General features: G+C 35.7%; 4 protein-coding genes across 5 annotated transcripts; 3 read left to right on the forward strand and 1 right to left on the reverse strand.

The window, feature by feature from the left end:
• Positions 1 to 26,679: 26,679 nt before the first annotated feature.
• Positions 26,680 to 28,730, forward strand: LOC110864317 (IRK-interacting protein). 2 transcript variants are annotated; one of them, XM_035974304.1, is made up of 3 exons: positions 26,687 to 27,027; positions 27,149 to 27,434; positions 27,495 to 28,730. In XM_035974304.1, the coding sequence occupies exons 1-3, from the start codon at positions 26,962 to 26,964 to the stop codon at positions 28,475 to 28,477; spliced, it is 1,335 nt and encodes a 444-aa protein (XP_035830197.1). In that variant the 5' UTR covers positions 26,687 to 26,961; the 3' UTR covers positions 28,478 to 28,730. The 2 variants fall into 2 exon arrangements, with proteins under 2 accessions (XP_021969061.1, XP_035830197.1); XM_022113369.2 differs by having other exon boundaries at positions 26,680 to 27,027; positions 27,149 to 28,730.
• Positions 28,731 to 36,914: 8,184 nt separating this feature from the next.
• On the forward strand, positions 36,915 to 47,952 carry LOC110864316 (SNARE-interacting protein KEULE). The gene is made up of 19 exons (XM_022113368.2): positions 36,915 to 37,157; positions 39,862 to 39,920; positions 40,443 to 40,524; positions 41,470 to 41,548; positions 41,678 to 41,728; positions 41,847 to 41,943; positions 42,030 to 42,188; positions 42,297 to 42,491; positions 42,952 to 43,035; positions 43,126 to 43,224; positions 43,297 to 43,370; positions 44,654 to 44,750; positions 45,022 to 45,147; positions 45,284 to 45,379; positions 46,190 to 46,309; positions 46,388 to 46,662; positions 46,777 to 46,867; positions 46,951 to 47,040; positions 47,591 to 47,952. The coding sequence occupies exons 1-19, from the start codon at positions 37,082 to 37,084 to the stop codon at positions 47,642 to 47,644; spliced, it is 2,004 nt and encodes a 667-aa protein (XP_021969060.1). The 5' UTR covers positions 36,915 to 37,081; the 3' UTR covers positions 47,645 to 47,952.
• Positions 47,953 to 61,591: 13,639 nt separating this feature from the next.
• On the reverse strand, positions 61,592 to 64,746 carry LOC110864315. Its single transcript, XM_022113367.2, has one exon. It carries the CDS (start codon positions 64,299 to 64,301, stop codon positions 61,824 to 61,826), a length of 2,478 nt encoding a protein of 825 aa, XP_021969059.1. The 5' UTR covers positions 64,302 to 64,746; the 3' UTR covers positions 61,592 to 61,823.
• Positions 64,747 to 69,639: 4,893 nt separating this feature from the next.
• Positions 69,640 to 70,839, forward strand: LOC110866044. The gene is made up of 2 exons (XM_022115396.1): positions 69,640 to 69,699; positions 70,195 to 70,839. Exons 1-2 carry the CDS (start codon positions 69,640 to 69,642, stop codon positions 70,837 to 70,839), a joined length of 705 nt encoding a protein of 234 aa, XP_021971088.1.
• Positions 70,840 to 72,089: the final 1,250 nt, after the last annotated feature.

Below are 72,089 nucleotides of genomic sequence, written 5' to 3' on the forward strand. Positions count from 1 at the left end.
GGCCGTGAACCCCCACTCGAAACCCACTAAGGGTGCACCATTTGGAACTTGACTATAAATACACCACCCCTAGTTACTTGTTACCACTTTGTTGAACATTAGAACACACACACTTCTATCTTCTCTCCCACTAGAACTCTAGCACACAAACACATCTCCAAGACTCTCGGATCCACTCGGTTGACACAAGAAACTCTCGGATTTGGACTTTGGATCGGCACACACACACACATCACCAACCGGTTAGTATTTTTATGGTTAATTTTTGTTGTGTTTGTGCTTGAATGGATGTATGCATAAGATGATGTCTATAGTTAGAGATTACATGATGTTCTTGATGTTTATGATGATTCTAATATGCACCATGTTGATAACCGGTTAACATATATTATATGGCAAGATGTGATATGTTGTGTCTAAATGAAGTTTGAACCACTTATGTTGATGAACATGAAATCGGATTTGCATTTCTCATGAAATCAGACATATATGAAAACCGGGTTATGTGTTATGCTTAGTGTTTTGATGCTTGTTCATAGTGTTGATTGAATAAGTGGTTAAAATGTTATGAACTTGATGAAGATGGGTTTGAATATTTGAAGAACACTTTGAATGATAGTTGAAGATTGAAAACCCTTGTGATTTTGATCCACATTTGACTAATAGCCTGATTAGGAAATATGTTAGTGAAATTCTATTGGTCATTTCCGGATTTGGGCCTGATTATATTGTACTATTTGGCTGATTACACCTGCATCAACACGTGAACGTGAAAATGACAGCTTACCGACTCGCAATCACCCGTTGCGACTCGCAACCACAGCGTGATGACTCGAGACCACGCGGTTGCGACTCGCAACCATATCAGGACAAGCCGAAACCACAGGTTACGAGTCCGGTTGCGACTCGAGACCTTAGCATGATGAACCGAGACTACGGTTGCGACACCGGTTGCGACTCGCAACCATCCATGATCAACACACAGCATGACTCGAGACCATGCTTGCGAGTCCGGTTGCGACTCGAGACCACACTTTTTGGGCCTTAATTAATGGGCCAGACTGATGGGCTTCTGTGTTAACTGCTTTTACGTGTTTGGGCCTAAGTAGTTGGGCTGAACTTGTGAACCGTATGTGCTTCTATTGACTGTTAACTGTTACTGCTAAACGTGCTTGCCAAACGTGTTGAACATTTGTGCACTACTTGGTTCGAATCTGATTATACGTGATATCCGTGTTAGGACGTTATTGACTACTTGCGACTTGATTGACTTTCTGTGATTAACTGCCGAGCAAACCAAGGTGAGTTCACACCCTTTACAAAGCATGGGATTCACTGGGTTGGGAATGGGATTCAGGAACATGGGTTCCTCGTCTACCATTGGGTAGGACGTCAGTGGTTCAGGAATGTGATTCCTCGTCCGGATGGACGGATAAACGTACTAGACTAAAACTCTATCACGAAGTCCCTCCTTTTTGTATCGACTAATCGCCGGGCCAATGGCGAGCGGGTCATTAGTTAGATAGCGCTATTTAGGTCTGACAAGCCTCACACCGTGCCGCAGAGGACGGGCGTGAACTAATGGATCTGGGGCACGTCAATGATGATAGACATTGATGTTTTCAGGGCACATAAACATGACTACAGTCAGCAATCGATACGGTAACGAGTCTAGTATACACATGGGGTAGCCCCCACGGCTGGAGAGCCAGATGATGTACATGGGGTAGCCCCCACGGCCGGAGTGCCGGAGTAACTGGGAATGAACTGGTCACGTTTTTAAAACTATGGGGTAACCCCCACGGCAGGATGCCAGATAAAGTAAACTGTTTTCGAAACAACTAAAACGAACGCCCACCCGTGAACTCACTCAACTAGTTGTTGACTCGTTACTACATGCTTTGCAGGACCATAGGTACTCAGTGGGAGCTTGCATGGAGGAGGATCGTTGTGGGACAGGGATTGCTACAAGACTATGTTAAACTTGAAACTTTTGGAACTTATGTTATAACTTTAAACTTATGCTTCCGCTTGCAACTTAAACTTATTTGTTTTGGAACACCAATCGTGATGGTTAAACTTTTATAACTATTTATATGCTTGTTCAGTATGATTGGTGGCTGGATCCTGGTCAGTCACGCCTCCAAGCGGTAGTACTCCGCAGGTGGGATTTTGGGGGTGTGACAGATTGGTATCAGAGCCATTGGTTATAGTGAACTTGGTTTTAATAAAGGAGAAACGTTTTTGTTAAAACCAGACTATAACCGGTATAGCGCTCAACGGTCCACAACGACACTTCGCTCCTCATGCAAGGCTCGATGTTCTAGGTAATATGATGTATGTATATTGCCTACTTGTTAGTTGCGTAGTACATTGCTCATGGTATGCTTGATTAGTATAGCTACTGTTGTTTGAACACGTGCGTGCTTACTCTGTCCTACTATCGTGCTTTCGCGAACCTCTCTCACACGTGTTACTCTTGTTATGAAGAACCATGTCTGGACGCGTTAACATGACACAAGCCCAGTTGACGGCTTTGATCAACGAGCGAGTTGCCGCAGCGCTCGCAGCCGCACACGCAGGAGGTATATCCTGCAGTCCGAAATGTTCTAGGATCATTTGGATCCTACTCTCGTGAACCAACCTTTGTGTTAAACTCTGTCTTTCTTTCACATACCTTAGGTCAGTATGCCCAGGCACCGGTGTGCACTTTTAAGACCTTTATGGACTGTCGACCCACAACTTTTAGCGGCACTGAAGGAGCAGTAGGTCTCCTACACTGGTTTGAGAAACTGGAGTCTGTGTTCGAAATGTGCGAATGCCCTGAAGCGCGCAGGGTAAAGTATGCTACTGGTACTCTCGAGGGTTTGGCTCTCACGTGGTGGAATGCTCAAGTGCAAATGTTAGGGTTGGTTGCTGCCAACGCCACCCCATGGGAAACTTTCAAGGAAATGATCAGGGAGGAATACTGCAGTCGTGACGACATTCACAAACTGGAAGATGAGTTCTACAATCTTAAGATGTCGGGATCAGAAATTGAGGCATACACTAAGAGATCGCATGAGCTTGCCTTGTTGTGTCCTACTATGGTGGATCCTCCCTACAAGCGAATTGAACTCTATCTCAAGGGCTTGGTGCCAGAGATCCAAAGTCATGTGACTTCAGCGAGGTTGACTACTATCCAGCAGGTTGTACAGTTGGCTCACCGTCTCACTGACCAAGCGGTGGAGCAGAACAAGTTACCGAAGCGTATAGGTGCTGCAACTACTTCTGGTGCTTCTAGTGGAGATAAACGGAAATGGGATGGAACTTCAAGCAGGGGTTCAACTTCAGTGCAAACTCAGTCTCAGCAGAGAAAGACGGACGATCACAAGAGCCCCAGTCAGCAGTCGTCTGGTGGTCAAAGTCATGGTGGATACAAGGGGAATCACCCCAAGTGCAATCGTTGTAGCCTACACCACAGTGGGCCATGCACCAGGGGCAACTGTCATCGATGCAACAAGCCTGGTCATGTTGCAAAGGATTGCAGAAGCGCATACCCCGTCAATCAGAATCGTCAGCAACCTCAGCAGAACCAGCGACAGCAGCAGGGTAACAACAAAGGATGCTTTCAGTGTGGAGCTGAAGGCCACTTCAAGAAGGATTGTCCCCAACTGAATCAGAACAACAACAACAATCAGGGGAATGGTAACAATGGGAACAACAACAACAATGGTGCTAGGGGACGAGTGTTCGTGATTGGCCAAGGTGAAGCAAGGAATGATCCCAACGTGGTGACGGGTAAGTTCCTTCTCGACGACTTTTATGTTACAGTCTTATTTGATTCGGGTGCCGATACTAGCTATGTGTCACTAGAAGTTAGTAAGATGCTTAAGCGTATTCCTACACCCCTGAGCGACAAGCACACCGTAGAGCTAGCTAATGGTAAAAGTTTGGAAGCCTCACACGTAGTCAAGGGTTGCCAGCTTACTCTCGCTAACCAGACCTTCTCTATTGATCTTATACCTATTGTCTTGGGTAGTTTCGACGTTGTCATTGGGATGGATTGGTTATCCCAACACCGAGCAGAGATTCTTTGCAAAGAGAAGATCGTTCGTATTCCTGGTCTAGGTAATGAACCTCTCATGATTCGTGGCGACAAGAGAAGTGCTGTTGAGAACATTATCTCTCTTCTTAAAGCCCAGAAATGCTTACGAAAGGGCCACACTGCGATTTTGGCTCTAGTTACTGACACCACAGAAAAGGAGAAGAAGCTAGAAGATTTTCCGGTTGTACGCGATTATCCTGAGGTATTCCCTGAGGAATTACCTGGTCTTCCGCCCCATCGCCAAGTCGAGTTTCAGATTGATTTAGCTCCTGGAGCCGCGCCTGTAGCCCGTGCACCTTATCGTTTAGCGCCATCAGAGTTGGAAGAACTCTCCACGCAACTACAAGAACTCTTGGATAAGGGTTTTATTCGTCCTAGCTCATCGCCTTGGGGAGCTCCAGTACTTTTTGTGAAAAAGAAGGATGGTACCTTCAGAATGTGTATCGACTATCGCGAACTCAACAAGGTGACTGTGAAGAATCGTTATCCTCTACCGCGTATTGACGACTTGTTCGACCAGTTGCAGGGGTCGAGCTACTATTCGAAGATCGATTTGAGATCGGGATATCACCAGCTGAGAGTTCGGGAAGAGGATGTCTCTAAGACGGCTTTTAGGACTCGATATGGGCACTATGAGTTTCTAGTCATGCCGTTTGGGCTGACGAACGCACCGGCAGTTTTTATGGATTTGATGAATCGAGTGTGCAAACCGTACCTGGACAAGTTTGTTATAGTCTTCATCGACGACATCCTGATCTATTCTAAGAGTAAAGAAGAGCACGAACAGCATCTACGACTTATTTTGGAACTCCTTCGGAAGGAACAGCTTTACGCAAAATTCTCGAAATGCGACTTCTGGCTTCGTGAAGTCCATTTCCTAGGGCATGTGGTGAACAAGGATGGGATTCACGTTGATCCATCCAAAGTGGAATCTATTAAGAACTGGCCTGCGCCTCGTACACCAAAGGAGATTCGCCAATTCTTGGGATTGGCAGGTTACTACAGGAGATTCATTAAGGATTTTTCCAAGATCGCGCAGCCTCTCACCTTACTAACGCAGAAAGGCGTTGTTTATCATTGGGGAAATGCACAAGAGTTAGCTTTTCAACATCTAAAGGATAGACTTTGTAGTGCACCTATCCTTTCACTGCCAGAGGGCACAGATGATTTTGTGGTTTACTGTGATGCATCAATTCAAGGTCTTGGTTGTGTATTGATGCAACGAGATAAAGTCATAGCTTACGCCTCACGACAACTTAAAGTTCACGAGAAGAACTACACGACACATGATTTAGAGCTGGGAGCGGTTGTTTTCGCACTTAAGTTATGGCGGCATTACCTTTACGGAACCAAGTGCGCCATCTACACCGACCACAGAAGTTTAGAACACATATTCAAACAGAAGGAACTGAATATGCGGCAGCGACGATGGGTCGAGCTGCTGAATGATTACGAGTGCTCTATCAGGTATCACCCGGGCAAGGCCAATGTAGTGGCGGACGCCCTGAGTCGAAAGGACACTACGCCTAAGCGTGTAAGAGCTTTACAACTCACGATACATTCTAGTCTACCTTCGCAAATACGAGCTGCTCAGATAGAAGCACTGAAACCAGAAAACGTTAGAGCAGAAGCTCTACGCGGGTCAAGGCAACGCTTAGAACAGAAGGAAGACGGTGCTTATTATGTAACAGGACGCATTTGGGTCCCGCACTATGGCGATTTACGGGAACTTGTGATGGATGAAGCGCACAAATCTCGCTACTCGGTACACCCTGGTTCGGACAAGATGTACCACGATATTAAAACTACGTATTGGTGGCCTAGCATGAAGGCCCACATAGCAACGTATGTCAGCAAGTGTTTGACTTGTGCGCGAGTCAAGACGGAATATCAGAAACCTTCAGGCCTACTTCAGCAACCAGAGATACCACAATGGAAATGGGAGCAAATTTCCATGGATTTCGTTACTGGCCTACCTAGATCCCAGCGCGGAAACGATACTATCTGGGTGATCGTGGATCGACTCATGAAATCCGCACATTTCTTGGCAATCAAGGAGACGGATAAGTTCTCCACTCTGGCGGAAATATACCTCAAGGAAGTTGTTTCGAGGCACGGGGTGCCCACTTCTATTATCTCTGATCGAGATGCACGTTTTACTTCGGAACTGTGGCAGGCAATGCACAAGTCTTTTGGCTCACGTCTAGATATGAGCACAGCGTATCACCCACAGACGGACGGGCAGTCCGAGCGAAACTATTCAAACCTTAGAAGACATGCTTCGCGCTTGTGTAATCGACTTTGGCAACAGCTGGGAAAGGCATCTGCCACTCGTGGAATTCTCGTATAATAACAGCTACCACACCAGCATTAAAGCTGCTCCGTTTGAGGCATTGTACGGACGTAAATGCCGGTCACCCCTCTGTTGGGCAGAGGTGGGGGATAGTCAGATCACTGGTCCAGAACATGTGGTAGACACTACTGAGCGGATTGCTCAAATACGACAACGCATGGCGGCCGCTCGTGACCGTCAGAAGGCATACGCCGATAAGGGCAGGAAACCACTTGAGCTCCAGGTTGGGGAGCGGGTATTACTCAAAGTTTCACCCTGGAAGGGTGTGGTTCGTTTTGGTAAACGAGGGAAACTCAACCCACGGTACGTTGGACCTTTTGAGATTCTTGAGAAAATAGGCAAGGTGGCCTACCGACTGAAATTACCAACAGAACTCGGTGCAGTTCACAACGTTTTCCATGTGTCGAATCTGAAGAAGTGTCTGTCAGATGAGACGCACGTAGTTCCTCTGAAGGAACTTACGATCGACGAAAAGTTGAAATTCGTCGAAGAACCTGTCGAGATCACGGACCGGGATGTTAAGGTCCTCAAGAACACTAGAATACCTCTTGTTCGAGTTCGTTGGAACTCACGTCGCGGCCCAGAGTTTACCTGGGAGCGCGAAGATCGGATGAAACAAAAGTATCCCCAACTGTTTGAGAACAGTACAAACGCTACTGAGGCTGAAGCTACGGAATTTCGGGACGAAATTCCAGATCAACGGGGGGTGGATGTGACACCCCAGGAAAACCGGGAAAACCTTGCAACTTGACTAGCTTCCTCAGTGAGTGCCATCAAATTTCGGGACGAAATTTCTTTCAACTTGGGGATGATGTGACAACTCGAAATTTAGAACCTTTCGTTGTAACTTACTTGTACGTTATGTGACTAGTTAAAATGATAACGTGAACTTTTATGTGCTTTGTTTTGTGTGCATTGTATGTATATATGTATGTGTGTTATATGTGAACCGAGAACCCGACACGAAACAACGGACCCGACTCGAGACCAAGAGGTCTCGAGTGAATAGTGACCGAATAGGCCTTTGGGCCGAGAACCTTGTGGCCGGTTGGGCCATTGGGCCGTGAACCCCCACTCGAAACCCACTAAGGGTGCACCATTTGGAACTTGACTATAAATACACCACCCCTAGTTACTTGTTACCACTTTGTTGAACATTAGAACACACACACTTCTATCTTCTCTCCCACTAGAACTCTAGCACACAAACACATCTCCAAGACTCTCGGATCCACTCGGTTGACACAAGAAACTCTCGGATTTGGACTTTGGATCGGCACACACACACACATCACCAACCGGTTAGTATTTTTATGGTTAATTTTTGTTGTGTTTGTGCTTGAATGGATGTATGCATAAGATGATGTCTATAGTTAGAGATTACATGATGTTCTTGATGTTTATGATGATTCTAATATGCACCATGTTGATAACCGGTTAACATATATTATATGGCAAGATGTGATATGTTGTGTCTAAATGAAGTTTGAACCACTTATGTTGATGAACATGAAATCGGATTTGCATTTCTCATGAAATCAGACATATATGAAAACCGGGTTATGTGTTATGCTTAGTGTTTTGATGCTTGTTCATAGTGTTGATTGAATAAGTGGTTAAAATGTTATGAACTTGATGAAGATGGGTTTGAATATTTGAAGAACACTTTGAATGATAGTTGAAGATTGAAAACCCTTGTGATTTTGATCCACATTTGACTAATAGCCTGATTAGGAAATATGTTAGTGAAATTCTATTGGTCATTTCCGGATTTGGGCCTGATTATATTGTACTATTTGGCTGATTACACCTGCATCAACACGTGAACGTGAAAATGACAGCTTACCGACTCGCAATCACCCGTTGCGACTCGCAACCACAGCGTGATGACTCGAGACCACGCGGTTGCGACTCGCAACCATATCAGGACAAGCCGAAACCACAGGTTACGAGTCCGGTTGCGACTCGAGACCTTAGCATGATGAACCGAGACTACGGTTGCGACACCGGTTGCGACTCGCAACCATCCATGATCAACACACAGCATGACTCGAGACCATGCTTGCGAGTCCGGTTGCGACTCGAGACCACACTTTTTGGGCCTTAATTAATGGGCCAGACTGATGGGCTTCTGTGTTAACTGCTTTTACGTGTTTGGGCCTAAGTAGTTGGGCTGAACTTGTGAACCGTATGTGCTTCTATTGACTGTTAACTGTTACTGCTAAACGTGCTTGCCAAACGTGTTGAACATTTGTGCACTACTTGGTTCGAATCTGATTATACGTGATATCCGTGTTAGGACGTTATTGACTACTTGCGACTTGATTGACTTTCTGTGATTAACTGCCGAGCAAACCAAGGTGAGTTCACACCCTTTACAAAGCATGGGATTCACTGGGTTGGGAATGGGATTCAGGAACATGGGTTCCTCGTCTACCATTGGGTAGGACGTCAGTGGTTCAGGAATGTGATTCCTCGTCCGGATGGACGGATAAACGTACTAGACTAAAACTCTATCACGAAGTCCCTCCTTTTTGTATCGACTAATCGCCGGGCCAATGGCGAGCGGGTCATTAGTTAGATAGCGCTATTTAGGTCTGACAAGCCTCACACCGTGCCGCAGAGGACGGGCGTGAACTAATGGATCTGGGGCACGTCAATGATGATAGACATTGATGTTTTCAGGGCACATAAACATGACTACAGTCAGCAATCGATACGGTAACGAGTCTAGTATACACATGGGGTAGCCCCCACGGCTGGAGAGCCAGATGATGTACATGGGGTAGCCCCCACGGCCGGAGTGCCGGAGTAACTGGGAATGAACTGGTCACGTTTTTAAAACTATGGGGTAACCCCCACGGCAGGATGCCAGATAAAGTAAACTGTTTTCGAAACAACTAAAACGAACGCCCACCCGTGAACTCACTCAACTAGTTGTTGACTCGTTACTACATGCTTTGCAGGACCATAGGTACTCAGTGGGAGCTTGCATGGAGGAGGATCGTTGTGGGACAGGGATTGCTACAAGACTATGTTAAACTTGAAACTTTTGGAACTTATGTTATAACTTTAAACTTATGCTTCCGCTTGCAACTTAAACTTATTTGTTTTGGAACACCAATCGTGATGGTTAAACTTTTATAACTATTTATATGCTTGTTCAGTATGATTGGTGGCTGGATCCTGGTCAGTCACGCCTCCAAGCGGTAGTACTCCGCAGGTGGGATTTTGGGGGTGTGACAAAGATAACCAAGATGAGATGGAGCGTAGCCAACAAAGATACAAGGAGTAGACTTGGGTGAAAGTTTATCCGCTCGAGTATCACCTAGAAACGGATAACACAAACACCCAAAAGTACGAAGAAGAGAATAATCGGGACGAGATCCAAAAAGAACCTCATAAGGAGATGAGTGACGAAGAACCGGTGATGGTAACCGGTTAATAAGGAAGGCAGCAGTGGCATATGCATCATACCAGAATTTTTTTGGTAACCGAGCATGAAACAATAAAGCTCGAGCTACCTCAGAAAGATGGCGGTTTTTCCGCTCAGCAACCCCATTTTGTTGGGGAGTATAGGGACATGAAATGCGATAAGCGATGCCAGAATCTGAAAGAAAACGAGCCATAGATCCACGAATGAGCTCAGGAGCACCATCACACTGAAGGTGTTTGATGGTACAGGAGAAGAGGTTCTCAACAAGCGGTTTGAAATGTCGAAAGCAATCAACCGCTTGAGAACGACAAGTCAAATGATACATCCATGTAAATCGACTAAAATCATCAATGAAAGTAATAAAATATCGGTATCCATCTCTAGACATCACTGGCGAGGCACCCCAAATATCACAATGTACAATATGTAAAGGGAAAGTAGAATGGGATACAACTGATGTAAAAGGCAATCTAGTCGATTTTGCAACACTACAAGCAGTACAATGTGTGTGTGTGGTTTTGTTTGTCAGATGTAAAACTGAACATCTAGACAAAACATCATCAGACGGATGACCCAATCGAGAATGCCAAGTCTCACGAGAAACAGAAGTGAAAGCAGCAAGTGAATATAACTGATGCGGACTGCCACGCGTGTGATGAAGAAGCTGTCCATAAAGAGTCTAAATAGACAGTCCAAGGTATGAGAAAATAACAGCTATATGATGATCAATCACTAACTGTGTGATCGATAAAAGGTTCTTGGCTAAGCCAGGAACCACAAGCACATGTCTAAGAGTAAGAGTACGATCGGATAAATGAAGCAAAGCAGTACCAATATGAGAAATAGTAAGGGCCATACCATTGCCTACAACAACTCGCTCAGAACCAGTGTAGGGAACAACATCAAATACAATAGAAGAATCAGCAGTTATATGCGCAGTGGCACCAGAATCGGGTATCCAAGAGTCCACGCGCTCGCAAATGCTAGACAAATCCGCCATAAGCCCGAAATGTGGCCCGTTAGGCCCAAAGGAGGTACTAGACCCAATATTCTGTTGACTTGGCCCATATGACTCAAAATGTGGCCCACTCGAATAACCAGCCCACTGAGCAAAATTCGATGGTTCAAATTGATTATCAAAAAAAACAGGCCCACTTGAGTTATGTGATGAAGATTGAAGCCCAGGTGAATATGGTTGATTAAACACAGAAGTTGGGCCAGGCCCTAAAAGCCCTTGTTGACTGCTGGAACCTTTTTCACCAAAAATTCTCTGATCAGGAGCTTCAACAGGATTTCCCCCAAATTGTGAAACCCTATTTCCACAATACTCAGCAATAATCCCTGAATGGTTACCTCGTTGACCTTGAAAACCACCACGTTGATTTGCAAATAATTGTTGATGAAACAGATCTTTAATTCTCTGCCACAGATCTGAAGAAGAAATAGTACCTCTTGCAATGTGTATGAGTGATGGTGATAGGTTTTCTGTGATGAAAGCACTCACATATGAATCAGCTCTTTCCCAAGCAACTCTCGCATCAAGATCAACTGGTGGCATATGATTCTGGTTCAAAAACTGAAGGAATCCAAGGGTTTTTAAAATTGTAAGTGTCTGATGTTGCCAATTCAAGAAGTTCGTGTCGTTGAGTTTGATCGACATTAGATTTGTAATGTTCAGAAAATTATTGCTCGAATTTGAAAAGGAAATGAACAATGAAGAATGAAGAAAGAAAAAAAAAAAGAAAAGAACAGATTGAAGAATGAAATCTGAGAAGAATGATATGAGATGAAGAACAGATGAAGAATGAAGAATGAAGAAAAAGGAAATGAACAGATTGAAAAAGAGAGGAATCTAAGAGATTGAAGCGATTTCACCGGAAATTCACCGGAGAAGATGACCGGTGATGCAGCGGTTACCGGAAATCAGATCGGAAAGGTAACAACTTTTGCCTTAGAGCATAGCTCTGATACCATGAAAACAGTATCAAGCTCAATATCTCATCTCATATCATCATCAACTAAAACAATACAATACAATCCTCTCTCAATATATATATATATAGAGGAGAATGGAACCCAACTATAACTGTCTAAAACAAACTGTATAACTAACAACAAAGTAGGTAACTAACTGCTCCTGTAATATACACTCTAATACTTTGTGTCCATTATTTACGAGACTTGTTACTCTAGACATAGTCCAAATTGTAACATTTTTAAATCGGAACCTTTTCTGCATCGTGTCTTTGTCCGATTGATCTATGACGAGTCTTCCGGCTCATGGATCAACTTCGTATTAGTGATTATAAGACCGTGTGTAACTGATTCACGCCCAAGGCATTCCCACGTCGACCAAACTGGCCATCTACCCTTAGTCCCCACCCCCTTCTTCAAGTGTTACTAGGCCATCGCCCAGCCTGTCTGCGCCCCGCCAGCATGGTGAAACACCCCTCCACCAGGGATGAGCAAATGGTACTACCGGTTCGTAACCGGTACCGAATTTCCTGAGCTGACTCGATTTTCGGTACCTATTCGATACCCACATTTAGCGTTTTCGGTACCGGTTCAGTACCGAACCGTACCGTACCGGGTATTTTAGTATCAGTGCCCATTTTTTGGGATTTTCCGTACCAAGCTCATCCATACCCTCCACACCCCAAATCCTAAGAAAGTGGTGTCACGTGGTGCCAACTCAGGGTTAAGAATTATATAAGCATTAATATGTAGCATTTTTTAGAGATAGAGAAATGGAGTTAGTTATGTGGTTTACTTTTAGCGGCATTATTGATTGCCTCTTAGGCTATGGGGTGTGGGATGGAGCCTCTAGGGGTTTTACCAGGACACGTCAGCGCCACGTAGGATCCACGTCAGCCAAAGGGCTTTATCACGCCCTCCCTTAACTTGCAGAGTGTGCGATAAAGCCCCCATATTAAACAAAATTTAAAAAAAAAAGATTTGATTGGATGAAATCATGTGGACCCCACCTGAACACATGCTTCTTCCTCGTTACCATGGGTGGTGGCGCCCTCCAGGCACTATGGGAGGTGAGGTGGCTGTTGTGGCGCCTCGACACCCTCTTTCTTACGAAAATCATGTGAATTCAAATTCTTGCAAGTTATTATTTCAACCTACAAACTTTTTTTTATTACACTTATCATATTCTATTATATAGAGTTTTAACAAATAGTCAACTTGAAAGAACAAATTCTAATAATCATATAAACGGTTATATATATTCTTTTGATTGTGACACATAAAACTGATTATGCAACATAACCATATAACTTTTTTTGAATATCAATTATCTATTTCTAAATGTTATTCCTATTAATAAAACCAATGATACAAGTATTTATCTGTCTCATGAGGTCTCATTTTCTTTTTCCTGCAAACTAAGAAAAGGGGACCGTAAGTTAAGACCATTGACCAAACTTTTATACATAAGAACAAAATATACGTCTGCGAACTTATAATATAAACCCACATATTACTTGAATTTTATATTATCTTATCTGTCAAAAAAAATGTGAAGGTTTTACCGTTAATTTAGATAACTATAGTAGTTTGTTTTAGTAAAGTATAAGCGATACGATAACTTTTTAGTTGGAGATCTGTGGTGATATAGTATTTTTTAATGGCAAATTATCTACATCCACTCATCACACTTTTCCATTGGAAGCTCGGTCTTACTGAGGCCAGACGGTCGACAACAGGACCCATGCTAACAAAGAGAGTGACACGATGTTCAACTGAAGAAAAGCACATAAAGACCTCATCGCCAGTTGAGTGCCCCCACCCAAAGTGCAATGGGTGGGACTTGAACCTAGGTTACAAAGAAAAAACCAGGATGTCTCAACCATGTTACCATTGCATCATTGTTACCACAATGTTTCAACTAGACTCTAAGACAAGACACCTCGAGTACGTAAGCTCAGTCAATACTACATACTTGCATTTTACTCTGATGTATTGCTAGTGGCGGTCCTTGAACGAAAACTCAGTAGGGGCCGTATTCTTCAAATCCGAATCGGTGAAGGCCGGACTCTTAAAAATCCAATATTTTAAACTACAAAAAAAATTGTTAAAATTAATACTACGAGCAAAAAATTGGTGGGGTCGGGGCACCCCACGACCCCAATAAAGCTTCACCCATGTGTATTGCATCCTTTTATTGATGTAAACACATGAGTGTTGGTGAGGCTAAACGTATTTTATGTTTGTAGCAACACTTCAAACATATGAAACATAAGCAATTACTCACTCAACAACCAGGGCCGGCTCTGGGCCCGGCAAACCCGTGCCGACGCCCGAGGCCCAAAATTTCAAAGGGCCCGAATAGTCTTTATAAGATTGTATATATTTATTAAATTATATATTTAATATATTCATCCGTTTATTATGTAAAAAAATATTGGTGGTGTGGTGGCAAAACCCATCTCAAAATAATGTAAAGGTCTTAAGTTTGAGTCTTTGCTTTATCATTAAGTTTTTATTTTTGTAATTCATTTACCCTTAACCATAATTTTGGGCCCGATTCTTTTCGTCGCCCGAGGCCTAAATTTTTTCAAGATTTTTCGGGGACGGCTCTGTCAACAACACATACATACATAAGATGATATCAAACTTATTTTGCTATGCCAAATAATATAATCACATATATAGCATACACAAAGTACACCTTTAACAAATATGGTGTCATATATTCATTTTTCCAGTAAAGTATTATATGCCACTTTTGTATATAGTATTTGTAGCAAACATGCACATACTATTTTGTAATAATTTTGTTATTTTATACATGACCATTTAGTAATGTCACATGCATTGCTCTACATTTCAGATACATATCTACGAGACCTATGTGTGAATTAAATATGATTTTTAGGGGTAGTTGGATAAACCCATAAATGCTAGCACTATAGTCCAACAGTTTCTGTAAATTCTGAAAACGAAAGGACCAACTTGCAACAACTTTCATTTAATTCTCTTCCTAATGACACGTTCAGATTATCTCTGTCAGTGTTTGGCCCTTTATAATATTTCAAAGAGTAAACTGCGATTTTGGTCCCTGTGGTTTGACCATTTTTGTCACTTTAGTCCAAAACTCAAACCTTTTGCATCTGGGTCTCTGTGGTTTCGGTTTTATTGCCATTTTGGTCTAAAAATGAAATCAGGTCATATTTGTCTTATAAAATTCTGCAACTTTGTCCTTTTCCTCAAGGGCAAATCAGGTTATATTTGTGTTATAAAATCTGGTATTTATTTATAAAAAAGAAATGACCATTTTGCCCCTGAGGAAAAGCACAAAATAGCAGGATTTTATAAGACAAATATAACATGATTTCATTTTTGGACCAAAATGGCAATAAAACTGAAACCACAGGGACCCAGATACAAAAGGTTTGAGTTTTAGACTAAAGTGGCAAAAATGACCAAACCATAGGGACCAAAATGGCAGTTTACTCTATTTCAAATTAACATATGCACCCCCTAAATTAAAATCAAAATTTATGATTACCCCATTACTTTTAGATTGAGGTGTGCATGGTTCAATTCGGTTCACTTATTAGCATTATCATCGGTTGATCGTTTCAGTTTATTCGGTTGTTTTGTCAGTTTTTAGTTCGGTTAATAACCAAACCAAACATTGTCTAAAATTTTTGTTTAGAAATACATGTAATGAAGTTATAAATACATGAAATAGATACATAAATACATGAATTTGATGAATAAATGAATACAATGGAGGTATAAACACAAGAAATGGAAGTATAAAACATGACATGGATGTATACAAGCTAGAAAAATATGAAGATTTAAATGAATTAATTTCGGTTAACCAATGGTACAAAAATTATCCGTTAACCGATATTCTGTTAATTCGTTTTTGGTTGATTTCGGTTCGGTTTTATTGGTTTTTGGTTCGGTTTTGGTTAACGGTTCGGTTATTGTTCACCCCTACTTTTGAATGGTTAAATGTTGAATCAATAAGGGGTCTGAATCATTAAGTGTTGAACTAGTAAGAGGCCTGAACCATTAAGAGCCTGTATAATGCTTAACCGTTCAAAGGCAAATGTCTGACCAATTCAGATTAGAGGTCTTAATCGTTTAGACTCCGTATAATGCTTAATCATTCAGAGGTAAATGTCTAAGCCATTCAGACATCTGATCGTGAAACAAACAGTCCGAACCATTAAGTGTTGAACCAATAAGAGGTCTGAAGCATTACGAGCCTCATTAAGAGGTAAACAAACAGCCTCTTAGTGTGTTTTATTCTTTTGGTGTGCCCTCGCGGCTAACTTTCTGTTGGCTTGCATTTTTAATAAAATTTCGTCCTTTGTTAGCCATTAAAAAAACTGTTAACACTATACATTGTTAAGTTTTAACAATAAATCATGTGATTTCTTTCATCAACAATGGCTCAAAGCTTAAATATTACACGATATAAATGTTTTCACTAAAAGATATGTTCTATAACATACACATTAAATGTTTGCACGGAACCTTTTCATGTGATAACGATTGATGCTTTAAAACAAAGAATTTCAATTGAACCGAATAAGTTGATGTCCAAACAAACAATTGGTTAGGGTGTTTCTAAATTGATGAATTTGACCAAACGACACAAATCGAAGTTGATCTATCAGTTCAACCGGTTTAAAGTTTATGCGGTGCAGTTTATAATTTGCTATTTGAAAAATCATGTTTAACGATTCGGTTCACAATTTGAAACTTAAAATCTTCACTTGCCTTTATTATTACTTTTTGAAATTTTTACGCACCTTATTATTTTTATAAAGTTAGTACAAACTAAAGATTTTAATTTTATTTTTTAAAAAACAGTTTAAACCGTCTATACCTTCAAACCAAACTATTTTGGCGGGTTATGTAGACTCACCAACCCATCTGCTTTGTTCCCATACATATAAAACCATAGTTGTTCGGTTCAAACTTTTATTTAAGAAAATACATGATCGGTTGGATCAACTTATCACTCAAGTATTCAAGACCATTCTATTTGGGTTCTGATGTTCAATGCTATAAAGTGTACCCAATAATAGTTCAATTCAGGATATCTTGAACGTTCTAAGGAAAATGTCAATATTTGATTTCAACAAAAGGTGTTACAGATGATATTTATAATCATGTGTGATGTTGGTAATATGACGAGCTTAAAACACAAAGGCTCAATAAAACATCGTCTATCTCCAAGCTAGATAATCAAAGAAACAAGACGAATGAGTTTTTATGCGTGAAGAATAAAACGAAAATTCTGACGTTAAATTGGGCATATCAGTGTATTTCAATTTCATTAACACGCCGCTTTCTTGAGTGAGATGGATGTTTATGTGTAGGTTTTTAGCTTCTTGGTATAAACTATAATGACTTTAGATAATAATAATAATAATAATAATAATAATAATAATAATAATAATAATAATAATAATAATAATAATAATAATAATAATAATAATAATAATAATAATAATAAACAAAAACGAAAAAGTTTCTTGGTATAAACTATATCTCTGCGTTACTAAAATTCTTGGTATATATAAACTATATCTTTGTCGTTGCTAAAGAAAACAAAATCAAAAAACACAAAGCCAATAATACACACATAATAAACTACTTTTCATGATTTTGTTTGTTTTATTCTAAATGAACATTGATTGGTTTTCTTACTAAATAAAGGTTCGATTAGATGTGTGGAGAATACAACTTTTTCAATACTACACTTGAGAGAGTTGAGATTCAGTTTTATTTTTTTAATTTTTAACAGCAAATTTATTTTATTTATGTTGACGTTTTAAAGGTTTTTCTTTGTCAACAGACCACGACCACTGGTGATTCAGTTTTATGTTTATCAAGCTCTATTCTTTACATAATTGATAATTTTAAAATTAAAGAATTTTTAGCTAATATAATTTCAAATTTTAATTTTAACTATGACACCCACTAAACATATTGAAAAGTTACTCTCTTCGTCCATAATTAAATATTCATCTTTTTATTTTAGTTTATTCAAAAAATAATGTTTACATTCAGAATCATATCTATATCAGGGTTAAAATTATATTTCTAACAAATTCTATCATTTTTTTATTAAACGACTAACTCATGCATCCGTCAATCCTAATTCTAAATCTACAACTTTTATCAATTACAGGACTAGAACCTTCAACTTTATGAATGAGAAACACGTCTATAATGAACCATCACATAACGTACCACTAGCCTGAAACCCTTTCGTTCCATCACTTAACTATATTAAAATTAGAAACCACTAAAACTATCCACTAGTATAATAAACAAAAACATGTAATAAAGTAGTAGTACATTTTTAAATAAGGTTTGCATTAATGTGTTTGAAATTCTTGGAGCAATTATTAAAATCGGTGCTTCCACAAGGGCATACATGCACCACGTACCTTATCGTGCAGGGCACCTTAAATGCTTTACGAAATCAAACATAATTATTTGGGACTTCATTTATCCAACTCTAAACTCCTTTGGTCCGATATATATATATATTTTTTTTCAAACGACTATTTTCATTAAAAACACAAACACCTCAGCAAGCCACGAGAAAGGAGAAAACACAACTACAACCCGAGCGGTAAAAAGAAAGAAAAACCCTTACACCTCAAAAAGATTTTCACTTGAGCCACTCAAGAGACAAAGATTTTGACCGATCCTTGGTACAAAAATAGCTCAATAACTTTATCTCATCCGGAATCTTCTCAATGGGTCCTATTGTCTATACAATTTTTGCTATACAATATCAAGTCGTTCTATCAAATATGAGTGTCTAATGTTGTATGATTTGTCTCATAGTTTTGAGTATATATTGAGATGTTGTATGATTTGTCTCATATTTTTGAGTATATATTGAGCAGTACATGTGTAGCAGTGAAGAGTCAATTTGTTACATGGTTGGGTTGGTTCAAATCATAAGTAGATCAGATTAAATTAATTCATCCAAATAAACACCCTATTATTTATAAAGTTTTAATAATATGTTATATATAAAGATATATAAGCAAAAATGGTATTTGCAGCTGATCCAACATATTTCGATACTATCTAAAAATCTTATCAATAATGATTCACTCCCACTTGATGCGGAGTGAGATATTGGTGAGTAATGATAGGAGACTCAGGGAAATCTAGTTTCGATCCTTGAGCCAAACGAGTTTTACCGGTAATTTCACTGTCGTGCCTACGGACGGGTGGGTTACCGGGTTTTCCCCGGAATGGGTGGTGGACTCGGGTTACTCTCGGAGTACTCCGTTTGGTCCAGTGAGCACCAAGAGTGCCTGAGATTGAATCTGTTTGCCGTTAAAGAAAATAATAATAATGATCCACGCCCATTTGACACTAAGGTTTTTTCTCTTGTAGATGTGAGATCTAATTTCCATTTGACTTGTTAATAGTTAATTTGAACTCCCTAAATTATAATTAGAAGAGATATATGCAATGTAATTATATAGATACATTATATTTGTGTTTTAATCACCATATTTTTGTAACTTCTGTCTTTTGCTCTTTGCATTTCTATATTTTTATAACAAGACAAAAATAATAATAAAACAAAAAACTACGAAATGATAGTTTTCAAAAAGAAATTTGAAGTAGTGGAATGAGCTTTTTCAAAAACAAAATGACTAGACCCTGTTCATAGTGACTAGATGTTTTAGTTCATTCATGGCATTATAGCCTAGTGGTATCTTGGTGGTGGGATAAGGTTTATGACCATTAGGTCATGGGTTCGATTCCCACAAAGGGGGGTTTTTCCCAGATTTATTGGGTTTCCTCCTGAATTGGTGTATAGACATTATTGTCTAGTGGAGATGGATATGATCGGGTGGTTCTGCTGGTGACACGATGATACTCCAGTGGTCCGTCAGTGATCCAAATTTGCCGTTCAGAAAAAAAAAAGATGTTTTAGTTCCAATTTGATATTTATTTTTGTATCATTAAATGAATTACAGTCAATGGTAAATTAATCAATTTTTATAACAGCAAACTGCAATTTCCATTCAGTCATTCATCACCAAACAATGTACAAGAGTGGGATTGCTAGCAACATACTAACCCCAACCCTTACACATTTTCACCCAGTGCAATTACTCACCAAAATTAAACATAAAGTTTACTATGTCTTGTTTAGGTTACATCAAAGTTTAGTCATTTCCTCCGCTCCACCCTTTTGTTTTTCACCTTGTTATTTATCCATAGAAATGTGGACGTTTACCATTAAAATTGAATCGTTTCTAGCTTTCCAAATCCCCAACATGTCGTTAGGATGATAGCTTATACAGTTATACCAGCACTTTTTTGTTCGCCAAAACCGTTAAAGAGTTTTATAACCTTCAAGCAAATCCTACATTTTCGTATTTTAGTTATACAACAACTAACAAGTTGTGTCTTTAAACTAAGGTAAATACAAAAAAAAAAGTATAATTTTTAGAGAAGTTGAAATGCATTACGTATGTTTCGCTAATGAAACTTAGGGGGTGTTTGGGATTGCGTTTTCAACCTGATTATTTGATTATTGTGTTTTGAAATCGCAAAAAATCTATTTTAAGTGTTTGGTAAAAAATTAATAAAAAGTGATTTTTTTACGTTTTGTAGAGTTCAAAACGTGATAATCCATAAGTAGGTCACCCCTTGCTGCAGGAAAACGTGATAATCCAAAAACTGATTTTTTACGTTTTCACTTATTTATTTTTTTTGAAATATATATACTTACCAAACACTCAAATAGTTGATTATCTGATTATTGTGATATCAAACAACATAATCAAATCCAAACAATGTTGATTATCTGATTATTGTGATATCAAACAACATAATCAAATCCAAACACTATCTTTCTGCAGCACGTTTTGTTACAGCTAATTATCTGATTCTGATTATTCAAAACACATAATCTATTTTCAAAACTCAACCCCAAACACCCCCTTAGATTTTCTGTTAGTTTTGTGATAACGCTAATTTTACTAATTACTCTTACTATACCCCCTTTAATAAACAAAAACAATATATATAAGTAAAATAACAATAATAACAAATAAAGTAATATATATAGTATGAAATAGATTTTATCTCATCCCAAATATCGTTATCGTTTCATTAATTTTGGTAGAAACCAATGATCGTTTCACTAATTCCAGCACAAATCATCGTTCCAACTTGTCCTTCATCAACGCTGGTGTCTTTTTCAGAGTTTCACCTCGTTTTTCTTCCACCTACACTTCTAGCCCATGTTATTTATATTTTTCTACTTCTCATTTAATAGTAAATCTAACGTATGTTAGTGGAAAGCACATGATATGATCAGTGGCAAAACTTGACCCGAATGATGAGGGGGTCAAAAACGTATATACCCTCAAATTTCTATAGAACCCGGGGGTCGTAAATGTATATACCAAAAAATTTCTATACGAAAACTACATATATAACACTACTGAGCGAAAAGTTCGTTGCATCGGGCGCCCCCTCCCGCCCCTTCTATACTTCACCCCTGAATGTGATACAACTTGTCAAATAAACAATTTTTTAATTACCTAAGTTTAAGGACTCAACCTGTAAATTGGAATATACCTAAAGGACTAAAAGTGATTTGATCTTGTGTTTGTAATTGTATAAAACTAGCGATATATTACCCATTTACCCGCGCGTTGCGGTGGGGTGTTAAACTTTGTAAGGCTTGGGTTCGACAACATGTACACCGGTATTTGCCAATGAAAGAAAATACCATCAAACGACAAATTCAAAATTTTATAAAATTGCATATTTTAAAGGTTGTAAGAGAAAAATGAAAAATAAACTAATAAAAAAAATTAAACTTTGAAGCAGAGCCGGCGACTTCTAAGCCCATGCTTCGATACTTTGTACATTATTACGAAAACTTGATTCGAAATTAAATTTATCTGAATAAAAAGAAAAGCAAATCACAATGTCGCCTTAAAACTTTTATAAAACTCTGTATTTCAAAACTTAAATTAAAATTAAAACTAAATTATATACTATATAATTTGCAACATTTTGTTGCATTAAAGCTTGTACATCAAGCTTTGTAGATATTTTGTTGCATTAAAGCTTGTACATTAAACTTTCTAGTATTATGCATCTTATGGTTGTACTCAATATGGGTTTACAACTTTGAGCCACAAGAAAGTACAAGTGATTATTGCGTAGGTTGCCTCATAATAATGCATGAGTCTGTAGCAAGCATAAGACCATGTGTAATAGGGTTTGAACTTCAAGCTCATCCCATATGGTTCCTAGTATAGATATAATTTGTAACACTTGTATGCATTAAACTATTGTATATCATCATTTACAATTTAATTTCAAAACTTCTTTACTTTCAACTTTGGTCCTCTATACTTTTTCATTTTTCGCAAAATTTTCACTTTACGTTCCGTTCTAAATTTTGCGAGTTAACACGACGCAACGTGCGTGTGTGGTTAAACATTTATACGTTGTCTATTTTTTTCGTTTGACAGGTTTATCGTAACGCATGGGTCCTAAATCTACTTAGTTATTCTTTTATATGTTCTACATTTCGCCTTAATTTCTTAGCATTAACATGCCACAACTTCAGTATTGATAGTCGTTTGCAGTAGTTTAGCATTGGTATTCACCCCCGTCGCAACGTGGGAGTGCTTAATCATAGTTATACGTAAAATGAATTATAAAGATTAAAGTAATAAAAAATTAAGGTAGCTAATGAATTCAGATACAAGGAAAAAGAAAATTATCTATACTATACAATAAAAGAAACCTGATTTGGGACACATATCATTCAATGAGGGCATCAATAATTTATAGATAAATTTTAAATTTTAAATTAAAAAGATTTAAATATTATATTTGAAGTTTATTTTGATTGTAAATCTAAAGTCTAAAATGTGTTTTAAATCTAATGTATAATTTATATATTTAATTTTGATTTGAAATTATTAAACAAAACCCATAAAATTAGTAACCATTTAATCAATTTCGTAAGTTTTACTTTCCCTTCTAGAATCAAATTAGATTTTTGTGATAATTAAAGTTTTGTCAAGAATATAAAAAAATCATTATTTAATATTCAATATATTACATCAAATATTTAGAATTAAACTCTACTTCATTCTAAATAATAGGTATGTTTTTTTACTCTTTATATGCTATGCATATTATCTATGTCACATAGAAAACATCATGTTTTTTAAGATAAGTTTACCATGTCAAATAAGTAATATGCATATTATCTATGTCACATAGAAAACATCATGTATTTTTAGATAAGTTAGATATATGTGTTTTAAAACAAGGTAAACTCTTAACAAACATATTTTTTCCTATTGTAACTAAGATGTAGAGGTCTGGGAAAGGTATCTTCACATTCCGAATGTCAACTTTTTTTTTTTTTTTTAATTTAGATTTACTTAGTTGTCGTATGGTGTCTCATGTCTTTATTTTTATTTTTTCACTTATATATTGTTTCATTGGTTCAATTGTATATGTAAAGTATTACACTATACATAGTATTTTCTCAACTATAGTTCATTGGTTTTAGTGATTCAATTTTTGTCTATTCATTTACATCACTTTTATCTCTCTAGAACCTTTCAAATGGTATGGGACATATTACATTATTAATAGTTTTTATTGGTTTCTTTACTAATTGTGATAAAAGTAATTATTTCGTACAATTCATATTGGTTTATAGCTTTGAATACGAGCATACCTTATATTAATGTTAATGATAGCGAAAGTGAGGAAACTATATTTGGATGGTAGAAAATATAATATTATGCCAACATTAACCCGTCAGAATAATCTATTATCAGATAAAATCAGACACGTTACCTTTGAACAAGAAAATGTCACGATAAATATTAGTAGTGGTACAAAATTTTAAGTTCATATGACAAATTCTAAAACAAATAACAGATCATATTATTATGAATGGCTATACAAACTTCAATATTTATTTCGTATTTGGTCTGCATATTACTCTATATTATATATACTTAGATCATATTATGAACATATTTTTTTTATTTCACATTATAATTATGATTCACCCCGTGTATTACACGGGGTAATAACCTAGTTATATTAATAAAAGAAAATCAATGCACCACTTGAATCCAGATAAAAACAAATAAATAAATTAATTTGATTAAAATAACATAACAATCAATAAATAATAGTATAATATCATATTATCATCATCAATATTACATGCCTTTATTGCATTTACATCCAAACATCTAATCTATAATATAAGACCAATCGCCCAACACTATTCACACAAAATTCCTAATTATTATAGATTATAGATAATAGATAATTATTAGAAAATTTATTGTTTTCGGCCTTTAGATTTATACCAATTTGTAAGACTCGTTCTTAAACTAAAGAAATTGCAAAAACCATCATTTATGTTTGCATGGTGTCAAACTTTTTGTCATTTGCTATAACAGGCTTAATTTTTTAGATTAAGTTTAGCACATGATGAAAGTTATGTCATTTAAAACAAATTGCTAACTAATATATTGGTATATTGTTTCGTATGCTAATCACCTATTAATATTCACATAAAACATCATACCTTGCAGAATGGACAAGCTGGGTCAGAACGGATTGTGTTAAAAAAGTAAAGTTTTATTGGATTTAATATTTCACAGCAGGTACACAATCTATATAATTTCAACCGAACACACATGACACTATTTCCACCCGGCAGATTTAACCACAAACCATTTGAAAGTGGATCTTAATTAGTAATAACCACAAAACTTTATTAGGTCAGGAAGAACCCCAAAATGTTTTAGTGAAAGTTTGATTCTGCTTTTGTGTAGCTATAAAGCTAGAAAAGATATGCAGGTTTAAACCCTAAATGACACACAGTTAAAAAATATAGAGAATAAAACAAATGTGAGGAAAACATATACATGATTCTCAAAGCAGAGTTGAAAGCTGCAAAAGAACTGAAAGGGGGGAAAGATGAATCAGCAAGAGTTTATACTTTATACGACTGACAAATGTGAGGGAGAGATATACCTGATCTTCAAAGCACAATTGAAAGTAGCAAAAGAACTGAAAGGGGGAAACATGAATGAGCGTGGGTTTATACTTTATAGGACTGGAACGTGTTAATAAAACACGTGTGCATACTCTGAGATTAACACGTGGAGGCAGTCGTCATAAAAAAGCTGAGAGCAAAAAGAAAACAGACGGGATTCGAACCTGGATATTAATATTCGCATAGGAAGCCATAAATCACTTTGGCAAAAGACCAGATATGAAATAATAGCGAGGAAAACCTTTTTAAAGCAAACCCGCAAGGGGAAAGCCAAAAAAATAAATAACCAAACCAGCACACGGAGGAGGGCTAGTAAGATAAGGATAATTGTTAGCTAATATATTGCTATACATAAAAAATAATAAGATAATATTAATAAACAAGTCAAGCGGATTTTAAAATTTTATAATCATTCTTAGTTTAAACTCAGAACTAAAAACATCGATTCACTTACACTCTTACTAGAAGCAATTAATCTCTATAATTAGGTTCTTGATCTTTCTGTTTGGCTTCAATCAATATGAAATGGTACTATTTATAGACACATTATCAACTTTGCTTTAAACTCCGAATTTCTTTTAAATTTGTCACTTGTGATACTTGAAGTTGTTACATTCAAACATTAGATGTTTCTAAAGGTTTTGTCTCTGCCATTAAGCCACTAGCTCTAATAATAAATAATATATAAAAAAATTTAAAATCGCATATTATACTGCTTTATCAATTAATACTTTATTTGTAACTTACAAAATAATAAGAAGAAAATGCAACACATGTTTAAGCTGAAGGTGTGAAGATAACACGTCAGCAGGCAACAGATGTATCCACCCTTTTTTTTTTTTTTTTTTGAATTCGCAACTCTTATTTAGAAAAACTAGCATGGTGTGAGAACAAAAACAAACCAAGGATTACCTCTAACCTTAAATCCACCATTAGTTATTTCTATAACTTTTATAGAAATTTTGTAAACGTCATAATTATAGGGGTATTTATTTTTACTGTTTAAAGAGATGTTTGTTGACACACGACATCCTTCTTTAAGATCTTATTACATGAACATAAGCATTTTATAAATTTAACTAAATACAAGAAAAGAAACTAAAATACAACAATTATTCTTATAGTTTATTAAAAGTTACAAACATGATTTCATAATATCAAAAAAAAAAAAAATTAAATTTATCATGGATTTCATTTAAAAAAATACCATAGTGTGTCATGTATTACAATTCTATCACCCAAAGATTTTTTTCCTCACTTATATTATTTCACCCTTCGTAATCTATACGTTAATTTAAAAAGGTTATCTAAACTACACGAGTTCTAAACTAAAGATTTTTTTCCTCCCTTATATTATTTCACCCCTCATATTCTATAAGTTAATTTAAAAAAAGGTTATCTTGTAAATTAGTTTTTAGTTAAATAAATCTTAAATAAACAATAATATAAGATGTTGACCGAACAGATTGATTGACCCTTTAACGTACCATTTAAAAAACAAATCTTCTGACATTTTAATGAAAAACAATATCTATAGTATATTAAAAATATCCCTAGTCAATCATTTAAAAATATGTATCCATTCTTTATTAAATTAAAAAAAAATTAATAAATGAAAAACAAATATCATGTGAGGGAGTTTACGTGTGTGTGTGAAAAGAAGCACCTGTAAGTAACTTTATATAAACGATAGTAAAGACGATACAGAAGATGGAGTAACTAATTGAGTAAATACATATATAGATATAGATGACCATTGCTCACACACCTACACCATATTAATGGACCCCCCCCCCCCCCCCTCCCTCTTCCATCATCAAATAACCGACCCTAATTTCCCCATTACAAATTTTCAATATCATATCATCATTCATCCATCATTTATTCATATTTGTGTGTTGAATTTTGTAATATACATATCACAGTCAGACGGTGGGATATGTATGTATTACATGTGTAAGTAACCACTGATTTCAAATTTTCAATTCATTCACATGATGTCTTCTTCTTCTTTCTCATCAGTTTCTACATTTTTTCCTCCTCATCCACCTTTCACTCCTGTAAGTATTTTTTTCATATGCTTTTCTTGCTTTGAATTTCTTCATTATAAAATTTTCAGTTATCTTTTTAAAAAAAAAAATTGATACACTTGTTCTAAGTTCTTTTTTTTTTTTCCTTCAGATACAAGAAGAAGATGAATCCAACGATCAAAACAGTATGAAGGCAACACCAAGTGACTGTTCAGGATCCACAAAAGAAGAATCATATTACGTTCATCGACCGACACCTCTCCATCAAACCTCGAAGAAAAAAAGATCCGAATCCGAAAGCAAAACCAAAACGGTGTCGTGCAACAAATGCCGACCAAGTGTACGAGAAAAGTTCTCAGTGGTCCCACTCGACACCACCACCGCGGGACGTCACTCCAACGCCAGCCCCAACAACTTATTCAAATCAATTTTCTCATCTCTGGTTAAAAAGAGCCCTAGACCGGGCTCATCGTCCTCCGGAGCCAATAACGTGTTGGCTCCGGAGGACGAATGGAAGGCGGCAGTTGCTGAACTGTCGCATAAACTCATCCAAGCGACAAAAAAACGTGACGAGTCGCTTCAAGAAGCGTCTCGGCTAAAATCTTCAATGTCAGAGCTGGAAAAAAAGCTCAACAAACTCGAAATGTATTGCCACAGCCTAAAATCCGGACTCGATGACTGCGCAAATAAAACGAAAAACGTTAGAAACCACGAAGAACAAGTTAAGTATATCAACCAGGATAAGGTTATCGAGAATTTCCTCGTTACCGTGTCAGAATCACGGTCAACGATGCGGCATCTCAGCCGTTCGTTGACCGTACAGCTCCCACAGATATCAGGTGGGAAGCTGTACGACCGTATCCAATTGCTTCTACAGCCGTATGACATCAAGATTTCGCCCTCAACTAACCCAAGAATAGTTCTTTTGTACCTCGAAGCGCTACTAAACCGAGCGTTTTTCGAGGATTTTGAATCGGCCGGGTTTGTAAAATCCGGGTCAAATCGGATCTTAAACCCGATTCAGAAATGTGAAGAAAATTACAAATGTTTTATGCGGTTAAAGGAGTTAAGTTGGGAAGAGGTTTTAAACAAAGGGACTAAGCAATTTAGTGAGGAGTTTAGCAAGTTTTGTGATAGGAAAATGAGTGAGGTGGTGAGCATGTTGGGGTGGACCCGGGCTTGGCCCGAACCGCTTTTGCAAGCCTTTTTCGGCGCGTCTAAAGCCGTCTGGTTGGTTCACCTATTGGCTAATTCGGTTCATCCAGGGTTACCTATCTTTAGGGTGGATAAAGGGGTTCGGTTTGATTCGATTTATATGGAGGATATGGGCGGGGACAAGGCGAAGAAGTTTGTGTCGCCTACGGTTCGAGTCATGGTCGAACCGGGGTTTTACATATATGGAAATGTGGTCAAGTGCAAAGTCATATGCAGGTACAATAACAACCATGTGAATGTTTACCCAAGTGATAGCCCTTCATGATCAATTTGTTGTATGTTGGAATAGTGATTATGGTTTGCCTTTTGGGGATTATTGGGTCAACTAAAAAGTTTTCTTTTTTGTTTTTTTTTTTTTTAGTTTTTTTATGTTGCATAGTGGAAAGGGGTTGTGTTTCTTGGTTGGATTTTGTCTTGCACATTTGTTCTTGTTGATGATGAGTTTATGTGGCTTTTAGGAGAGAATAAAGTGCTTTAATTTGGAATCCAAATAGGGTGATATGATTGTGGTTTTTCTATTGGACTTTTTGAGAAGTTTGACTTGGTAAATTTCCATTGTCTTTTGTGTTGGCCTGAATTTGTACATTGGTTAAAAAAGATCCTTTTTTTTCTCATCATACAAAATGAAACATAGTGACAAATATTGTACTTGCTTCATTCCAGAATGTTGGTCTTTTTTTTTTTTTAACTTTGAGAATCCATGAACTTAAAAGAAATTATATCAATACCCTCTTAACCAATAGAGTTAAATTCAAACTATGTTAGCTTGAAACTATACCGATACCCCGTTAGCCAATGAAATCAGTTAAATTCAAACGACGTTAGCTTTTCTTTTTCGTATAAATTACATGACTTTGGTATTTAATAATTAAAAATAGACATATGTGTCCATGACATTATATCCTACTGACATCTTTGTGGTGAGATAAGACTTAGGAACCATGAGATCCTAGGTTCGATTCCCAGAAGGGGGGGGGGGTTACCAGACTTATTGGATTTTCTCAAGAATTGGTGCATAACCATTATCTCCTAGTGGGATAGATATGATCGGGTGGTTCTGTTGGTCCACAATGATACTCTAGTGGTCCGTCAGTAATTCAAATTTGTCGTTCATTGAAAAAACAATATGGAATAAGGTTGTTGAGAAATGTGTTTAGTCAAACCTAATAAGCAAAACACTAAACAATAGTATCTATTTTGGATTGAGGTTGCATTTGTAAGTAAAAAGAAAATCATTGGGTACGGTGGGCTTAAAGTTTGAAAGACAAGTTGCCATATACAATAGACAAAATCCTAAATTGGACTCTTGTAAATGTGTGTATTGGATAAAATAGAGTACTTAGAATATCTTCAGCTTCGAAATTTGTCCAACTTTGTACCTTACTTGATTGTATTTTTGTACAAGTTTGTAACACTTTTTGTTTTATTTAGTGGTTTAATAATGATATAAACTTGAATTTAAGCTATCCTTTTTTAAGGTTGCATACACTTTCTATACTTTTACAAAAATATTAATAAGTTTCTCGTGGGGTTTGGTCGATTGCGACGGGTCAAGCTCGTTGGAAACACTCCCACTGGTAAAGGACCCAAAGGCTTTGTTAAAGAACGTGACTTTCGGTTTCAAACTTTATTGTCAACAATTTGGATGTTACGTCTAGCATGTGTGAATCAAATTAAGTATTAATTACGTGCATATGATTGTTGGAGCTTTCTATCTTGACACTAAATGAAAATGTTTGATAATTGGTTAGATATATTTGTATAAGAGTGAAAATTAATGTTATAAAAAATTTGTAATTACTACTAACAAAAATAGTACCAAAGGCCATTTGGTCAAGCGGTGTCCCCATGGCTTTTCTTATGGGAAGTCGCGGGTTGGAGTCTCGCCAAAGCAATTCGCTCTGGGTTGAGCCAAAGGGCTTTCCCGATTGTAGGTTTCCTTATGGGCGAGTGGGTCAGGTCATCACATTTTATTCGTTGGGCAGAAAGGTGATCCATTTGTCAGGGTGATCTCAGATGTCCCAGATTTTTGTTGTAAAGAAAAACTAACAAAAATAGACATGTTGTAAGTTGATATATGGGCTCATTACTGGTATAATGTAGGGTGTAAATCGTGTTGAGTTGAATATAGCTACCAATAGTATAGTATAAATTTTGATTTGGTAAGAAAGTAATAGTTTTTGTTTCTATAAAGTCAAAGATATAAAGATTTATTTGGTTAAATAAAGCCCGGTCAAACTTGGCACAATGAAAAGCACAAACTTTTATTACATTATCCAAGTAGTTTTATATGATAATTAATATAACAAAAATTGTGCATGACAAACAATCAAAGATGATGGAAAACATGTAGTTCATGACATCGTTTATCACGTGTGTGGTGTGGCAAGATATGTACATGTCAATTGTCACAAGTCAAGATAATGGACTGACTATCTTTGTGTTTACATTAGTACTGTTAACACATTTCACGAACTGCATTGGCGGAGGTCTTAGAACTAACAACTATCTTGAGGATTTTCATTAATGAAGTTTGGTCGTTGGTTGTGCCTAGGGGTGTACGGTATTCAAATCAGGCTCAAAGGACTTGAGATTCGATTCAAATATCGCAAAATTGAAATTCGGTTTGAGTTTTCAAATTCGAATTTTGATATTGAATCTCAACTCAGATTTCGAATTTGTGATTCTCATTTTGATTCGAAATTTGAATTAGAATTATGCATATATATATTTTTGAACTCAGTAATTATTTTGGATGTTGTCACTTTAAATGTTGCTTCTTACCACTTTGTTTTAACTTTTTTTTAATCATTTGGCCACTTTAAATCTGTTTTTGGATCTTACAATTGTAATATATTTCATTTGGCATTTTGATGGTTCGTTAGATTTGTAAACTTGTATTTTTTATGTTAGAAAATTCTAGTTTGTAAAATAGAACTTAGATAGATTTTTGAGTAAATGGCAAAAACGTCCATGAGATCTGGGCATGTTTAGCAGTTTCATCCAAAACAATTTTTTGTACCATATTATCCTTCACTTTTGGGATTTTTTTTGTTATTTTCATCCAAATGTCTGATTTGCTTTATTTTTCTATCAGATGTTGAATTCAAATTCGGCGTTAAAACTTCATAATTCTAATAATTCGATTCAATTTATTGAAGTAATAAAACTCGATTATAGTCGAAGAAGATGAATCATGTTATATTTGTTTTTCATATAACTAAAAGTTGTTCCAAAGTTTATTTTACAAACGAGATGATGGGCTTAAGAGGTAAGTAAGTGTGGGCTCTTTGTATGTTTAAGGGTGGGCCGGAGGGGAAGGCAACTCACTTGCTGGCTTGCTGCTGGCCCGTTTAGTGTTTTTTAATAATCACACTATATAATCCTAAAAATCTGATTTTTTTCTTGTGGTGAATTTTAGTATGATTATATATTAATAAACCTTGTTGAGATCTAATATATATAATATTATAAATAACTATATTATATTATACATAAAAGGGTATATTTGACCAAAATTAATTAAAAAATGGTTTAAGCAATTCTTCAGGTGTATTTAATATACATTATTTGAGTTTGTAAACTGTTAAAGTTCTACTTGGTGTTAATTAATTTAAAATAATTAAATTGCTATAAAAATTTTAGTTGGTGTTGATTAATTTAAAATAAAATTTGTAATTTTTTTTTTTGAAATGGTGTTTAAGACTTGGTGATCTAAGGCTTAAAGATTGTATACATTCCAAATATTTGAATTAACACTTAATGATTGAACCTATGTATATGAAGATAACATACTCCAATGTTTTGATATAAGACTTGAGAGTTGACTATGAACTAAATAGTTAACACTTGAAAAGGATATGAAAAAAATTACACGCTATTTTGAAAAGTAAATTATATTTTTTGTTTTTTACAGCCTGTTTGTGTTTAGTTTAAACCTTGTTAATTGAAGACAATCATGTTTGATGATAAAGATTTTCGTTTAGCTTACATAACATAAATTAGGGAAGTAATGACCTTAACTTATGTGGAAGATCCTCCCGTGGTTTCTTTGGTGCAAGAGTGTAATGGAAACATGCCGGTGATGATTCTCGAACAACAAGGATGATTTTGGTGAAGCACATAATGGTGATTCGGTAAAGTCGAGCTTCAACGATGTTAGATCGATCTAGGATTCCATCAATTTACAAGAATGAAGCAAGACGTGGGAGATGAGAAGAGAGAGGTGGCGTGATTGTGAAGGTTGCAAAAAAAGTGATTGGAAGCAATATTGTTCATCGTTGTTTCTTTTTAGTTTATACTTCATTATTGAACTATATTTCGGCCACCATATACATATATTGGATATTATGGTGTAGCATTCTACAAATCGAATTAAGACTTTTCACCTTACTTCACCTATACAATAATCTTTCATTATTCCCCTCATCTTTCATATGTAATCATAAACTTGATCAAAATAATATTCGTTTTTTTTATTTCTTTTATAACACTTATAGTTTCTAAAAGGTTTTATGGTAAAAACAGAATGTTATATGATACAACTTGGATTGATGTCCGAAGCCTATTTCTCACCCTTGTTGATCTCTACCACATATCCTATTGTTGTTCTCAATCATCTCTTCTTTCGCAACCCCTCTACACTGCCTCCTCTTTAAACGTTATCCATCACCTCTTCGCAACCTCTCTACAATGCCTCCTTTTTAGACAAATTCATCAGACGTATATTTCATTTGGGTCTTTGATATGCTAAGATATATGGTGCTTATTTTAGGTTTGAACATACTTTGTGTTATCGAGTTTGGTTCAACCACATTTTTTCATATACACCCACATAAATTGTCAAAACGTGTTACGCTAACATGATTGTTCAAACCGAACATTATAGTTGCAAATGAATCGAACAAACACGAATAAGACCTTGTTTGTGTTCGTTTGTTAACAAATATATATGTTCACGAATTGTTCATGAACGCTTACCGAACGAGATTTTATGTTCGTGTTCGTTTGTTAAGGAAATAAACTTGTTCATGTTCGTTTGTGTTTGTTTGTTAATTTTAGGCAATGAGTGAAAAAGAACGTTGATGAACACAAATGGACACAAACTAATGTTCATGAACACAAATGGAAACAAACATAAACAAACGTTTTTTTTAACAAAATATATAATACATTGACACTTGTTAAATATTTTACTTGTCGGAATTTTGAAGTATTTAAATGAAATATATAAACTAAGAACACTAATGAACTATCGAACACAACCTAATACAAACGAAAACGTTACCAAACGTTTACGAACATAAATGAACGAAGGCAACCTTTGTTCATGTTTGTTCATTTAACTAAACGAACGGAATTTCTTGTTCGTATTTGTTTGTTTAATAAATGAACGAACACAAACGAACTTCCTGCTAAACGGTTCACGAATTGTTCACCGGACGTTTGATTCATTTGTAGCCTACCAAACATGACACGTTCAACCAAACATGTTCTTTAATCGATCAAAATCAAGAGGGGTCTGTACTTTTACTCCTCGAATATTAGCAAAAATAAAAAATAAAAAACTTAAGGCGCTATCTTTCCCATTTCCCAACTAGTTTAATACCCGTCCGTTGGACGGCTTACGCTAACAACGTAACAAACAAAGATAATATATATCGAGGGTGTTCGGGAACGCTTCTCCTTTTCTTCTTTTCCATATCCTTTTTTGAAAAGGTTGCAACCGTCTAACTTTTCCTTTTCTTCTTTTCAAACCACTAAAACTCATTCTCAAAACACATTATCCAAACACTACAAAAAGGAGCTCAAAATAAGCAATCCCAAACACCCATATTAAGTGGACACAAGTCTAAACAACATTATAAACAAAAGCACCATTTTTAATTTATAAAAGGAAAACGAACGTGAATAGTGTACAACCACACAACAATATAAAATAAAAGTGATAGAGAGACAAAACATGAAATGATGTCATTTTAATGCAAAAGTAAACGGTAGGCAACAATGTGGGAAAGTTTTGTAATAGTCAAACATGGTTTACTCCCTCAATTTTTTCGGCTTTTGGATCGTCCTCTTTAACCTCAAAGATGGCCTTTTTTTTGACTTGTTGACTTGATGCATGGTGCCCATTTGTCAAAGTATCAGTACTAATATATGGTAGCAAAGGGGCAACATGTGGCATGGTTTAAATGTTCTTATGTGATAATATATCCCACCGTGCCAAGATAAGTTCACCCTTGGTGAAGCCTTCTCAAAAGCCTTTATGCGAGGGTATTTAAATACATGGCAAATATAGGATGAGTTGTAAAAAGGACAAATGTGCTCCTGAATTTACTCAAATGATTGGTTTTCTAATCTTACCATAACCTAGGTCGTTGAGCAGTGCCAACCCTGCATGGAAATAAAAATGGAATCAGATGTGAATTTAGTGGGTGATTATGATATAAAGTTGAAGAATTTGGAGTTGTAGATTGACTCGCAAGCCGTTTTGGTATTAAGTATACTTTTTTTATTAGTGCAACTTTTATATAAGACTATTAAGTATACGTATAACTTTTAATGTTTTTGTTATTACATTAGAAAACATGTAGATAGAGCGTGTCTTTTAAAAAAGTCATTTACTTTTGAAGGTTTTTGAATTTTCTTAATAAAATGGTTTTTTACTTGCAAATACCACTAACTCAACTAATTTAGGAGAAAGTTGGTGTAGTAGGTATGCTTATAGCAACCTCTAAATAACTAACTCGGTTAATAAGGACCAGTTGAGTAAACATAACTCTACCATCATGTCAGCATTCTTAGTGTTTAGAATCTCGATCATCTTGCATGAAAGGAAAAAAATGGAATGATTAAAAAATTATGCAAAATTATCGATATTGTTGATATCTCAGCCCTGTTACATAAACTTTACCTGTTGCTCATCATGCATTGGGTTTAACCTGTTTACCTTACATGGAAACCAAAAAAAAGTAAAAGAATTGATTACTACTTAATAATATAAATTAAGTAGTAAGTAATAGGGTCATTTACCTAGTCAAGTTTACATGTTGATGTTAACCCTGACTGGTCCATAAAAAACTAATTTTCAACTATGGAACTGTCTTTCTAAAAATAAAATAAACACAAAAATACACATCCTACAAGAAAACAAAATTCATTGTTGATTACATTTAATGAAGTTGGTTAGTAGAATATTTAATAAAATAAATTACCTTGGCAAGTTAGTTTGTGGTTTCATTCAGATCTACTTTTGCTCCATGTAAATGTATCAATTTCCACTTATCCTTTGCTACTTATGTTCCATGTCACTCGGATGAGATGACAAAAAAAGCATAACTATATTACAACAATGAAACATGTACGTCTCCATCTCTACTGTTTAGTTTATCTTACCTTGGCTTTCGTAATCGTCAACTTCGAAAATGTACTTCATTTCTATAAGTTGAAGTGCTCCGCAAGTTCTGTTGAGAAAAAAATATTTTTTTTAAGACACTATTCGTGTATTATATAGATATGCTAAAGGGCAGTTGCAACCCCAACTTCCCTCGTTGGCCCACTTTGTTCCTGCTAGTGTTAGTCTGAAACTTATGAAAAGAAATATAAATATTCAGCATGTCTAAACTTTTACCCGTAGTGTTAAAAGTAAAACAAACATTTTCCAGTATTGTTAAAGTAGAACAAACCTTTTGTTCTTTCTTGACCGGGATGATGTGTTGGTCCTGCTTGGCTACAAAAGCTTTTTTAGAAAGCTAAAATGTGATACATCAAGTGGAGGGGTTTCAGTTATATAATAAAATCAACAAAATAAAAATACACTCATACATGCATGCAACTCTAAAATCGTATAATTTGATGCATTGGTATTGTAAAATTACATAAAAAAAGGTCACCTCTTCACTAATCTCTCTCAAACTGAGATTTGTAGGGCTGAAACATTGGCCGTAATAAAGGATCTCAACACTTGGGACTGTTTCTCTGATCGGACTAACTATAAGCCAGTCTTGCTTGGCTTCAGAATCATTGTTAGAAAGCGGAAATGAAAAGTTTCTTAAGTTGCTAATACAATATATATATAATATGTATTTTGTCACTTTTGGATCATACACTTAAATTCAGCACCATGTAGAAAATCAGAGTTACCTTGCATGCAAACTCTGCTGTTGAAAATAGGTACTGCATAGCACGAAATATGTCTTGTGAGAAATCTGCAGTGTTTGTCTGGGTTATGGGACCAACAAAATGAAATACGTTTTCATGCTCCCTACATATTTTATACACATTATGCTTGGAAGTTACGTAGACCGCTATCCCCACTACTTGCTAAAAAGTTGGGCTAACCACCCATTAGGAGATAACCACCAAAGTTGTGGAGATAATGGGTAGGAAAATGTGGAGCTAACCACCCATTAAGGAAACCGCTAATAACCGCTCTGAACCGCCACAATAGCGGTTAATTTTGTGAGTTTAAGTGGCTGAGATTTAATCTCAGCATGATCCGACGGTGGAGATTGATTTCAAAGGTAACTTCCACTTAATGGGTTCCATATATATATAATTGCACAAAAAAGAAAAGGGCATATTGGTCTTTTCCACAGCAACTGATAACGGCGTCAAGTTACCATTTCCCACCCGACCCGAATAACTGTTTTTCTACTGTTCTACATCGTCAGAGAAGATTCAAGTACGGGTCATTTAACGTCGGATTATACCAAGTCAACCCATTTTCACTCCACATTTCATCTCTCCCCTCTCTCTCTCTCTCTCTCTAGAACTGATTCCTCCGATCTGTGGTTTCCGTCGAACTTTCAGGCACTTCTTCGATCGATTCACGCACCGATTTTGCAGGATTTAGCTATTCAATTCAACGATGTCGATGTCGGATTCGGATACGTCTTCTCAAGGAGGAAGCGAATACAAAAACTTCCGGCAAATTACTCGTGATCGTGAGTTCGTTTTCCTGTTTCTATAATATATGCGTGTGTGTGTGTGTGTGTGTATCGAGTTAGGTTTTGTTTGTGATCCGGTTGATTGAGTTGTGATAGAGATGTAGTGTATGTGTTTTTAGTCTGAATTGATTAGGTATTGAACTTATGAAGCTGCGTTTTGAGTTTGATTTCACCTGATGTGTGAGTTGTTCTAGATTTGGCTTGTTAATTGCAGATAAATAGTTTAAGTCACTATGCTACTAGACATTAATAATTGTTCATTGTAGGAATTATTATACAACATATACTTTATGAGACTGTTATTTGTGGTTTTGATAAGCTTAAGTTAGTAGTAAGTAGTACTAGTGAAGATGTAGTGTTTGATTTGTGTTTAGACTGGTGTATGAGATTTAATAAGGTAGTAATCTTTGGTTTATTGATTATTATGGTTATCTAAGATGCTTATAGGGCTTCAAATAGAGTAGATTGCTCATACAGAATTGCAGATGTTAGCTCTGCCGTATCTATACGGGGCGGGGCTTATGCTCAATGCATGAATTTGAATATAAAACAAGGGAATTATGTTAACTTGAATGCGTGAATCACTTCAAGTTGAGTTAAAGTATGATAATAAGTATTAGAATTATATTTCACTAGACGTATCAAATTTAGAGTGAGAATACTAGAAGAAGTCACTAAGAACTTAAGAAGGTATCGAGGTAATACTCATTGCATGAGTTGTTTTGCAAAGCACCGTTTAAACAACAATCATCTTATATATCATAGTTAATGATTATAAGAAGGAATGCCGATTAGAGGATGATAGATTGTAGTTGAGTTATTTGAAGGATAATGAGAAGTTACACAAGAAGGCCACGATGCTGTTTAGAAAGGTAAAGCTCGCTTTCTCAACCGGAAAACTAAGAAAGTTGAAGAACTTACTTAGATTTAGGTGAAGGAAGTTTGCTTTAATGATATTAATAGGAAAACTTATTATGTATTTCTTATGATCTCGGTTTTTAATTTGTCTTGTCAAACAACTAAATTTATTGAAGTTGAATTGGAAAAGGCATGAAAAGACTATTCGACACATATGAGTAGTAGCAAATGAGCTTGAGCTTTGAGATGTTTGGAAGATCAAACAGGAACAGGCTAGTTAGGAGTTTTTGCTACGATGTAACAATCTTCTGTATTGAGCGCCACACGTGCATATCACAGTCTTTTAAACATTGCTAATTTTATCAATTTTTTACTTTTAGCAATGTTGAAGCTCTATTCTCTCTGTTAAGAGACGTTTTATATATGTGATGCATTTTAGTTCATTTGGTTGATATCTATATGGCTATATGCATACATGGAGGATTGTTGACAAAGTCACTCCCTAGAGCAAAACATCTTAGCCACTACCTACAGACATTATGTTACAAAATTGTAGCTTGGCTAACCAGAATCATTGCAGTTTGTGTTGCACACAGTAAACTTACATTATGGGTGCGTAGCCTTTATTTACAAGAAAATCTTTGACTAGAGAAACCTATGTTTGTTTTTAAACTACGACTAAGGCCAACTGTGAAATGAAACAAGGATGTCATATTTGTAGCTATGGAAAAATATGCCATAAGTTATCTGAATTAAATTATAATCCGTGTAGCCAACTATAAATATTCCAGCAGAAAGATTATTTCGCTACTGGTAGCTCAATGAAATGATATAAAATAAAAGAGCTAATTACTTTAAGAAGTGTAAAAGGATCAGTAGTTAGGGTGGAGGGTATACATATCCTCCATACCTTTATCATTTCTCGTCTCCACATCAGCGCCGCATCAGATTTCACAAAATTCATACTTTTCTTACCACAAGTGTCGGTATATATGCCAATTCGCTAACTTACTACAACCATTTGTATATAATTGATGGCCCACATGAAGAGAGAGATAGAGAAGTGAAGAGAGAGAGATGGCCCACCATGAAGAGAGAGAGAGAGAGAGAGCAGTATGATCAGCAAACTCTACATCCCTCTTGCCAATTTGTTGTGGTACACTGGTACCAAACAACAGGGGACGGTGTTACCCATTTTACCACCTTGCCACATAGGAATATAATATAGGATCATTTTGGTACCAATATGAGTTTGCTGCTTCCACACCAGGCAGCCTTTTGAAGGTTTATGTTACATTGTTACATATCCAAGAAAAGCACTTCTAGGATCCCACCCTCTCATGAACAACTACATATGCATTTCTTATCACTCTTTATGTATGTTTAGGTTCTAAATGTTGTATACCTCTGTCCTCTGCTTCATTCAAGTTGTAAATAGAGAAAGCTATAACTACTTTCTGAACAATGTCTGCATCTGCATGCTATTTTCTCATCAATGTAAGATTGCACTCGTGTGTTCTGGAACTGGGGTAATACAGAATGATAACGCACCAATTGAATCCTTATGCTCTAGTAAAAAAATAAGGAACATGGCATCAATGTTGTTGATATGATGGATTTTGGGATTTTAGCTTAGTAAATTTAATCAACAAACATTGAAATTGTCAAGGATTTAATTCATATATGATATATGTCACTTATCATTAGTTGGTTTTGAATATACTTAATGACCAGATTCACTAGCTTTGTTTGCTATCAAAGGCAACAATTTGTTTTTATATGGTTGTGTAGATCTGATTTCAAGACTATGACAGTTGATTGAGTAATTATTTACTGCATGCAGGATTATTGTATGAAATGCTTAGGTCGGCCAAAAGACAGGATTCAAAGTCAAATTGGAAGGTATGTAGCCTTGTAGTTATGATGTCATTAATCTGAAAGTTTTTTTTTTTTTTTTTTTTTTTTTGAACGGCCAACAAATCAATCCTGAGCACTCTCGGGGCACTCACTGGACAAACGGACTACTCCGAGAGTAACCCGAGTGGTCCACCACCAATTCCGGGGAAAACCCGGTAACCTACCCGCCCGTAGGCACGACGGTAAATTACCGGTAAAACCCGTTTGGCTCAAGGATCGAACCCAGGTTTCCCTGGGTCTCCTATCACTGCCCACCAGTGCCTCACTCCTTTTTTTGCACCAAATGAGAATTGAACTTGAGTCTTCAAAGAAGAACTCAAGTCCTCCTACCACTTGAGCTAGAGGTCATTGGCAATCTGAAAGTTAATGCCTTATTTATAGTTTAATTTGGTACTTTGAACATGCAATGTTCATTTCTTGTTGAATCAATGGCTTTTTATCTTGTAACAAATCTGCTCCTATATTTGTTTTCTTCAAAGTTGCAGTCCCTGACACTCTTTTGATTAGGTATTGATCATGGATAAAGTGACTGTCAAAGTTATGTCATGCGCATGCAAAATGGCAGACATCACAGATGAGGGAGTTTCATGTAAGGCGTGTCTCAGAAAGTTTGAATTCTTGTTTTTTACATCTTCACTATAAATTATTTACGATTTTACGTTCACACAGTCCTTTTAATGCTTGCCACCACTTCATTGCCCATCCTTTTATTTGGTTTTAGCATAATCGCTAATATTTATGTCCTTTAATCATCCCAAAAGCTGAAACATATCTGCTTTTGTAAATTAAAAAAAAACAAAAAAACCTTGTTTATCATGTAAATAGAACCAGAAATTTAATTCCCTAACCATCTCTATCGATAAGACAAAGCAAATACAACACTATAAATTAAGGCTAGCAATTCCTGACCTGGTTATGACACGATTAAACATGCTTAATAAGTACACTATGTAATTTTTTAGATTTTTTAATTAATTAAAATTTGGAGGCTAAGCTCCACCATTTCTCCTTCTTGGTACATAAAAGATATAAAAAAGAGTAAAGTGACCAAAATTTTGGATTTGGTCCCTAGGTTTCCAAAGTACACGGATGGTCCCTGTGGTTTACACTTTGTAACGCATTTAGTCCCCAACTTTTGCCAAAAGTACATGGATGGTCCTTGTGGTTTGCATTTTGTAACGCATTTAGTCCCTAGCGTGGGCCTGGTGTAACCTTTAGATTTGTTAGCAGGGGACTAAATGCGTTACAAAGTGCAAACCACAGGGACCATGCGTGTACTTTTGAAAAGATTGGGATCAAATCCAAAATTTTGGTTAACCATAGGGACCATCCGTGTACTCTTTACTCTATAAAAAGTTATAGACATGAGATATCCAGTAATTAAACGAGTCATTTTCTGTTTGATACTTGTGTTAATCGTGCCGTCTCTTACCTGTTTAACACGGGTAGACCTGTTTTGCCTGTCTATAATTGCCCATCGTTCTTGACTGTGGTTAATTCATAATAAGTAATGATTGGTGTTTCGTTTCTGTAGTGGTGGAAGATATAAATAAAAGAAGACAGCCATTGCCCACTATGGATGCGGTGTACTACATCCAGCCAACAAAAGAGAAGTATTTAAAATCTTTCACTCAATTCTTTTACCATGTTTCCCTTTCTTTTCTTACTCTTTAACAAACAACATATACTTTTAAGTTTTAAGTTTAACATTTGTAATACGTAACTTGTATATTGAAATGCAGTGTCCGCATACTGCTCTCTGACATGGCTGGAAGAACACCTCTTTATAGAGAGTACGTGAAAAATCATAGGCCTTCATTCCAGTTTCCTTTTTGTATCGCATCATGTAAACATGGTATTTACTATTTAGATCTTACGGTTCCTTAACATTTGTTTTTTTTCTCCTTTCAGTGCCTACGTCTTCTTCAGCTCCTCTGTCCCAAAAGAATTGGTTAATTACATAAAAAAAGAGCAAAGTTTAAAATCTCGTTTACGTGCTATGAAAGAGGTATAAGCTCATTTTTAATCTTTGTTATTGTATATATAATTATATTTTGTAGTTCCTTAATATTTACTATGGGCGGCAATTTGCAGATGAACTTGGAGTATTTCGCCATTGATAGCCAGTGTTTTATAACTGATAACACAATGGCTTTGGAAGAACTGTATGGGAATGAGGAAATGACCCGTAAAGGAGACGAATGCTTAAACATGATGGCCAACCGTATAGCAACCGTTTTTGTTTCATTATTGGTATGCACTTTTTCCCCTCTTAATTTTATCAAGAGTAAGAGTATCAAATAGGAGATGTGATTATGTGAATCTTATTTCTTTATCTAATTTTGTATAAACACTTCTCAGGAGTTTCCGTTTGTACGTTACCGTGCTGCCAAATCTCTTGATCCCACCACAATGACCACAATACGTGATTTGATCCCTACGAAGCTCGCTGCAGCTGTTTGGAATTGTCTTATGAAGTATAAATCTCTGAAAAACTTCAACTTTCCTCAGACGGAAACATGCGAACTGCTCATTCTGGATAGATCAATAGACCAGGTCTGTATTGTTAATGCATATTTGTGTGTCCTTTACTGTGCAAATAGGCTAGATAGAGTGTGTGTCGTATATGTAAATGTTTGATAGATGTAAGTGTAACACTTGGTTTTAGTCAACGCAAGAGTGATGCATTTGACTTGTACTCATACGTTAACATGTTAGAACGTATGAGTCATGCGTTGATAGTTGTAAGTTTTAGAAGTTGGAGATCGAACACACTTGTTTTCTCCCTGAGCTTGAACGATGTAAACTCTTTCGGTATGAATAAAACGTGATGACTAAATGTTATGCTACCGAAATTTCTACCGATTTTGTTTAGTATACAAAAATTTCCGTCTCGAACATAATTAAACACTAATCCGTAGGATTTCGATCCATTCCACGTAATTTCATCTATCTTACTTCATAGGTTATAATTTTCTTATTGCAATGTATCGTTATTAATTTTATCTTCTCGTAGATTGCGCCGATCATTCACGAATGGACATACGACGCCATGTGCCATGATTTACTTAACATGGATGGAAATAAATACGTTCACGAGGTTAGTGTTAGTCTCTGTTCTGGCTACGAACTGTTCATCAAAGTTTCATCTTCTTTTTGCTATTATATATCAAGTAACTATACTACTTAGGTTGCAAGCAAAACAGGTGGCCTTCCTGAAAAGAAAGAGGTTCTTCTAGAAGATCATGATCCCGTATGGCTAGAGCTCCGTCATTCACATATAGCCGATGTATGTCTTGTTGTTTCTTATAAGTTCTGAGCAGATGCTTGCAAATGGTTTATGATAATTGTTCTTTGTCAGGCTAGTGAACGCTTGCATGACAAGATGACGAGCTTTGTGTCAAAAAATAAAGCTGCACAAATGCATGGTTCAAGGTATGTTTAATATGGTTTGATAAAAATTCCAAATTTTTTGGTTATCTGTGGAATTACAGAGTCTAATTTCTCTTTTGGTTGACCTGAAGATCAAATTACAATCTTACATTCATATTTATAGGCTATAGCCCAAAGTTAGCCTACTGACCTTTATTCTTGGAACCAAAAATAAATCTAGCTACCTTAGAAGCTCTTGAATATGTATCTGCTAATCTAATCGCATACCCACCAGTTACTTAAGTTAAGAGTAGGATCTCCATTGGGAATCTAATCGCATACCCACCAGTTACTTAAGAGTAGGATATCCATTGGGAATCTGGATGCAGCTGGATTTGTTATCCAGCTGTGTAACTTGATTCAGCAATTACTATGATTTTCTACAAAATACACAAGATGACCTATTATATTAAGGCATGCAGTATACCATGAAATGTTGATGGGCATAGTTGTCAATAGCGCTCGTGGCACCTGCTATAGAGAATAGTGCAGTGTATAGGTGAAGGGTCGCTACAGACCCTGTAGTGATAAATAGCGGATCTGATTAGTGATAGCCTATTTTAGTTATTTTAGCACTTCTATTATTTTATATATCATATTGTTGTGTTGAGTATAGTTTTTATCTTTTTTTAATTTTTCTACCCCTCTATCGCTAACATGAAATAGCGGGCACTTCTTTCGTCGCTATCGCTACAGCATACAGGTAGCATGTCCTTATGGTCCGCTATTCGCTCTTGACAACTATGGTTGATGGGAAATAAGTGTTGCATAGTTGGCAATTTGGGACTAGTGATATGACTAAAGAGTGGAATTTTTAGGTTTCTTATATTTAAATAATCACATTAAAGCCTGTAATATTTACTAGATTAAAGGTTTCTATATTTTTTTACCACCAAACTGTTGCGGCTAGCATTTGATGATTCAGTCGCTTGCTGCAAAGTAAAGGCCTCAGTACAGATGTGTATGGCTTACAAGCTCCTATTCTTTGCACACTAAATCTCACATACAAATGTCGAATCTTGACTCTTGTGAGGAAGTGAGTTTATATTTAGATTATTATATGACAGTTACTACCATTACATGTTGACTGCAGCTTACTTCAGTATATTAGATATTCACTTGCATTATAAATGTAAGAAAGACCCATATTAACCTTGTTTTGATCAATGGCCTTAATGATGGTCTTCAAAAGCCTTCATTAGTCCTGCTACATCCTTTAAGTTACTATTTTCAGTTACAAGTTGATTACAAATCTTTTTTTTTTTTTTTTTTTTTTTTTTGCGTAGAGGTGGTGGCGAGTTGTCTACTCGAGACTTGCAAAAGATGGTCCAAGCATTGCCACAATATAGTGAACAAATCGACAAATTATCCCTTCATGTTGATGTAAGTTCACCGAACATATCGCTTTTCCAGTTACCAATATGGCTTCCGAAACTTTCTTTTTCACTTAACATATCTGTAAATGGTACCGTCTACTTGTGGCAGAAATTGATTCAATATACTATACATTCATGTTTACTCATGTTTCAGTTTTATAACTATATCCTGATTCAAAACTTCCTTGCTTGTATTTTGGAAGTGTCCCACACGATTCATAGGAGAAAGAAATTATCTAGTGTAACTGGTATAATTGTGTGTAATATGATTGCTATAGATTGCTGCAAAGATTAATAGCATTATAAGGGAGTCGGGGCTTAAAGAAGTGGGACAACTAGAACAAGACCTTGTATTTGGAGATGCGGGGACGAAAGAGGTCATCAATTTCCTTAGAATGAAACCGGTGAGTTATAAATGTTATCTAGTTTAACCAGAACCACAAACATCATCAACGGTCTATGCACACATGTATGTTCATATATGAAAACACATTGTCATTCGGCATTCCTATGTTTCTGAGGAGCTACCTCTTCATGCAGGACGCCCCTCGTGAAAGTAAATTGCGGTTATTAATGATCTATGCAGCAACTCATCCAGATAAATATGATAGCGACAAACTTACAAAGTTAATGGAGGTTATCCTCTTTCCATTCTATGTTGTCTTTTGTTCATACTTAAGGGGTGCAAACGAGCCAAGCCGAGCCCGAGCCCGATTAGCTTATGAGAGCTCGAGCTTGGCTCGTGTTAGTTTCTCAAGCTCGAGCTCCGCTCGTTTATTATCTATTAGTTCATCATCATCATCATTAGTAAATCCCACCAATAGGAAAGCTAAGGTAGGGTCTAAGGAGGGTAAGATGTAGACAGCCTTACCTCTACCCTGTAGGAATAGAGAGGCTGCTTCCAGTGAGACCCCCGGCTCGTTTAGTTATATTTAATATATATTTAATTAATATATAAAATACAATTAATATAAATAATAGACTCGTTTAGGCTCGCGAGCTCGATAAGTGAAGCTCGGGCTCGTTAACTAAACAAGCTTATTTTTAGGTTTGGGCTCGACTCGTAAACACGTTTAAATAAGCTCGGCTTGGCTCGTTTACTAAACAACTTTAAATAAGGGGTAAATGTTACTAAATATTAATATAAACTAATATTACACTAAGGCTCGACGAGCCTGACGAGCTTCACATGCCAGGCTCGAGCTCAGGCTCGATAAATAAACGAGCTTTATTTTAGGCTCAAGCTAGGCTCGGGCTCGATAAGGCTCGGCTTGGCTCGTTTCGAGCTTTTTCCCGAGCTGATTTTGAGTAGCTCGCGAGTCGCGAACCCTTAGCTCGTTTGCACCCCTACTTATGATGGAACACAAATTTACCTGTAATTGTGAAAATTATAGAAACTGTGTTCATGGAATATGGAAAAATCATTTTTTCGTATATGTTTTGCAGTTAGCAAGACTCCCCCCTGATGATATGAACGCTGTATATAACATGAGATTTTTGGAGGGATCATCAGATTCTAAAAAGAGTTCGATTGGTGGTTTTTCGTTAAAATTCGATGTTGTCAAGGTATATGCATGGTTGTGTTATAAGTAGGCAGTAGGCTTCCAGTTCATATCTGAATGCCATTTCTTGTTATTAATTCAGAAGCGGCACGGGTTGAGAAAAGACCGTGTTGGTGAAGAATCAACTTGGCAGTTGTCACGGTTTTATCCTATGATCGAGGAACTAATCGAAAAGCTTAGCAAAAACGAACTACCAAAAAACGATTACCCTTGTATGAATGATCCAAGTCCCACTTTTCACGGGAGATCACAGTCCGAGTCAACAAAAATGGTTGACCCTCCACCCGTTCATTCAATGAGATCCAGACGTGCAGCAACATGGGCCCGGCCTCGAGATTCCGACGACGGGTATTCAAGGTCTGTCATATTTGTTGTCACTTTATCAGAATTGCTTATCTCTATTGAAGATATGCTTCAATGAAAGTAAAAAAAAAAAAAAAAAATTAACCCTTTTTTTCTCATTTGTTGCAGTGACTCCGTTTTGAGGCATGCATCCAGTGATTTTAAAAAAATGGGTCGACGTATTTTTGTTTTTATCGTTGGTGGAGCAACAAGATCAGAGGCAAGTATTTCCTGTTTTTCTAAAACTTATTCGTCTTTACGTCAAACATAAGAAACCTTACATTACATCCCTATTGCTTTCAGCTGCGGGTTTGTCACAAGTTGACGAATAAACTGAAGAGAGAAGTTGTTTTAGGTTCTTCTAGTCTTGACGATCCTCCACAGTTCATCACGGTCAGTAACTTCGGTACCTTTTAATGTAAACTAGTTTTTTTGTCGTCGCGCGTTGTGGCGAAACCGAGCAAATGATAATGTAAAAAAACGTGATTTGAAAATAAAGCATGTTGTTTAGAAAGCCAAACCATTAGAACGGTTTAGTTTATCATCGTACTGTTTTATGATACCAAATAAATACTTTATTATAGGTACATTTTCGTTTTTAACAAAACTTATAACGAAATGTCCGGGAAAAAATCAAGAATAACTACATACTTAAGTTTTTAGAAAAAGTTATAAACGTAAATTATTAAAGAAGTATCAAATTAATCGATTATATATGTTCTAAAGAAAGAAAAGAGAATTATTAAAAAAATGGTATATAGAGGTATAAAAAATATATGGTTTTAAAAAAGGAAAAGTTAAAAATATGTTATTAAAATAAAAAATAAAAAAAGCTATATATTATTATAAAATTAAAATTACTATTCATCGTCCTTCAATAACAATATATATATAATATATATAATTTTATGTTTGCTGATACATGTTTTACATGAATTTGCAGAAACTTAAGCTGCTGACTGCAAATGAACTCTCATTGGACGATCTTGAAATTTAGGGAGGCGTTTGTGGTTGTTGCATTGGGTGTGTAATCCGAGTCTCTATCAGTCTATCTCCATTATTTCTTACTATATCCGACAACTGATGTAATATTTATCCCAAACGTCTTGTTCCCGTCGAGACACATAAACTTGAGGTTTGTGTTTTAAAACTGTCTCCTCGGCGTTTAACAGGTGTGTAGTTTGAAAGATTATTCGATGTGAATAATTGGTTACCAGAACTAGTATATGTATCGTGAATATTCAACCCATTCCGTTTGTCACTTGCCTAAAAGAAACTCAGCTTGTTATCATTTTGAGAACACAATTATGTAACCGATGTTATTACAATTTTGCTTCACTATATCTACTTAATAGGTGGCTAACGAAGGGTAAAAAAAAAAAAAACGTTGCACATGCTATAATAATTTTCGTGATGATGGATATGAGGATATCATATCCCATACGGTCCATACAATCTCCTAATCACTATCATGATTGATACGCCGGCCATAGAGCAACATCACAACCGGCCAATAGTACATGCCAGCTACGGTCTACGAGCCCACAATTCGTACGGTCATCATTAAGCAAGATCTTACACACGATACTCCAGTTAATGTAGCCAACAACGTCGTCCGCCAATGGTGTTAATACAACATTAACTCGTCATGTACGGCGAGTGAAGGTGTAACTAAAATATATTTTATAAAAATGATATTAGCAAAAAGAAAACGAGTCCTAAAAGCATGAAAATAGAGCATCAAATGAGGAGACAAAATTAGCTGGCTAGGTTGGAATAAAATAGCAATGAAAGTAAAACACAAGGTAAGAAAAAAGGAAATACAAAGTACCTTGGAGCATTATTTTGATTCCAAATACATCACATTTCACGCTTTTATTATTGGTGGTGGCCCATTCTTTCATTCCGTACAATTTTTATGGACCAGTTTTACGTAAAGCTCGACTACTCAACCGTTCTTGCTTTGTTTCCTTTCTTTTTGTATTTCCCATTTCCTATTTTCAAATTTTAAATTTCTTTTTTTTATAGATAGTACAACTTCGTGGGTAATTAATGTTATTGGGGTGTGGGGCCAATATCAAACGTGAACCATGGGTTGTAATACTGACATCAAATAAATCTTTCGACCCATAGGTTTCGGCAAATTAAGGTTGAGTACATTGACCATACGATGGTTTCATACATTTGCTATGTGATATAAGTAATACCCTTTTGTTGAAAAATCATTTCGTGATTTACATATACACACACTAGGTTAAAAACCAGTGTATTACACGGATTGAATCAATAAAATATTAAAAAGTTATTAATAAGCGGAAAAAATAAAGAAAATAGCTGAGAAAAAAAAATAAATAAATAAAAGAGATGCAGAAAATTATGAATTAATATTATTATTTAATATGGGAAACAAGCGAAAAAATATGATTTAATATTATTGTTTTAAAGGAGAGAGGCGAGAGAATTAAATTTAGATGTATTCATTAAAAAATTATACGTGTAAGTTTATCATTTACACACATGTAAAAATTTGTTAATAGTTATTTAAAATGTAGAGATGAATTATATAGAGGGTATATTTTTTTCAGGGCCGTCTCCGAAAAAGATAACAAACTTTTGGGCCCCGTGCGAAACAAAAACTTTGGGCCCATTTCCTATAATATAAACTCATTAATCATATATAAAAAAAAACCACAATACGATGATAATTATTGTAAAATAAACAAAACAAAAGTAGTATAGCAAAATGAACAGAATTAGTTACTTAAGCGAATCATGAGCCTTTTTTAGCATTTTGAAAGTAAAGTTCTAAATCAAGTATTTATAATTCATGCCATTTCTTATCTATATTTCAATGTACCATAATTATCCATGTTCATAGAGTGAATGCTAGCATCGATTAAAAACAATAAATCCTAGTTTTATGTTACAAATAAATTAATACACATAACATTAGTTTCAACACTCTCCGGATAAGCAAAAATAACTAACACTTGAATCCTTTACGCAAAAAGAACTGTAATACGTGTAAACATATCCAAACTAATTTGGCAACACGAATCTTTTCATACAAAAAAAAAGATAAATCGAGCAAGATATTGAGTTCTTCTAAGTTTATATTGTAGATGGTTAAATAAGAAATTAGAAACCTACAAATTTAAACAAGAAAACATGTAAAGTTTATTATGTAAATGGTTAAATAAGAAGGAAAAAATTGAAGAAGTTTACAAATTTATTGAGGCCCAAATTTAAATGTGGCTATATGGGGCCTTTCCCCTTATAATCAGCCCTTGAGGCCTAAGAAAAACATATAAAATTAGATATAGAAAATAAGAGTACAAAAGTGACAAGCGTGGGATTCGAACCCGGGATTGCCGATTCAATAGAAAGTAGCCGCATCCACTAAACCACATGGTGAATTTGTTTATACTTTCTACACTAATTATATATATATTTATATATTTTAAACAATTTTGGGCCTCTAGATATTTTGGGCCCTGTGCGGTGGCACCTCCCGCACAGGCCCAAAACCGGCCCTGATTTTTTTAGTGTTGTCTTTTTTATAATAGCTAGTGACATTACCATGCTCCGCAACAGGTTGGCTGAGACTTTGGTCGTTATTGTTCCGGTTCGTTATGGTACCATCACTCGCTATAGGTTCCAAAAAATAAAGTCGTAGTATACTCAAAAGAATTTTGAAATGTGTTTTACATCGATTGAAAAATATAAAAACAAATACCACTTCCGCTAAAACTGTCACACCCTGTATTTCCCGGTGGGCCCGGACTTGAGGTACGTGACGATTGATATGAAATACACAAATAGCACAACGGAAGTCTTGGGATTTAAAAATACTGTTACAAATATAAATGTCCGAATGTTCAAAGTAATTACACAGACGGAGTATTCAAAAGATCCACAGGCGGATCGAAAATAACAAAATGATTAAATATGCAGACTACTAGGCTTCAAATGCAATGAGTTGCAAATTTCTCTTAAGCATTTACTGTGCACTTCCAGCCTATTTCGTAATCTTGCTACATGCGCTTAGTCTTTTGAAGATACGTCAGTTTACACTGGTAAATACAAACGACCAACATGTTTTGAAAATATTTCAAAATCATTTTCATGTACACAATTGTACATATGTTTTCATAAATAACTTTGGATAAACTATTTCTCATGTTATCAGTTTTACAAACTTGACAATACATATGGCGCCCGGAAACTATGCTGAGAACATGATTAACCGACACACCACTTTAATACCCTTATTGGGTAAACCCGTATTGGGTTATAAAAATCATTTTAATGTGGCATTAGCATCTGTCAGGTGTATGCCTACACCCCGTGCTTAGGTTGTGGCCACTTGCAATTAAATGAGCCGAGGATATCCAGGATACAGTCGTATTAACCACCAATGTTTAAGTTCAAGCAATACGAATTAAAACGGATTATTTAGATTCCCGACACATAGGTCTTTGATCTTATACCCGACCATGAGGTAATAATATACTGTATCCCAAACCTGTATAGGGAAAATAGGTTAAGAGTATTTACCTGGCTTAGTAATCTTACAAAGCAAGATATAATAATAAGCACAGTCGATATATCAATTAACTTAGCACGATTGAAATCTACTGGAATGCCTTAGTCTGGAATGAATGGTATAATAACCAACTAGAATGTTAACGGGTCTTATTCAAGTCATAGACTTGGACCGGTTAACTTAAAATAATGAAAACAGTACGGTACGCTAGATTAAGCGGTGACCGGATAGAATGTAGTTTAAACCCTCACAAGTACTAAGACTTGTATAATATGGGTAAACTTATTTACATTCTAGAATTTGAAAGAATTTGAAAAGAATTGATCCGATTCGGTTATCTTACGTAAACGGGTTATATAAACTAACTGTACGCGCATAGGTGGTATCGGATGATCGGATGAGCCATAAACAAGTTCAATATGCCAAAAAATATTAATTATGTTACCACATCAGTAGGTTATGCAAATTATATGCTCATTATAGTTTAAAATCAAGTTATGCACCAAAACAACATTTTAGGCATAATATGGCATCATATATGAACTTGTGTAAAAACTCAAGAACTGATCATGACCAAGTAGTATAACCACAGAGGGTTACCCTACATATAATTATGGTCATAATGCAACTTAGAACCAGTAGCTAACATTGCTAATTCGGGTCAGAATCGAAAGTCAAAGTAGAAGTCAAACTGCTTGACTTTCGGTTGCGAACCGACATGTAAACTGGAAATGACGGGCTGAACATGCTTAGGCATGTTCTAATATTAGTTACCAACCGAGTAAGTGTCAAAAAGATGTGTTAAAATGTTTACAAGTTCATTTTATAAGTTTTTCGAAAATCCGTCTTTTGACTTATTATTGAATATAACTTTGACCCATCATTTGACCAACTTAACGTGATTTCCAGGAGGTGCCCTTTTAAGGGATTAACATCTACCTTATTACGATCACGTAGCCATGTTCGATTCGAACAATGGCTGGACCATAATGGTCTAAACCGAAAGTCCAAGCAAAAGTCAAATTGCTTGACTTTCGGCTAAATTCTAGCCTATAAAACGAAATGAGCAGAGTAGGAACACTTACTTGTTATCCTAGAGAATATTAGAACTCAGAGGGATGAAATTTTTGAAAAGGAAAAACTCAAAGAAGAAGAATAGAAGATTAAGAGGAAATAAGCAAGTTGCCCATGAACACAAGGACCCTATTTAAACTTGGAGATGGATCATAAGATTGATCCAGGTTTTATGAACTGGTTTAGGATCATTCCAAGTGTCCCTAAGCGTGTAATGAACTGAAGATGGGTGGCAATTTGCTTGAAAGGTGGCAAGAGGGTAGTACTTCTTAGGTAGCAAACAAATATCTGCCAAGATACGCGGCTTACGGACCGTATGAGCATCTGGCTTACGGTGCGTAAGCTAATTAGGCGCACACAAATTTTGAAATGTTATAATTCTTTTTCTTATGGTCCGTAAGCACATAAGCTAAATTTGCGGTTCGTAACCACTTTACTGAAATGTTATAATTCTTTTGCTTACGGTCCATAAGCACAAATCACTCAGAGGCCATAAAATTGGCATGTTGATATAATTGGTCCCTCTACATTCATACTTCCACAACTCTACATAATTAGTCCCTCTCGTCCAAATTATTAGGCATATTTGAGAGTTATCAGACACATGTCATCAAATAATTTAACACAAATTTACGAGGTGTTACATCCTCACCCCCTTAAAAGAAATCTCTATCTCGAGATTTTATTCAAAAATATGGGGGTACTTTTGTCGCATAGTGGACTCAACCTCCCATGTATATTCGGGGCCACGACGGGCATCCCATTTAACCTTCACCATAGGAATCAATTTCCTTCGGAGCTTTTTAACTTGTCAATCCTCGATCGAAATCAGTTTCTCAACGAACCTCAGGTTTTCATCAATTTGCACATCGTGACGTGACATTGCTAGCGACTCATCAGCTAGATATTTCTTTAAGTTACAGATGTGGAACGCATTGTGAATTCCACTAAGCTCCTCAGGTAGTTTATTCTTATAGGCCACTGAACCGACACATTCGATTATCTCGAATGGTCCAATATATCTCGAGCTCAACTTGCCCTTCTTTCCAAAACACATTACACCCTTCCAGGGTGATACTTTGAGTAAGACCTTGTCCTCTATTTGGAACTTAAGAGGTTTTCGCCTCTTGTCTGCATAACTTTTCTGCCTATCTCGGGCAGCTTTGAGACGATCACGGATCTAAACAATCTTTTTCGTGGTCTCTAGGATGGTCCAGATAGTTGGGTTTCCCCAACTTCAGCCCAACAAACGGGCGTTCTACATTTTCTCCTATACAAGGCTTCAAAAGGAGCGACCTTGATGCTAGTATAATAATTGTTGTTATAGGAGAATTCAATTAAGAGTAGGTGGTCATCCCAACTACCACCCAAATCAATTACGCACGTCCTAAGCCTGTCTTCCAAAGTCTGGATAGTACGCTCACTTTGTCCATCAGTCTGAGGATGGTAAGCCGTACTGAAATTAAATCTCATGCCTAATGATTGTTGGAAGCTCTTCCAAAAGTGAGATATGAATCTAGTATCTCTATTACAATAGATACTGGCATGCCATGCAGAGACACAATCTCATCCACATATAATTTAGCCAATTTGTCCGAACTATAAGTTTCCTTGATTGGCAAGAAATTAGCTGACTTCGTCAGCCTATCAACAATGACCTAAATCGTGTCATTACTACGTTTGGTCTTGGGTAAGTTGTTAATTAAATCCGTAGTTACCATTTCCCATTTCCACGTGGGAATCTTAAGCTGTTGTAGAAGTCCTGACGGTTTTTGGTGTTCAGCTTTAACTTGTGAACACGTCAGACACTTAGCTACATAGGTGGCTATGGATTTCTTCATACCCATCCACCAATAATTGTTCCTCAAATCCTGATACATTTTATCACCTCAAGGATGAACAAAATATTTAGAGTTATGTACTTCCTGCAGGATCAGATCTCTCATTCCTCTAAAAATAGGAACCCAAATACGATCACTAAGTCTCAGGATTCCATCTTTTCCAGGTGACAAATGATCAACAGGTCCACCTAATCCTTCACTAGAAATGTTAGCCTCTAACAAGGCTTGCTTTTAAGCATCCAATAGCTTCTCATTCAAGCAATTCTTGAGTTCAATACTCTTGGCGTTAATCTGAATTGGCTTAACCCTTTCCTTGCGACTCAAGGCGTCAGCAACGACATTTGCCTTGCCGGGATGGTAGCGAATCTCACAATCATAATCATTCAATGTCTCCATTCACCGGCGTTGTCGCATATTCAAATCCGTCTGGTTAAACAGATGTTGGAGACTTTTATACTCAGTGTATATAATACACTTTGTGCCATATAAGTAGTGTCTCCACAGTTGAAGTGCAAATACAACGGCACCCAATTCCAAATCATGGGTGGTGTAATTCCTTTCATTCATGCACGTTTAGTTGACGTGATGCATATGTAATCACTCATCTCTCTGATAAGCACACAACCCATTCCCGTATTCGAGGCATCACAATATACAACGAAATCCTTGATACCTCAGGTAGAGTAGAACTAGAGCATTGCCCAACTTGTGATTTAGAATCTCAAAGGATTCTTTCTGCTTGGGAACCCAGTCAAACTTGACATTTTTGCGGGTTAGGGTAGTCAAATGAGTGGCTATTCTTGAGAAGTTCTCAATAAACCTTCTATAATAACCAACCAATCCTAAGAAACTACGAATCTTAGATGGAGTCTTCGGTGCTTCCCAATTTATGATGGCTTCTATCTTGGCGGGATCCACCTGGATACCACGCTCGCTAATCATATGTCCAAGAAACTGGACTTCTTTAATCCAAAACTCAAACTTAGAGAACTTAGCATAAAGTTTCTCTTGCTTTAGCAATTCCAGAATGCACCGAAGATGTTTCTCGTGTTCAACCTGATTACGAGAATAGATAAGTATGTCATCTATAAAGACAATGACAAACTTATCTAAATAGGCTTGCAGACTCTATTCATGAGATCCATGAATGCTGTAAGTGCATTAGTGAGCCCGAAATTCATCACTAGAAATTCATAATGGCCGTATCTCGTTCTGAAGGCATTCTATGGAACGTCTTCACTTCTAACCTTCAATTGATGATACCCAGATCTTAAATCTATCTTGGAGATATAACTGGCTCCTTGAAGTTGGTCGAACAAATCATCGATCGTGGGCAGTGGATAACGATTCTTTATCGTTATCTTGTTCAACTCACGGTTGCCAATGTACATTCGCATGGAACCGTCCTTCTTTTTGACAAATAAGATAGGAGCTCCCCAGGGTGAGGAACTAGGCTGGATGAAGCCTTTCTCCAAAAGCTCATCCAGTTGGGTCTTCAAATGCTTCATCTCTGTAGGTGCTAACTGATATGGAGCTCTTTCCACAGGAGTAGCTCCAAGTAGAATGTCGATCCTGAATTCAACTTGTCTCTCCGGGGGTAGACCGGGTAAATCTTCAAGGAATACGTCTGGACATTCAGAGATGAATGAGATATCTTCCATCATTGGCTTCGGTTCATCAATCGTCACTTGTGCCATGTAAATGACACATCTGCTCTTCAAGCACTTGGATGCCTTGAGTAGTGATATCTTCTCAGGCAAACCAAAGTGTAGGTCTCCATGAATGGTTAACATTTCACCTGATGGGGATTTAACTTCGATAAGTTTCTTATTGCAGGCAATACGAGCTTGGTTAAGATATAACCAATCCATACCTAAAACTATATCGAACCCGCCAAATTCATTGGCAAAAGAGAGATAGGAATAAAATGATTTTTAATGGATATAAAGCATCCATCAAGAATGGAAGAAACGGTTTCTAAGGTACCGTAACAACTCTCACCAAAACTATTAATTATTATTTTATTTATCTAATAGGAAACCCTAATTGAAACCCCCAAGTAGTATTGCATGACCCTTAAAAATTCAGAACAATCAGAATCTGGATCAGGGCCTCTAAAACTTAAGGGGGTATTCCCTTATGAATAATTATCTTCGAAAACGCCTGTAAATTACAAATTTCGTTTGAATGTCGACTCAACAGGCCTAGACAAGTGACCAAGCATGCCTACCCTACTTTGGCATCTCCCGTGATACGCGACAGGGGAAGCGGATCCCTTCGCGACTCGTGGGCGGATCCAAAACGGGGTATAAATGCAGGGGCCTGGGACTTGAAGTTTGGCGCTATTTCGATGTTAAAACTCGTTTCGTACACTGAGTTACACACTGTTTACTTCAAAACACACACAGCACGAAACGCTGCCGCCACAACAGGGTAATAACTCGATCGCTGTTACGATTCAATGTCCGATCGATTGAAACCAATCCAATGGATGTTTAAGTGCTGCCCGCATTAGGGCTATACTTTGTCATTCGTCGTGAATTCGATGGATGTTTAAGTATTGCACTTTGTCATTCATTGTGAGGGTGTTCATCTCGTGAGTTATCGTAAATGTTGTATTAGTTACTGACCTAGTTTTCGTGTGCATTGTTATTTGAATTAGGTTAATCAGGCTATAATCAGTAGGCTAAACGCTGCCCGTTTAAATCTGCAATGTGAGTCATTCTCTTTTTACCAAAGTGCTTTATAAAAACCTAAATGTTCTCCAGTTATAATTACAGGGATTAAGTCTTTGTAGTCTTCAATTACAGCTGGTATGTGGGGTTTTGTATACATTACTTGATAACCGTCACCATTAGACAACGGGTTAGCCAATGGGTGATATGACCATAGTCACAGAAAAGAGTCGAGTGACAAATACCGTTGGGTAATTGGTTGACGTAAACATTGTAATCGGCCTTAATACTATATATTATAACAATGTGTCGTTTTGTGCAACTTGAATGACTCGCCAGTATTTCTTGCTGATAAAACCTTTTTAAAACATGTTTCAGGTGATCTGCTGTGAATTAAGGAAAAGTGCTACGGAGCACTAACAAGCTTGAAGTAGTGGCTCAGTAAAATAAATAACATGTTTTGTAAAACAGGGGTTTCTCGGTGAAATTCCCTTATTGTAAATTACGGGTTTTATCTCGAATTATGAAATAAAATAATCGGGCATTTCAAGTTCTAAAGATCCTGTTAAAACTTCAGCTGTCAACTTAAATAATAAATACCACGGGTTTCTGTCCCGCGGCTCCTGAAACGGGTCAAACCGTGTCGGGGGCCGTGACAGGTACCGTCAGCCAATTCTACTTCATATGCTATATCTAGAATTCTTATGTGTAGATTTAGTAGTTTACTAAACTTATGGTCAACAAAGGACTTATCAGCTCTAGAATAAAAAAGAACTCTAGCAAAGATATCATTAATGAGAAACGTACCCGTTATGACATTTGTGTCAGTTAACTGTTTCCCTCACGTATTGGGGTGGTTTCAAATGCCGTTAAAAAAAATAAAAAATTCATAACAAGCAGCCGATATATAACTTAAAGTTTGAAAGAAATCAAGAATACAAATGATAAGTGAGATTATTGTGTATCTATGAAAATCTTGTAATCATTATTACACCAACTTTACCTTTACCCTAAAAGAAAAATATATAAAAATAATAAGTCATTGGTGAAGCTCTTAAATCACACTATTTAAGACACAAATAACTTTGATCAATGAAGTAGGATAAACAATATACTAAATAATTTATTATTCATGAATAACCATATGATACAATAGGGGTGTGCACGGTTCGGTTCGGTTCGGTTTTTGGGTAAAATCAAAATCGAAACCGAAATGTCGGTTTTTGGGTTTTAAAAACCGTTCGGTTTCGGTTTTTTTCGGTTTCGGTTTTTCGGTTTTTACGTCGGTTCGGTTCGGTTTTTCGGTTATTTTGGTTTTTGAATCAAAATTATGTAAGATTCAAAAAATAAAAAGTATAATTTATATTATAACAATCTTTTTATATGTTTATATTTAAGTTACTATAGTTAACCTCTTTAGTTAACGTTGTTTACATACACCTAACCTTCTAATCTATTTTTATGTTTCTTCAAAGTTTTTATTATATTTAATTTTTATATTAAATTTTGTTATATCTTATAGGTAATAATAAATCATTTCAGTTATAATGTTTTTATTATAAACACTTAACATTCAAGAATAAAATAAACATTTTCTACTAGCATTAGGTTAAACACTTAAACAATTTAAACTTAAACATAAAAATATATGGATTATAACTTATCGGTTCGGTTCGGTTTTTTTCGGTTATTGAAAAAGCTTATCCGAAAACCGAACCGAAATTTTCGGTTATTAAAAATCCGAAAACCGAACCGTCGGTTTTTGTTTCGGTTCGGTTTTTTCGGTTCGGTTTTTTCGGTTATTCGGTTACGGTTCGGTTATTTCGGTTTTCTTGCTCACCCCTATGATACAATACTCGTTTTAGGTATTTTATTTTTTCTTTAAAACTAAGTTTATCACCCTAGGCGCGTTGCGGCGAACTTCTTTTGTTATTTAGTCTGTGTTTGCATGTGTTTTGAAATCACGACGAGCGCGTTGCACGCGAAACCACTAACAAGAATAAAAAGAAAATGTAAAAAACAGTAAAAAAATAATCGAAAGAAAATCAACAAAAAAATTGTATCTTAATGATGTTATTCATATGAAACCCGTGGTCAGAGATGAGCAAATAATACTGGATACCGGTACCGAATTTCCCAAACCGAAGGATCCTAAGTACCAATTCGGTACCGACTTTTAGCGTTCCTAGTACCGGTTCGCTACCGATTTTTACTTTCATATGCTGGTACCGTAACCGGTATTTTCGGTATCGGTTGCCACCGAGCTCATCCCTACCCCTGAAACTAAAAAAAGAAATCATTAAAAGTTGAAGAAAATCAACAAGAAAAAGTCGTACGATACCGTTGTTGTTTGTGCATCCGTGACCAGGGATGAGCAAATAGTACCGTGTAGCAGTACCGAATTTCCCGAAAGAAAAGATTTTCAAACTCAATCCGGTACCGACTTTTGGCGTTTTCTGTATCAGGCTGGTTCCGGATTTTACCTTCATGCACCGATAATGAACCGGACCATACCTGTATTTTCGATATCAGTATTGGTTGACACCAAGCCTATCCAACTAAGAAAGTAAAGAGAATAATAATAATAATAATTATTATATTAGCATATTGATATAATATAATAAAACAACTGTTCATATTAATATATAGTAATTATATATATGTGACAATTATAATTACATAAATCAAATTATTATAAATTCAAGTATTAAACAACTAGTTTAGAAATCCGTCTATTACATAGATTGTGTAAAGAAAATATTAAACACTTAGTAATGAATATTTAGAAATTATAAAACTATATTTTAATAGAGGAAATGATTTATTACTATTGTTTTATTTTATCAACTTTTTTAAACTTTTTAATTTTTACAAATTTTAAATTTAATAACATAATATGAATGAGTAAAATAAATAAAAAACCGTAAAGAAAAACTGAGCTCGCAAAATTATGACACACGACACAACAAACTACTATTTTATTTGATATAAAATATAATAACTTTGTCTGTTTTCATGATTTATAAACTCCCAACTCTTCATTTGTTTATTCTATTGTTCTTCATTTGTTTATTATATTTTCATTCATATTTATTGACATACTTTCTGTTGGATGGTGACGACACTATCGAATCATACTAATATGCAATTTTTTGGACTGAAGTATGATCCTTGCTAACAATCAAGATTCAAGATATAATGTTTTCTTCTAATTTATTATATACACATACATACATAATTTAACGTTCTTAACATCTTCAAATGTTTGTGAATTCAATATAATAATTGTTGGATCATCAAAATTTCAACAATAATGCATAGTTCCATGGATAAGAAATATACATAATGGCAATCATATAATTAATATCTCTATTCAAATCATGTTAAATTTCTTAGGACTACAATATTATAATCGTTTGATAAAATATACGGTTATTATATGAGTTAATTAAGGCTTCCACTATTTTCACATCTCTAAATTTTATTTTCACGTCCCTTTTTCACTCTCTCTCTATATATATCTATGTATGTATAAAAAGAGATTAAATAAAGGGACGTGTGAATATTAATTCCCGCTAATTAAACATCACTTTAACTTAGTACCTAAATGGTGGAAATGGTGTGGCAGCCTTTTGAATTATTAGAAGGTTGCTTTATTACAAAAGTGGAATTGTGATATACCACCCATCCTTTTTTCATTCAATTACTCTTTTCTAATCATCAATTTGTATCACTCATATATTATATATACCTCTTTCTCTATATATTTGTGTGTTTTGAGGGATCCATACAAAAGTTATATATTCTAAGAACATGTGGGAAAAAAGACAAATCATTTGTAATTTCAATCTTGAAAATTCTATAAATAAAAGAAAATAGTATAAGTATAATGTTTATTGTTTCGAATTCATCTTTTATGAAATTAACTTTTTTTTTGAACAAATCAGTTTGATAGCTATATATGCGTACATTATATTACCTATACATGTATATGTAAATGATAGAAAAAATTTATAGCTGTATGAACAAATAGGTTTGATGACTTTTTGTAAAAAAATGATAATTTTTTTTTTTTATCAATTTAGATTCGTATTTTTGTTCTAATCATTTAGTGATAATGTATATTATCATATTTAAAAACCAAATACCATCACGTATAAAGGAAGAAGAAAAGCTGACATACATCATGATGAAATAGGTAAAGATTTAGCATTGGATTGGAATAATTATGATTACATAAACAGTTTTCATATTATTTAATGATTTCAAATGATGATAAAATCAAGCATAAAATATTCCTTAACTGACTATTTATAATAACACAAACTTTACTGCTTTTTTTTTCTTTTTAATACCAAGACAAGTAACACATTTGAAACCAAAACTTGTGAGTTGCTTCATGCCGACACTCTACTTCCCATTTTTGGCCCTAAAACTTTTTTTTCTTTGCAATCATGACCTACGACCTATATGTATTTAAATAATAATCACAATAATAAACACAATGATTTAAAAAATTAAAAAAAATGAGATTTCGTTTTACCCCTTTGAATTTGCAAGATTTTGCACTTAGGCCCTTCCAAGATTCTAGGTTTCTGATTCTTGTACATGTAAAACACTACCAAAAGGAGAAAATTATTCTCATAATTGTCTTTATCTTTTCCTTACAAACCAATTCTTAATCATCAATAATAACAATCATTGAACATAGCCAAAAAACAATATAAGCACAAATTGTTACTTATTATTTTCAGAAAATTGATGCAAAATTAAGAATTTTCTCTACTTAAGCTACCAACATGATTAAGAATGTTACAACTATCTTCATTAAACAAAAAAAGAAATTACCCATTTTAACCTCCAAAGATATGATCAAACTAAAAAAGATGACCCCCTTCTATAACTACCAAAGGTGCCAAAAACTTCTAAAAGAGCAATTAAACAAGTACCTTAAGTAGAGGTAAAAGAATCTAAAGAAAAATCCTAAATAAGCTATATATTATAATCATCAAAAGCAAGAAAGAACAAAGAGATGGATTTTCACAAAGAGGATGCATCAAACATAACCTCATTGAGCACATCATCCTCTCGACTCGCTATCGAGAAAAAATCGGCGTCTTTCTCTTCGTCGTTTGAAAAATCTCGTCTCTCGAGTTTAGAATGGGCAGCAATGAATATCAACTTTTGTGCCTTATCGATCCCGTTTCTTGATTGAGCCCATCTACATAAAGACGAGTTCCATTTGAACCCACATGAAGTGGCATGAAGGAAGATCAACCTCACCGCCACTTTCCTTAAAGACTTGAAATCGGTTAGATATGTTTCCCAAACCAGTCTGCTACTTTGTGGGTTAGCTATCTTCATTTTTCCGGTTATGGGGTCTCTTTGTTTTAATTGGACTGCTTGTGCGTACACGGAATCAAGCCCTTCGGTTCTCCATTTCATGAGCTCCATTAACGCAATGTGAGCTTCTTCGCGTGAAACAAGCCTTGTTATAAGCTTGTCAACGTCTTTTTCTTGTTCGGAAGTCAAGCATTTAAAAGGAGGCAGGTATTTACCACTTATGTCCCGAATCAAATAAAACGGATCAAGAATGAATGCAGCCGCCCATGCAGGGTGATAATTTCGCTTAAACCTTTTATCAAAAACCTTGTCTACATGATTCTCATTGATATGATACTTCCCACACCATTCCCTAATCTTCACTCTAAGCTCCTCCCAAAGCGGCAAGCATTGCCCGATTCTCGGCTTCTCTTTCTCGATCTCATGAGCCATTCCTTTGATCAATCTAACCAACGAATGAACCGCCTCTAATTCATTCCAAAATTGAGCCCTCATCATTTCCTCGATTTCTTTCCCGGTTTGATCCTCCATCGACACTATCTTGAAACTCTCATCAAGGAAAACCAACTGCAACGCCCTCGCTGAGCTTAACACATCTTCTACCATCTGAAACACCGGCTCGAACTCAACCCTCCCAATCCCACCACCACCACCACCATACGGCACACGCAACAATGCCGCTCTACCGTATTCTTGCAATTGAAATTTAAGGAAAGAATGTCTAATTTGAGACTTGGTGTTCACAAAGTTTGCAACTTTCAAACAATTATCAGTCACATTGTGAAACAAGGGTAGTTCTTTGCTAAAATCTTTAATCAACTTATTAACCCCTTGAAATTGACAAGAAATATTAACCATCCAATGATGTTGATTCTCAAGATTCCTTAAAGCTTTACTCTTAAACTTATCAGAAACAATCCCCACACATTGTTCCAAATTATTCCCACAAATGTCACAAATTGTTTCCCACAAAACATCCTCAGCATACTTAGAAAAAACATACCCACCTGTAAACACCCCTCTTCTAAACACACTAGTCCCATTAGGCAAATTCACAGAAACATTCACCAAATTTTCAACCTCACCTGAACAACAACTAACCTTCGCCTTCCACCCGTCCGACGAAATCTGAAAAAACAACGCATCACGAATCCGATCTTCCGACTCAGCTTTAGCCTCTTTATACCTCAAATCAAGCCTCTCACCCGCGAGATCACGCCGCGTTATCCCCGGTAACCCGAGTTGGTTTAAGAAGTTCTTGAACTTTGGATGCTCTAAACTTGAAAAGGAAACCAACCCACAATTCTCATACACCCAATTTGCTAACAACTCTAGTGATGAATCTATTTGGGCCTTTGTCAATACTTGACCCGGTGATGACCCGGGACTCTTTAACTTCTTTACACTATCTTCCAACTTTGCTAATGCCCCTAAATCCTCTTTCCCCCCTGATAACACCACATGTTGTTGTTGTTGTTGAGGATGTTGTTGCTGGTGGTGATGGTGGTGGTGGTGGGCCGGAGAGTACAACCCACCACCGCCACCGCTACCCGTTACAACGGTTGCGGACGAAAATGCAGGAACTAAATCGGGTCGGGTCGGGTAAGAAACATCAACAGAAAATCTAGGAGGTTCAATCATAGTAATAGGAGCAACAGAATAAGTAGTTTCAGAACTGTTCACCTTAAACCCACTCCCCTTCCGGCCACCGGAACTGTTCCGTTTCCGGTGGTTCTGCGGCGGCGGCGGCGGCGACGACACCACACCCACTGAAATCGGGTTCGGACCCGGAGCCGAATCCGAATTAAAATTCGGGCAAGTCCCTCTTTTCAAATGCTCAGAAGCCGTTCTAGACGGATTAGAAGCGGAAAAAACCGCTTCACATAAACAACACCGGAGTTTAACCGCTTTTGGTAAACCGGTTTCCGGATTATGAACCAAAATCGGTTCTAAATGAGCCCAATACCATGCTCCTTTACCTTTAACAGCTTTTGTACGGACCATCACTAACCCTTCATACCGTTTGTGTACAACTTTTACTGCCATCTCATCGGTGGTTAACTCTGTTGGTGTTGGTACTGGAACTAGCTGGGTAATGGCAGTGTTCGCCGCCGCCGGAGACGGTGGTTGTTGGGTGGTGGCTGTGTTACTGTTACTGTTAGGTACGGCCGCCATTATTGTACTAACTTTTTATGGAGAAATAGTTCAAGAAAAAATATGGGTATTGTGAAAAATAGTATTTTACGGTGGGGTGTGTGAGAAAAATCGAATCTTGGGTTTGTTTTGGAGCATAGTATTTTTCTGGGTGGTGGTTGACGGTGGTTGATGGTGGTGGAGAAAGAAATAGTTCAAGAAAAAATATGGGTATTGTAAAAAATGATATTTTACGGTGGGGTGTGTGAGAAAAATTGAATCTTGGTTTTGTTTTGAAGCATTTTTTTTTAAATTTTTTTGGGGTGTGGGTTGGCCGGAAAATGAGGTGGTGGTGGTGGTTGATGGTGGTGGAGGAAGGAGACTAAAAGTGGGTTAAAATAAGTTATTTGGAAATGGAATTTTGGGTAGAGACTGACAGAGAGTTCGTGCGGAGTCAACAGGGGGTGTTTTGTGTGTGTATATTAAAGAATTGTTACTATTAGTTGTGGGGTACTCTTCACTTTTTTTGTGTCAGTTGTACACGCGCTCATTTATACACCCATTTGTTTCTTTCCTAAGTTATGTTATCAGTCCCTCTACTATGTTTTTTAACTAGGAACCTTCGGTATTTGTTCGGTTTGTTATGATATTGATACGATAACTAGGTTTTACCCCTGCCGCGTTGCGGCCAGGGCTTACAATTTAAGGCACAACGTATACAATGTTAGATTGAAGGGTCACACGTTACAGCGGTGAAGGTTAAATAACATCAAATATTAACCATGTAAAGCCTATCACAACACAAAACTTTAAAAACATCAGTAAACTTGAATTGCAGAAACGAAAAAACGACCTGCTAAGCTTTCACAGCCCAACCTGCTGGTAATTTGATCCGGAAAAAAACATGCTCTTCGCCTATGCGTTAATGGCCAAAAATCAAAGCACCGTACAAAATTTCCAGAATCACCAACGTAAGAAGCAAAATTGGAAAACGAAAATCATCATAATAGCCAAAAAACGAAAATCATCATTTGATCCCGAAAAAAACATGCTCTTCGCCTGTGCATTAACAGCAAAAAATCAAAGCACCGTACAAAATTTCCAGAATCACCGACGTAAGAAGCAAAATTGGCAAACGAAAATCATCATAATAAAACTATGATGTAGATAGAAGTGAACAACAACCTTCAATCGGTTGCCGGAAAACGCAAGAACGTCGGAGAACACTAACTGGTGTTACTTTCTTGTTCTAGAGAGAGAGCGCACGCTTGTTGAGAGATGTGGAATGAGAGAACAAAACAACACCACCATAACAAACCAATCACATATACAAAACAAACATTATGCACATGATATAACTTATAATGCAACATTATATTGCAAATTTATATTATAACACCATCATAACAAACCAATCACTTATAGAAAACCAATATTATGCATATGGTACAAGTTGTAATGCAACATTATGTTGCAAATTTATATTATATAAATGGCTGTTGGTAATGTTTGTAATACTAAATTTGATTACAACTTCATTTTTAATAATATTTAGAAGGTGTTTGGGGCTGGGTTTTGAAAATAGATTATGCGTTTTAAATAATCAGAATCAGATAATTAGATGTAACAAAACGTGCTGCAGAAAGATAGTGTTTGGATTTGATTATGTTGTTTGATATCACAATAATCAGATAATCAACATTGTTTGGATTTGATTATGTTGTTTGATATCGCAATAATCAACTATTTAAGTGTTTGGCAAGTATATATATTTTAAAAAAATAAATAAGTGAAAACGTAAAAAATCAGTTTTTGGATTTTCACGTTTTCCTGCAGCAAGGGGTAACCTACTTATGGATTATCACGTTTTGAACTCTACAAAACGTAAAAAAAATCACTTTTTATTAAGAGTGAATATTTCAAGTTTTGTCCTTTATCTTTAGGCCACTTTGCAAGTTTTGTCCTTTATGTTTAAATTTGACGAGTTTTGTCCTTTATGTTTAAAAATCAAGCACGTTTTGTCCTTTATGCTTGATTTTTAAGGACAAAACGTGCTTGATTTTTTAAACATAAAGGACAAAACGTGTTTGATTTTTAAACATAAAGGGTAAAATGTGCTTAATTTTTAAAAATAAAGGACAAAACTCGTCAAATTTAAACATAAAGGACAAAACTTGCAAAGTGACCTAAAGATAAAGGACAAAACTTGAAATTCACTCTTTTATTAATTTTTTTTTTACCAAACACTCAAAATAGATTTTTTGCGATTTCAAAACACAATAATCAAATAATCAGGTTGAAAACGCAATCCCAAACACCCCCTTAGATCTGAATACAGTTATGTATTCAATTATTTTTTAAATGGACATTAGATTTAAATAAACACAACTTTAAACAATTGGCTGAGAGCACTTTCAATTTTCGATTTGTACTACACCACTCCTAACTTTTAACTTATTGGCCGAAAACACTTCCAAACTAACCCAGTTTGCTGACATCAGCTGCCACGTCACCAAACCAGTGTCACATCAACTGTCACATCATAAAACTGAGTTCCTATGGTTTCAATTTTGTTGTCATTTCATCCAAAATCAAAATCTTGTCAGATTTTTCAGTTAACATCAAGTTTTTTTTTTTTTTTTTTTGTATTTTTCCTTCTTTTAATGAATGACAAAATGGTCTTTTAACGTTTTATTATAACAAATTTTAAAAAAATCTGAGCAGTTTCCCCTTCATTAAAAGGGAGGAAAAAGACAAAAAAAAATTAGGTGTTAACTGAAAAATCTGACTATATTTTGCTTTTGGATGAAAATGACAACAAAATTGAAACCATAGGGACCCAGATTTAAAAGTTTGAAGTTTTGAACTAAAATGACAAAGGTGACCAAACCTCAGGGACCATTTTAGCAGTTTACCCTAAGTTTAGTGTTATTAAAAATCAAAATATGACAACAAGTAGTTGATGAATTTGATCTAGAAGAGTAGCCTATGTCTAAAGAAGACAGGGTGCGGATAGGAAAGAAAATAAAAGAAAGGACGAATAGTAGAATATATGTTATATAATTTATTGGTTTAAGAAATTAAGTCGGAATATGACAAATTAGTCACTGTTAAGTATTTGACTAATTCGATAATCAAGCACTAATGAAAGCAGAGTGAAAAATATCATTAAAAAATATACATTTTCTAAAGGTATTAAGAAATTATACGTTTAACAAAAGTAAATTCTAGAAGACTACACAATGTATGTTGACAAATAGTCACAGGACCAGCGATCTTTATTTTTTTCTTGAAATAAAAATAACAAGTTATTCTTTTAATATTTTATTAAACAAAATAGCTTATAACTTCCTTGATATGATATTCGAGTCAATATTACTTGCTCAACGTTTACGAAATCGTTTAAAAATATTAAATATAAAAATAATTAATTTAAAACAAAATGTGGTTATGCTTTATCTTTTGGTGTGAATTTATTATACCTTCAATAAAATATAAAGTTTAAAATGAATAAAATATAAAATCAGGAGTAGTAAATAAATCAAATAAATCAGTGAATGAGATTTTTAAAATAAGAAAAATAAATTGAGAAAATTTTTATTAGAGTAAATGAGATGTCATTATGGTGTACAATGTTGATTTGAAGCTAGTTATTGAATTTGTTTTGGATTATTGTTCCTTGTCAACAATAAAAAGGTAAAGATTATTGTGCGATAAACTTTTGAAGAGAGGTAACTTTCATCAAAAGTAAAGACATACACTTTATTTTTATTTTTGCTAACATCCTAAAAGATAACCAAATTGGTATTTTAGTATCATGAAAAGGTAAACTTATGACACATTTTTTTTCTTGATATGTGTGCTTGCTTTTACTAAACATCATGATAAAAAATCCATATATAAAACGTTTTGTTCCGTATAATTTGGATTTCTTCAATTTTAAAACCCAAATACACCACAAGCACTTTTTTACATATACAAAAAGACAATGAATCAAGAATTATAGTTTGTTTTATGAATTTCTTTTTTGAACGACAAATTCGGATCACTGACGGACCACTGGAGTATCATCGTGTCACCAGTGAAATCATCCGATCATATCCATCTCCACTAGGCAACAATGCCTATACACCAAGGACACACTATTTGTTTGTACTTATATTTTTTCTATTATTATTTTAGGAAAGCATCATATAATATGTCATCACGTTCACATACAATAACTCAATGGATGAATGTATTAGTCATTTTAAGAAAGATTTGTTGCCTCTAATTATGGTTTAGTCACCATACTAGGAAGCTAATCCATTTTAAGCGACAGCATGTTCTTATGTCTTTGTCAACTAGAAGGATTTATTTTCAAAGTTTGTAGATAAATTAAAAAGATATTTCAAGTCAATCGCGAGATATGCACTTCAATATATGGGATAAAAGCCAGATAAAACGTGTCATAATTACTCTTGTTTGTAAAATAAAATAGTTTTAATGTTTTATCTTAGACCTAAAAATTACAGATTAAAAAATAAAAATACAAACATGATAGCATGACATAAACATGTTAAGATAAAAAAAATATTAAAAAAGGAATATATTCATGCCGGTATCAAGTGATTAACTATCTAATTGTTTGATTTAAAAACTTCTTGTTTGACTTCATATAACTAATACCAAGTTAAAAACTTTAACATGTGAGGACCATATAATACATTAAAATACGATGGTTTAATAATTCAATAAGTGAGAGGCAAAGGCAAACGGATACATAAACGCTTTATGTATAATAGTTAAAATAACAAGTTTAGGTTTTTACATGATTTTTATAGTTTTCTAGTTACAATTAATTTCGTATCAAACGGACTTCTCTTGTTATAATGTTTTATGATACAATTATAAGTATCATCACATCCCCTATAATTGGTGTGCCTTAATTTAAATTAAACAATTTATATCACACAAAATAAAGAAAACAAAAAATCAAAACCGTACATCACATAATTATATAATATACAAGTAATATGTTATAAAATTTGTATTTTGTTACTTGTTGAAAAAGTCGTTTAGTGGCTGTCCATATTATTATTTTTTGAATATTAAATAAAATAAAGATATGTAGATTTATTCATGAATTATTGAGGTTAGTTAGGGTATACAGTATTTATTAAAGTGGAGTGTTTATTTTATCATTTACTGGTTTTAATACCCACCCATGGGGAAGAAGTTTGGTGGTTCAACCATCATATTTTCATTTCCTTTTTGTTTTTAACATGGATTAATAATTTAACTTAAATCGTCTCAAACCTTATTTTATAATTTTTTTTCAGCTAGTAGATGTAACAAATTAGTGGCAATTTTATTTTTAGACAACGGGTTTAATAAAAGGATGGAATTAGCTTCACATATCCACCCTCTTTCGCAGATGTACGGATACCCAACTATACAGGTTTAATTCTTAAGATAACATAATAACTATCAACTATACACTTCTCGTATAGTCATTCATATTTATCGTGATCGCTTTCTTTGTTCCTGTATCTTTTAACCCCAAACCGCGTATCTTTTACAAATAACGCGGTTTCCAGAAAACAAATAACACGGTTTCAAAAAAAAAAATGGAACATTTTAATTTGGAAACGAGGCAAAATACCTTGACACTTTTCTCATTGTTTATGTTGTTCTTTGGTTGGTGGGTCTCGTGGGGCAGCATGCATCACTTTTATAATTTTATTTATTTGTTTTTCTTCATTTAATTCGTTTTCTTTTATATTAAAATATTTAAAATTTGATTTGTGGTTTTTATGTCCCATGTTGTTTTTGTGGTCTGCTATAAACTCAATAATGACTTGATGAGGGTAGAGTAGTAGTAACGTACTCAGATGCATTTAAGCTTCTCATCTTCATTTTTAATGGTCATTTACAATGGACAGCTTTGTTACAGAGCCTCAATAAGGCGAAGTTTAAAACCGGAGACGACAAATGGAACTGGAAGTCTAGTAGCAAGGGAGAGTTCATAGTTGCGGAGATTCGAAGTCAAATAGCGAGTCAAGATAACAACGGATCAGAGGAAGAATGGAGACACTGGAATAAGTGGGTGCCGCCGAAAATAAACTATTTCACGTGGAGAGCATCGGTCGGGAGGATTCCGGTGAAGTCGGAGCTAATTAAGCGGAGAATTCCTATTAACAGTAATATTTGCTCAAGATGTAATGCACAGGAGGAATCAGTAAATCATGCTATATGTGGCTGCAGTGGATCGAAAAGGATTTGGCGAGACATAGTCAATTGGTTGAAGCTTCCATCTTCAACAGAGTTTCATGAATGCAAGGATGTACTAGAATATGTCAAAGATCTTCCAGGTTCTAATGAGTGGAAAAAAGTTATAAACGTAGTGTTTCAAACCACTATGTGGAACATTTGGAAGGCTCGAAATGAAAAAGAATTCGAAGGGAACAATCGGTCCGAAAACAGTATGGTTGAATCAGTAATGGCCGAGAGCTTTATTTGGTTGAAAAGTAGATCGAAACTACATGATATAGTATGGGAAAGATGGGTGGACTTTAACATACGAGATATAGTGAAATAGTGGCGTAGAAGTTGGGTGTATTTTGTTTTGTATTTAGTTTCGTTTTGTTTTGCTTTGATTTGTTTTGTACTGTACTGTTGGGTTTTTACAGCATATGCTGGCCCTGTTCTATGAATCATAGAATTTGACTGTTCAAAAAAAAAAAGGTGTTCAAATATAAATTTCATCATAAACTAATATGAATCACACTAATTATTGTAAGGACCGCATGTAGCAATGAATGTTTCTAACTTATAGTATTATTATTATTATTATTATTATTATTATTATTATTATTATTATTATTATTATTATTATTATTATTATTGTTAATAAAATAAGAGTAAATTATATACATCTTTCACGTGGTTTGATTGAAATTACAAGTTTAATCCTTTAGTTTTTACAAATTACATGGATTTTTCTTACCAAGTATTTTAAAAATAACTTGCATTAGCTTTGCACATGGTATTATAGCCTAGTGATATTTTGGGGGTGAAATAAGACTTAGGTTTAACGCTTTTATTGTCAATGGTGTTTTAATTATGTAGAAAACATGTGATAGTTTGATCCGCGTAGACTTTTAGAAATCTTACAATAGTTTTTTGTTTTGTTTTTCGGTTCATCTTGTTATCCAAAAATCAAAACATAGATCTATAAAGTGGGGCTCGATTGAATAATATGGCAACGCTATATGGAGATCATCCAAGGCTTGGTGAGGACAAAGAACAACCTTGAAGCTATTCTAAGAATAAGTTAAGATGAAGTTTTACAACCAACAAAAGTTGTTGATGTTTAGTTTTGTTGCATTAGGCTTGGCGTTGTGGGGTGCCACCCACTAGCGTCCACCTTCCACATCAGCTACTCACGCCCGCCAAACCACAAGATCAACATCAGCAAATAGGGTTAGCCCCATAGGACGTTACCCTCTTAACGCCCTCCCACCATTTGGGTGGGTGGGGTCCACTTCTCTCCACTAATGACATGTAAAAACACATACATGTTTTTTTCTTTTATCCTTTATTTAATTAATTAAACCGCAATGTGATAGTTAAAGGTGAGCTAGTTAAAACCATTATCTACGTGAAGTGATAGTGAGTTATTACACTTTCTAGTCAAACCACAACGCGTAGCCTTGATATTCCTCATTTATTAATTATGTTGGCCTATATTGTTACAATGGTAGGTTGTATGTTTTATATACATTGGATGGTTCTATTATAATGATATCGTGGTGTTTATCAAGTAGAGCACAAAGAGTTGTTTTACAA

Source organism: Helianthus annuus, chromosome 6 (genome assembly GCF_002127325.2).
Source record: "Helianthus annuus cultivar XRQ/B chromosome 6, HanXRQr2.0-SUNRISE, whole genome shotgun sequence".
In the NCBI taxonomy this organism is placed as follows: Eukaryota; Viridiplantae; Streptophyta; class Magnoliopsida; order Asterales; family Asteraceae; genus Helianthus; species Helianthus annuus.

What these genes read in the sequence shown, in the direction of transcription:
- LOC110864317 (XM_022113369.2), top strand. Translation starts at nt 26,962, where the DNA reads ATGATGTCTTCTTCTTCTTTCTCATCAGTTTCTACATTTTTTCCTCCT. An exon ending in CTCATCCACCTTTCACTCCT is followed by an intron (nt 27,028 to 27,148) that starts GTAAGTATTTTT and finishes TTTTTCCTTCAG; the next exon opens with ATACAAGAAGAAGATGAATC.
- LOC110864316 (XM_022113368.2), top strand. Translation starts at nt 37,082, where the DNA reads ATGTCGATGTCGGATTCGGATACGTCTTCTCAAGGAGGAAGCGAATAC. An exon ending in AACTTACAAAGTTAATGGAG is followed by an intron (nt 45,380 to 46,189) that starts GTTATCCTCTTT and finishes TATGTTTTGCAG; the next exon opens with TTAGCAAGACTCCCCCCTGA. An exon ending in TAAAATTCGATGTTGTCAAG is followed by an intron (nt 46,310 to 46,387) that starts GTATATGCATGG and finishes TTATTAATTCAG; the next exon opens with AAGCGGCACGGGTTGAGAAA.
- LOC110864315 (XM_022113367.2), bottom strand. Translation starts at nt 64,301, where the DNA reads ATGGCGGCCGTACCTAACAGTAACAGTAACACAGCCACCACCCAACAA.
- LOC110866044 (XM_022115396.1), top strand. Translation starts at nt 69,640, where the DNA reads ATGGAATTAGCTTCACATATCCACCCTCTTTCGCAGATGTACGGATAC. An exon ending in ACGGATACCCAACTATACAG is followed by an intron (nt 69,700 to 70,194) that starts GTTTAATTCTTA and finishes GCTTTGTTACAG; the next exon opens with AGCCTCAATAAGGCGAAGTT.